The sequence below is a fragment of the Haliotis rufescens genome, unplaced genomic scaffold (genome assembly GCF_023055435.1).
Source record: "Haliotis rufescens isolate VD_foot unplaced genomic scaffold, xgHalRufe1.0.p SCAF_15, whole genome shotgun sequence".
NCBI classification, from domain to species: domain Eukaryota; kingdom Metazoa; phylum Mollusca; class Gastropoda; order Lepetellida; family Haliotidae; genus Haliotis; species Haliotis rufescens.
The window spans coordinates 33,211,822-33,282,636 of NW_025963835.1; the positions used below are offsets into that span (position 1 = coordinate 33,211,822).

The window sequence follows — 70,815 nt, forward strand, 5'->3', positions numbered from 1 at the left end:
GACCGAGGATAGCCGAGAGCCCCAATGGAGTCCTACAGTCATGACATGACCGACAGTGCTTTGACTGGAGGAACCAATCGCGGCTAGATCGAGGACAAAAACGTGAGTACGTACTTGGATGTACTCTCGGTATTGTTCTCAGCATGTTTTACAGAATCAGAAAAACAGCACATGTATCCCCTGCACAAGTCAATCAAGGACAAGCATACAAAGATTTTGGCAGCCCCCCAGCGTACTCACCCAGGCGACCCTTGCACTCCCTCCGCGATCACTTGATGAAAACTCGAGCCTCGCCGTCACAGATAGGGACAGTTTCAAAACCACCACGCACTCACACTATGTACTGGTTAGCGACCAGTTATCGCCGAGGACTTATTATCGCCAACTCCCCGTTATAGCGCGCACGTGATCGCATCTCGCTTACTTTTGCTCAAAATATGTATCCAGAAATGATGAGCAAAACTTACTCTTGTGAAGAAATATTTAAAAAGCAACATATAATCACCTGGCTCAAATACAACTTTAGAAGAAACACGCGGGCGGTGTCACGTGACCAATTCACAAGTGAGTGAATGAGTTGGGTTTCAGTTATATCGCGGCGTGTCAGCTTAATGTAGGATGAAAGCCCGAAGTGATGCAGGTCTCAGACGTTTACCACTCCGGGAAAGCCACGAGCACGGGTATCGTGCTGATAAACCTAGAAACATAATTGGGGTGAACCGGGATTCGAACCCAGCTTGGAACAGACGGAAACTATTTTTTGCATTTATTTACAAGTGAATAATTTCATTTTTTTTCCCGAAAACATGTGTCGCCAGCGGGGTTCGAACCCACATCGTTATATTTGAAAACGTGTAATTGTCAATCTCAGCTACTGCGGCACATAAAGGCTTGATGTGAAATTAACTATTAAAAAAATTCATAATTTTGCAGAATGCTTAATAATATGTATATATTTTGTGTTAGAGCAGGTTACCCACAACAATGTTCATTCTTCCCCGCCCTGAAGGCGGGGAAGATAAGGGAAACGTTAATGTTGTAGCATGTAGGTCGACATGTTGGTTTATTTGAAATTTCAAGCCACGCATTTACGGAAACAAAACATACAAATCAGGTGCGAGGAATGTTAATGCTTTTCTTTTCCAGCAATAAGAGATACTTCAAAATCGTCTTTATGTAGTTAATTGATGCATCTGACCGTTTCTGGTCATTAGCTGACATTATTAAACCATTCATGTGTAATCCGATTTCCTTTTTTCCTTAAGGACTAATTTTCTGATTTTCACGGTGTATACAAAAGAAGAACTTTACTCCGGAGATCGTAAATAACAGCATAACATAAAATATGTTCTGAATATGCTTATTCATGAACAACGACGACATCTCAATTTAAATGTAATATGGCTGAATTCCACATTCTACATACGACACTTTTGATTGTTTGAATGCTCATGTTCACAGGAAATATTTGGAATAGTTATATTCCGTATTTTGAATAAAACCAATCCCCCGTGTTTTTTTAATCAGTGCACCGCACATAGCCACATGTGAAACGTTTGGTAGCAAAGTCAAAGCAAAATCGGAGTAGTGTGTCAGCGAATTTGCATCAAGGCTGTAGTATTTTTCAACCGTTTAATGGAATTCAATGTACAGCCGTAGCTCTGGTCGCTATCATATATTTTGTGTCCCATGGCTCAAATCTATTTGCGTCTGTACCGTGTTCCACTGACCTCGATAATCTGTTGGATGAAGGCACATCTCTCTGCAGTCACATAGTTAACACCGAAGGCTATGAGGGGTATTTAGGTCATGATCAGCTCTCAGCAGCCCCTGCCTCAAGCGATATTGTCTACATAACAGATCAGTTGTATGGCCCCGTCACAAGTGTTTTAAATATTGAAGCAGGGAAAATAAATTTCATAGAATCATTTCAACAAGCAGTATTGATATCCCATTCACTTTTGGTAACTTTTAATGATGTCTCTATTGCAATTTTTACGGATTTTGATTCGTATGCATTATCTGACTCTCATCAGCGGAATGGTTTGGGTCCGACTGATCCGAATGGACAAGCAGTTTTACTTCTGTTTAGTAGTATGGATGAATTGTTATGTTACATCTTAACAGTATATCAGGCGACTATGCTTGTCGTAAGAGGCGGCTAACGGGATCGGGTGGTCACTTTGGTTGATGCATGGCATCGATCCCAATTGCGTGGATCGATGCTCATGATATTAATCACTGGATTGTCTGGTCCAGATTCGATTATTTACAGAACGCCGTCATATAGCTGGAATATTGCTGAGTGCGGCGTTAAACGACAAACCAATCAATCGTCATCATATGAACTCAAACCAGTCATTGTTACAAGTAAACCCCATTCCACAAAAGTTACTGGGGCGGTCGGGTAGCCAAGTGGTTAAAGCGTTCGCTCGTCACGCCGAAAACCCGGGTTCACATTCCCGACATGGGTACAATGTGTGAAGCCCATTTCTGGTGTCCCCCACCGTGATATTGCTGGAATATTGCTAAAAGCGGCGTAAAATCATACTCACTCACTCACTCACAACATTTACTGACACTTGATAAAAATCAGTACATAGTAACTCAACTCATCATGATCACAATATATTTGAAAGAAAGAAATACAAAAAAGAAACTGACCAAAAAACGTAAAACAAGAGACGAGGAATCTCCGTTATTGATTAGTCCCGGTATTGAAATGTTCTCCATCTACGTGATAATATTTTGGGTATGTGAATATGTGGTTGTGACAAAAAGACGGCATTGCCTAAAAGTCGGGCCGGGCCGGGCCGGGCCGGGCCAAGACGGGCCAAAGTGTTACTGGCTAATTACTTCATTATCGGCGATCATACCTACATATAATTGATGCAACATACACACATGACATTAATGAACAATCACCAAACAAAAAAGTGCACCATAAATAAGTAATTCGGAGTAAATCGTTTGAAAACCAGAAAGTGGAGCGGTGTGTAAGCGTCGCTGATCTTGGTAACATGTAAAAGAGCAATCGTTAAACGAAATAAGATTTGAAACGTATCAAATACTTCTAGCTATCGTGATACAACGTTCCATCTGTGCGCATAGTGTTTATATTTATAGGAACGTTCTATATATAAGTAAATACCACTTTATAATGTCACTGATCGTCGTATTTAAAGCAGACACGTTGGTTAAAGTAGACCTCTTCTCCCTATACTCTCAACAATCACACAGGTGTTCGGTCCGACCTTGCCCGGGCTGTAGTCAAAATCAACTTTAAACTCACATATGTATCATCAAATGGATTATCTATAAACTAGTATACTATCTACCTAAATACCACTTTATAGTGTCTCAGATCGCTGTAGTTGAAGAAAACAAGGTGCTCAAAGTGAAGCATTTTTACTGTATTTTCTTTGAAAAATCTCTGTGAGAAGTGTTCGGTCCGACTTGGCCCGGGCTGTCAAAATCAACTTAAACCTCACAGATGTATCATCAAATGGATTCACATCTATAGATTAGTATTATATCCACCTAAATACTACTTTATAGTGTCTCAGATCGCTGTATTTAAAGAAAACAAGGGGCTCAAAGTGAAGCCCTTTTCCCTCTACATTCTCAACATAGTCTCTATCAGAAGTGTTTTGCTTGTGTTGGGTCCGACTTGGCCCGGGCGGTAAAAATCAACTTTAAACACACAGACGTATCTTCAAATGTGTTTACATCTATAGATTAGTGTTATATCTACCTACATACCACTTTATAATGTCACCGTACATCGTGTTTAAAGAAAACAGGGTGCTTAAAGTGAAGCATTTTTACTGTATTTTCTTAAGAAAATCTCTGTCAGAAGTGTTCGGTCCGACTTGGCCCGGGCTGTCTAAATCATCTTAAACCTCACAGATGTATCATCAAATGGATTTACATCTATAGATTAGTGTTATATCTACCTACATACCACTTTATAATGTCACGGTACATCGTATTTAAAGAAAACTAGGGGCTCAAATTGAAGCAATTTTACTGTATTTTCTTAAGAAAATCTCTGTCAGAAGTGTTCGGTCCGACTTGGCCCGGGCTCTCAAAATCAACTTAAACCTCACAGATGTATCATCAAATGGATTCACGTCTATAGATTAGTATTATATCCACCTAAATACCACTTTATAGTGTCTCAGATCGCTGTACTTACAGAAAACAAGGTGCTCAAAGTGACGCCCTTTTCCCTCTACATTCTCAACATAGTCTCTATCAGAAGTGCTTGTCTTGTGTTGGGTCCGACTTGGCCCGGGCGGTCAAAATCACATTTAAACACACAGATGTATCTTCAAATGTGTTTACATCTATAGATTAGTGTTATATCCAATTAAATTTTTCAATTCAATCTTTATTTCAAGTACTGAAAAGGCCATAGGCCTATAGTACATATATACATACAGTAGCAATGGGTGCAATAGGAATTACATATATCGTAACAAAATATCACATCTATAATACAGAGGATCTGATGTTCATTGCATGATATATATACATTGAAAGATATTTTGTGACTGTTTCATTTTGGGATGACATGAGGATATAAAATTTGTCTATTCTAGGATTCAGATAAAAATATTTATGTATGTATTCTTTTCTGATATTTGCATACAATGGACAGACTAGCAAAAAATGGTATTCATCTTCTATCTCTTGGCAAGTACAATATTTACACAATCTGTTTTCCCTTGGTATCGCTAAATGTCTACCTTTTTCTATTAGAAGGTCATGAGAACTACATCTGAAACGGGATAGTGCTGTTCGGAATTTCTTTACATTTATATCCAAAAGATATTTTTCGGTCAGAATGAATGATTTAAAACAGGTGTAATGCTTTAACTTATTATGTAAGTTTAGTGAACAGTACCACTTTTGAAAATGCATATCTTTTAGCCTTTGTCTTAAATTATATATGAAACGATCTGGTACTGTTACAGGTTGCTCTCTCCAAATGTACTCATACCCGCAAGATTGGAGTATCTTTTTGACACCCGAGGCCCAGTTATTTTTACCTCTGCTATGTAAAGAATCATCATGTTATAGTATTTCTTTGGGAATCTGGTATTTGGCATTTTAAGCAATTTTATCCAATATTTTATTACTTTTATGTAACTGAATATATACATTGGGTATCTCCCACATTCCCCGTAAACTGTAACATTTGGAGTGTTGGAATTTACTCCTAAAAATCTTTTATACGCAAATAGATGTACCTTCTCTATTGTATCATAGTTCTGAAGGGCCCCAGACTTCAGCACCATAGAGTACAATAGGACTGATCTTAGTGTCGAAAATCTTAGAGAATGTTTCAAAGCTAATATTTCCAAGGGGTTTTAGGTTTTGTAAAATGCCAATTAAAATCTTTTTGGCTTGTAGTGCGGCTTTGTTGCAATGCAGTGACCAAGTAAGTCGATTTGTAAAATGTACCCCCAAATATTTGTAACTTCTTACAACCTCAAGTTTTTCACCTTTATATAGCCATTTTTCTCGTTTTGATAATTTCCCTCCATTTTTGAAAACTACAACCTTTATCTCATCGATATTGACCTTCAATTTCCATTTGTTACAATAATACTCAAGTTCATTTATTAACTTTTGAAGTCCAGGTACTGTGCTCGAGAACATAACTATATCATCAGCAAAAAGGAGTAGGAAAAGTTTAATAGTTTCTGGATGGAGTTGGATACCCTCGTTACAATTTTCAGATATTTGTATCGAAAGTTCATTTATGAAAAATGAAAACAGGAATGGACTTAGAATACATCCTTGTCTAACCCCAATATTACAGTAGAAGGAATCAGATAAGGTGTTATTGTTTCGAACACAGACCTTCACATTGTGATATATACAACATAGTAATTTACCAATTTTAGTACTGATACCTTGTGATTTGCAAAGGGACCACAACATGTTTCTGTTAATTGAGTCAAACGCCTTAGCAAAATCAACAAATATAGCATACATTTTTTCTCCTTTTCGTGCTAAATATCTCTGTACAAGTGTCTGCAATACAAATACATTATCAATTGTAGAGTATCCATGCCTGAAACCGGCTTGTGCTTCATCTATCTTATTAAAGGAATCTGTCCAAAATACTAAACGTTTGTGTATAATACTGGTAAAAATCTTACTGAAGACACTCAAAAGAGTTATACCCCTATAGTTATTGGTGACATTAGTTGATCCCTGTTTGTGCAAAGGAATTATTATCCCCAGGGTCCACTGTTCTGGAAAATAAGTCTTTTCAAGTATAACGTTAAAAAGAATTTCAAGGCAGTGGAGGAGAATATCGGACGAATATTTAAAAAATTCAGGAATCAAATTATCTTCACCAGCTGCTTTATTTCTTTTTAAGTTTGCGATGCTTTTTGAAATTTCATTTCTTGTTATAGGTGAATCAAGAATATCTGAAGTTAACTGACAAAAAGAGTTATCAAATACATTCCATTCGTCGATATCAAAACATCTTTCCTCGTTCTCTGTAGAAGTTGAAAACACATCCCTGAAATAGTTAAACCAATCATCAATTGGAATATTGTTTTGTGTATAACGATTAGTATTTAGCCCTTTAAGAGTGGCCCAAAATTGTTTAGAATCGCGTATACAATGTTCAAGTTTTTCCTGTTTCTCTTTGAAAAAATTCGTTTTCTTTTCTCTGCATACACTATTATATTTATTTCTAATATAATTATACCCATATAATGAGTTATTATCCTTTTTTCTCCTAAAATTGTTTAAATATTTACATCTTTCCTTTTCGAGTAGCTCACATTCACGGTCAAACCACTGTTGACTAGATGTGTTAGAAGTACACACTCTTTTCATGTCGCTTGCTGCCGTGCACAAGGCCTCTGACATGTATCTAACACTTTCGTCTATATTGTGTAACACTTCGTCAACAGCCTTTTCTAATAAAGAGTAGCATTCACTGCTCAACAAGTTATACATAAATTGGTCAGCTTTATCATTGACCCAAACGAATTTGGAAGCCTTCTTATTACCATGAGCTTGCACGGGTTTAGTCTGCACAGAAGTATATAAGCTAGCCATGACAGGAAGATGACAGGATTCCGTGCGTGATACAATGGTGAAATTACAGCATACGTCAAACAACCCAGATGAACAGATTATGTAATCTATGACGCTAGCAACTTGATGGCCAATAAACGTATAGTCTCCAACTTCTGAGTCTGACCCACATCTTCCATTCATGATATCTTCCTATATACCACTTTATTATGTCACGGTACATCGTATTTAAAGAAAACAAGGTGCTCAAAGTGAAGCATTTTTACTGTATTTTCTTAAGAAAATCTATGTCAGATGTTTTCGGTCCGACTTGGCCCGGGCGGTCAAAATCAACTTAAACCTTACAGATCTATCTCTAAATGTGTTTACACCTATAGACTAGTGTTATATCTACCTATATACCACTTTATGATGTCACGGTACATCGTATTTAAAGAAAACAAGGTGCTCTAAGTGAAGCATTTTAACTGTATTTTCTTAAGAAAGTCTCTGTCAGAAGTGTTTTTGTGCTTAAGTCACTTGGACATTGTTTAGCTTCATAAACTGTTCAGAAGAAACATGTCAGACAGCTTTGACATCATTGATGACTTAGTCTTATGACTTAGGAGAAATGAGCTCAAGTAAATACAGAAACAGAGGGACTAAAATTGCCACAGTGTTGGGCCCGAAAGTCTATTTAGGATTTAAATTGTGATTAAGGAAGTAGGGGGTAGAGAGAGAACAAGATAATAAATCTTAACAAAACCTACCTGCCAAACAAGTGCTAGTTCGTTCGTATCCGTAATCCGTCACAAACTGTGATAAACGCATATGATGTCTCATACTTCAATAATGCAATTCGACAAAGAAGATGTACAGATGACTCGACAGCATTTTTGGCAGTCAACTACAAGTACAGGTAAACATGGCTTTTAATGCTCATGTGTGCCAGGTTGCCCTTACCTCGCCGTCACATCTGTACACAAAGCAAGTGCATAGTCTAAACTAGGCTACATTTGCATTTCTTTAGCCGTTTACAGATGCCTCGACAACATTTTTAACACATGAATGACCTCAACCTTGGCTCTCAACTAGTACAGATAAACATGGCTATTAATGCTCATGTGTGTCAGGTTGCCCCAACCTCGCCGTCGTATCTGTACACAAAACAAGTCTAAAGTCTAAACTAGGATACAAATGCATTTCTTCAGCCGTTTTAATAATGCAGCGCGCTGTCACAGCATGCTGTGTTAGTCTGTACAGCACAATGCATTTTATTAGTAATTGGTCGATCCTTCATAAATCATATTTTTGCCATTCATTTCACATATGCCTCGGTAGAATTGAGGTAGGGGAAGGGCCTCTGGTCAGTTAACAAGGTATTCAGATATCCAGAAACTCGTTTATCCGGACAACATTTTAGAAAATTGTCCGGATAAGCGAGGTTCGACTGTATAGCGCGTGATACATGACAAAACAAATGTGTTAGGACCTGATTCGCACTTGCTGAAGGGATACCAATGGACCCTGATCATAATACATGACCAAGGGATTGGGCATAAGTGCAGCACTTATTACCACCTTCTCCCTATATACAGTTATACATAATATTGCATAATGAAAATTAACAATTTACAGTTGAAGCATCACATTGTGGAAACATAGTGCGCAATATATATATACAGTGCTCATATGAAGGATATGTACAATTTTCTGGAAAGTGAAGACAGTGTGCATCTCATACATATGCTAATATTATACATGTTAGTGTTGTATATAGATTTAACAATATTAATGATTAACAGTTTGGAAACAATAATATGCTAGCTATTGAATCTGTTAGTCGTTTCTATAAATCTGTGAATAGACAAGAATATTTTTGTATTCAGGAAAGCATTTAAGCTTGGATCACAAAAAGAATACAAATTAGAGTTGGTTGTCCCCCAAGATTATCGATAGCTGTCAGTAATGTCTCCCTATTATCATCATATAAGGTACATTGGAAGAAGAAATGGAATGAATTTTCACAAGGAGCTCCGCATATACAGGAAATAGTATCAGATAATTAACACGAAACAGGTTGGAATTTAGTGTGCTACAATTGTGTCTCAATCTAGTGTGCAATATGTTTGTAGATCTCTCACCGCAATTATAGTGCATAGGTGGTGATGTAGGCTGCTTAGATGCGACAGCTTTAAAATAAGATATTGACGGACTATCCCTGATTCGTGATGATAGATTATTCCATTGGCCTAATGTATCTATAATATAAGACCTTTTAAACGTAGATGTCCGTGCAAATGGAACTACAAAATCATGGCGGTTTCTGAGATTATAACTGACCTTCTGTGACACAGCTGGTGGTATAAGATCAGTTATATATGAAGAACATGGCTTATTTATTATTTTAAACATAGTTACAAGTTTGTTGACGTTTCTTCTATACGCTTATATACTAGCCACATAAAGAAACTGTGCACGGAGAAAATATATTCTGGATTGAAATACAACACAGCAAGAACAAAATGATGCAGACGCTGTAGCAGCTGAATGATCGGAACATAAGAAAATGTCAACGGGACCTGAACAACATCTGTTACGATGACGTCAGAAGATCAAAATGGAGTAGGGGGTCAAACGACAAAGCCACAAAGTCAATAACGGGTATGACCACCCTGTGCGTGAATCACAGCAGTGCATCGGCGATGCATGGAGTCCACCAAATGGGCATGGAAGGCCTGGGGAATGGCCTGCCATATCCTCCTCAAATCCTGTGCCAAGTCACGGACGTTATCTGGAGGATGTGGAAGACGACGCAGACGGCGCTCCATTTCATCCCACACATGCTCTATTGGGGAGAGATCTGGAGAATTTGCAGGCCATGGCAGTAACATGACATTGTTATGGTGAAGGAAATCCATTGCGACCCTAGCCGTGTGAGGACGAGGGTTGTCCTGTTGAAATGTCAATCCCGGGCCATGGCGTAGCAGGAAAGGAATGACCACAGGCCTCAGAATCTGATCTCTGTAGCCAACACCGGTGAGATTACCCTGAACAACCAATAGGGGTTCATTGCCGTGCTGTTATCCCACCCCAAATCATCAAGAGCCACCTCCAAAACGATTCCTCTCCACAATACAGTTGCGTGCATAACGTTCTCCCAAACGCCGGTAAACACGTTGGCGCCCGTCACTGTGGGAAATGTTGAACCTCGATTCATCTGTAAAGACAACATTTCTCCACCATATTCGAGGTTGGCGAACATGATTTCGACACCATCTTAGACGGTTGACGCGATGACGGTGTGTCAGAATGGGACGTATGACAGGGCGTCGTGGTCGAATCCCGTACTGATGTAAACGATTCCTGACAGTGTTGGGATGGATACGGCGCAGTCCATGAATTGTCTGGGACGTCGTTACTGCCGTTTGGAACCTGTGTCGGAGATGTGTAACTCGAATCCATCTGTCCTGTCTTTACGTCGTTACTCGGGTACGTCCTGAACGTGGGTGGTCGGCAACGTCATTTGTGTTCTGATAACGCCTCACCCATGCCGATATCGTGTTACGATGGCATTGGAAATGTGTTGCCACCTGTTGTTGCCTCATTCCCGCTCGGATCATTCCAATGGCTTCATGACGCTGTGCAGCTGTCAATCTTGGCATGATTTGCTTGTGATATGCTTGTGTCTGCGCCTGAGAAGTTTTGAATTTTTGAATGACCACAGATCATGCTTTCCAAAGTGACAGCGAATTTTGAGTTGCACATGCTGTGTACAGCTGCACAGGATGCACGTGCAGTAACACATTGCACGTCCATAGGCCCCCATCAACGACGTCATATCGCATGGCACGTGCATGAGCGTTTGCCTGTCTCCAATAATTGCTGTGTTCAAACCTATATTTCATATGCGGACGGTGTGCCCTTATATCTATATTTTCTCCGTGCACAGTTTCTTTATGTGGCTAGTATATATATGTACCCACGTCACACACACCTAGAACAAGTACACTTATTTGAATATTACTAATATTACATGAATGTTACTGAGCAGTCAGTTAGAGTTTATATCTTTGCGCTTAATCAGCAACATTAAGCCTTTCACGTATATTACAACTTTGTAAGTTAACTTTCCTTTCCAGAAATACCATAGCATGGTGACAGAGATGAACTTCTACCCCAAGCGATGTGTCATTGACGAAAATCTGCTTTGTTAATTTGATTTCAAGTGATAGCCTTCACCTGGAAGGAATTTATATTTGTATTATTTCATTTTTTCTTTTCATATATATCCCTCTGAATTTTGGGTTTTGGTTTAAACATATTTTTATTTCAAAAGAAATCTGGATCGGTAAACAAGCAAAACTTGCTTATGTAAATACCTCTCCAGGTAATAACTTTACAACAGCTGGTTATATATCAGATTTTATGTAAAATAGTGCTAAACATAAACATGCTAAATGCACAAATGAAATATATGAAGCCAGTACAAGTGGTGTCTGTGAAATAAGATATAGCAGTTACTACATGCATAAAATTAAGCTACTCGAATCTTTTGCTTTTGACAATGAAATCGTGAACTGATTTAAGAATAGTCATGTTTGTAGAACTGCTAACTGAACTATTGCCATGTAATACCGTTTTTAAATCATACCCATGGGTGTAGAAGTACATAGTGTTTCTGATATTATGGTATTTTGACAGGTATAGAAAAAGTAAATTGCGTCTTCAAAGTGATACCCACAAGTGCAGTCTGATATGTCTGATACATGTCGTCTAAACTTATCAGCGTTTAGGTCACTGCAGCCGAGCCTAAGGCGACAGTGGACAATTTGGCATGATCTATGACCGTATTTTAGGTCAAAATTATTAATAATTGTATCAGAACGATTAATTAAGGATTTGAATTATTTTAATGAGCAAGAATTAGTTACTTCATTGGGTAGAGCGTTCCACAAATTAATCGTATCCGGAAGAAATGATTTAGCATAGGTCTGGGTTCTACATTTGATTGTTTGTATGTTAGATCTATTTCTAAGGTTATAATTGCTATTTTCAGAGACTGGACTTGGAATGAGATCGTTGAGATATACAGGTGAAATACTGTTTTTCATTTTGTAAAAAGTAATCAATTTGAAGCGGTGTCGTCGTTCTTTTAAGGACTGAAAGTTTGTTTTCGTTATAAATTTTAACATGACTGGTACCCCGAACCGCCCCACAAATAGTTCTCAATGCGTCCAAATGTAAATTCTCGAGTAAAAATGATTGTTCGTTTGTACAGTTGTCCCAAATATGACAGCAGTAGTCGAAGTTTGGTAGGATAAAAGATGTGTACATAGTTTCAAGCATATTTCTTGTTAGTCTGTATTTAAAGCTCCTTAGGCAGTTGATCATTGGACTGATTTTTCTAATAATTTCGTTAATGTGTATTTTCCATGAACAATCAGATTGAAGTGTAATTCCTAAATGTTTATGACTTTGTACTTCTTCAATAACAGTACTCTCCATGTATAAATTTGGTCTAAAACCAGAATTGACTTCGCGACTGAATGTTATAGTTTTGGTCTTATTGGGAGTGAAACCTACTTGCCATTTTGGGGCCCAGTTTGAGATTTTTGCCAAATCATTGTTGATACAATTTGCTGCAGAGATTTGATCATCAATGATGACATATATAGATGTATCAAAAGATCACCTTGGATAACGTAAGCATTGAGTTTATGAATAATTCCTTTGTGCCATACTCTATCAAAGGCTTTGCTGACATCACAAAAAAAACAGCTCTGATTTCTTTACCTTCGTCTAATGCCCTAGCAATAAAATTATATGGGTAAATGAGTTGATAAGATGTGGAATCGCCAGGCACGAATCCCGACTGTAAATTTTTCAACAATTCGTTTTCTCTGAAAAAGTTAAACACATATTTGAGTATACACTTTTCAAAAATTTGGCTATGCAACATGTAAGCGCTACAGGTCTATAGTTTGAGCATTCATGTACATCGCCTTTTTTGTGAATTGGTGTTACTGATGCTTGTTTCCAAACTAACGGGAAGGTTTTGTTTTTGAGCGACAAGTTAAATAATTTTGAGTCGCTGTTAATTTAAGTAACTTGTTACCTATACCATCTGGCCCTGTTGCCTTAGTTGTATCTACAGAAAGAAGAATATCTTGAACTTCTTCTTGATTTAAATTCACAGATAGTAATGGATCGTCGAATGTATATGGTCCAATAGATGCAAGGTCAGAATCGGGGTTTCTTACTCTTGCTTGGTCAGTGAAAAATTCATTTAGGACATTGGTAATATCTTCAATATCATCATAAAAAACATTATTTGATACTATTGACGGAAACGACGAATTTTCGGTGTGCGTTTTGACATATTTTTTAATTAGTCGCCACCAGATCTTAGCACCATATGAAGTATTTATGATGTTATCTATTTTTAGTTCAGGAGCTCTTTTGGCTATTCTGACTGATGATATTACTTTATTTCTGCAAAGCCTAAATTTTTCCCAATCTGACGGTCGGTTTCTGTTTTTAGCAATTTTGTGAAGAGAGCGTATCTCGTTATTTATCCATAGAGGATCCTTTGTTCGTATTGTGACAGTTTTAGTTGGAATGTATTTATCAAATATGTCTTTAAGTCTACAAGTCAGATCTTCAGTGATAATGTTAATATTATCAGATGCGAATAGGCTATCCAGGTCAATCTCATTAATACCTTTGGGTTTTGAAATAGCATGTCGCAGAAATAACTCCTGTTGGACCCTTAGACTTGCAAGAATACTCTAATCATTGGCCGAAACATGCCCCATTTGTGCTTCTTGCTTTGTCAGACCAAACCCATACTGTTGAATTTCTCAAAAGCTTTAAAAGGGTTAAAGCTATTTTTGGAAGTATAAATGGGTTGATTGGTGACTACCACAGAAGTAGCAAATGGAGTTTTGTCCGATGAAATTCTCTGTTTTGACTTGTGCCAAACGTTTCCGTGTTTTTCGGGTTTAACAACTAACTTGCCTTTGCGTGTGTTTGTTCCACCGGTGGTGCAGGATACGCTCACCTCTATGCAAACACCTGTTATCCTCACTGTTTGATAGTAGTTTATACACGCAAGTATGTATAAGTTGTATGTCATCTTAATATATCACTTGTGTTATCCCTCTTTTTGGGGTGTACTACAAACATAAGTCAAAGTTTCTTTTGAGCTATCATGAATATCATAAAATACTTAGCAAGTCTATGCTTATCACTCCCTCTACTCCTACCAAAGGCTCTAATTGTGGTTAATTGTTACATATTCTTCACGAATACTGTAAATCATGAAACGTGTAAACAAATTAATGCGAGTTTAGACCGCTGGCTAGACTAACATCTAGTTTCTGAAATGAACATATATTTTACAAAAATAAAAACAATTGTTTGATTATATTGATAAAATATATTACTGCAGTAATCTAGTCTTGCCAAATATGATTGACTTGCATCGGCTGTATTGGATATATTTGTTTCAGGAACTGTATGACAGGCCTAAAATGCGTCACGAAAGTAATGCGATTAACTTTGCTTTTACCTGTAAAAGCTAACCAGCAAACGAAAACACGGCGCCGTTGTTTACAATGAACGCATGTCTAAACAAACATCCTTTTTTATATACTTAAGTAGAAGTATCACGATCGACAGTGCATACAACTGTTTGGCAAACAATATCAAGCAATATTTTAGATTCAGAATCAACATACCATGACATAACAGAAACATATATATTAAATTGTATATGTTCATATTTGCCGCTATTCACGATAAATATATTTTACCGTCACTGTTTAAAACTACTCTGAACTACTTGTATGTATAGATCATCTTATTTGTAAACAGTAGGCGGACGTATTATATATCTAACAGTTACAAAAGTCTGCTGAAATCTTCTATTTCTTTATTATGTAAAACACTCCAAATATAGTTGTCATAATGAACATAGTTTTAAAGTATATTTGTCACATGCAATAATACTGTCCGGTATTATTAGTAATATTTTCAATATCAACCACATATTGTGAGAATCCAGTAAAAAGGAACTGAGTAAAGCAGTGGTAAAATCTATCCATTTATACAAAATTGCATATTTTTGCATATACCATATATACAAAATTGTATATTTTTGGACATACCATATATACATATTGTATATTTTGTATATATTGGAATTTTCCCTTGTGATACTTTCACTGGCCACTGACAAAGATTAGCAGTATTAGAATAAGAAACTAAATTAAATTCAGTATGACGTGATGATGTGTAAGCATACAGAAAACTAAGAGAGCCCAACTTACTTCAGTTTCTGTACCGTACTAGCGTTTACCTCCTTTTGCATCCTGCGTATCATTCAACCTGTCGGATCGACTTGTCCCGGGTGGTTAATAATCTTAAACATTACGACTGTAAAACAAAGTTGCTTACTTACTTACTTACTTTGAAGATTTAACGTGCGCTTTCCGACTGATGCGTATTTCGCACACGGGCCCGGCCAGGCCATTTAATGTTTTTCCGAAAGGTGCGAAAGTGGTGTGTGCAACCCAAGAGGGGGCTTTAGGGGTTGCTTATATGAAAAAGGTTGCTAGATATATAGAGAACTTTACTTACTTACTTACTTACTTTGGAGATTTAACGTGCGCTTTCCGACTGATGCGTATTTCGCACACGGTCCCGGCCAAGCCATTTAATGTGTTTCCGAAAGGGGAGAAAGTGGTCTGTGCAACCCAAGAGGGGGCTTTAGGGGTTGCTTATATATAATTAGGGCATTTTGAGATTTGGAATAGATGCCGATGGGGTTGGGGAGGAGAACTGAGGGAGCTGGGTATGGTGGATGTTTGTTTGTTTATGTGATTTTGATTTGGTAGGTTATTGTGTTTTTAGATGCGTTTTATTAGTTCCGTTTTGATTAAGAATTCGCCTAAGGCCTTGAAGTTTTCTAGTTTATTTTGTGGGTTTAGTATTGCTTCTAGAGTGAGAGCCTTGTTTAGATTGAGGGTGGTTTGTAATGCGGTTCGATGTGTTAGGTAGTGTGCGCAGTGGATGAGTGCGTGTTCTGGGGTTTCTGGTTGTTTGCAGTGTGGGCAGTTACCTGTAGTGTGTTTTTAAAAAAAAAAATAGGTGGTTATTTAGGTTGGTGTGTCCTGTTTGGAGTTTAGTGATTACTCTGTCGATTTTTTTTGATGGATGGAGAATTTTTGGTTTGGTTAGTGGTTTGCTGAGTACTTTTTTGATTTGGCTATTTGAGTTTAGATATACGTTATGCCATTTTTTGGTGATTTTTTGCTTGTTTACACTAGAGAACTATAATTTATGGCGTATTTTAACCATCACGACAATAATACTGAGTGGTCCAAGTCAGGTTCAGGAGAAGTGTGTTTTCACAGAACGAGCTGCTCGGAGATGCAGCACGTATTCTCGCGGTATGGCAGATTACAACTGTCTCAGATAATCCTGTTTTCCTAAACACACTCATAGATAATAGAAGCATTAAGCAGGGTTGAGGGAGAGGTTTATCCTGAAATGCAAAGTGTCTCACCTTACCTTCTCCAAGTGTTACCCTGTGAGTATGATCCTTGAAAACTAACACGACGGAATAGGTAAAGGGAGTCGAGGGGTGTGGCAGTCGTGAGCGAGTTGGCTTTGCTTGGGTAGGTGGCTGGATTAACGAACATGGTTATGAGTGGCTGGATATGGGAGAATTTGTCGCGCGGACGTCGGAGAAGGCAATCCGCGCTAGGAATTTGGACCCCGATCCTAAATTGCAAAAGTGGTGATTTTGTAGATGGTGGTTTTTAGCTAAGATTTGTTTGGGATAGTTCTAAAGTCTATTTATAAGGTTTGTTGGTTTTAGGAATTTGGCTATATGGGTATATTTAGAGGGATTATTTGTCGGGTTGAGTAGTAGACTGATATTGTTTCTGTACTGTGTGTGTGTTTGTGTGTGTGTGTGTGTGTGGGGGGGGGGGGGGGGGGGGGGGGAGGGGGGAGTTATATAGCTGAACTCGTTGTTGTTTGTGTTGTTTGCAGTGGTTAAATATATGGTCAAGGTTTTCAGGTGTATTGCAATGAGAGCAGCTTGGGTGTGGATGTCTGTTCTGTTTGTGTAGTATTTCATTTAGGTTGATTTGGCCACTAAGCATTCTATTTATAACTCGTTGTTGTTTGTGTTGTTTGCAGTGGTTAAATATATGGTCAAGGTTTTCAGGTGTATTGCAATGAGAGCAGCTTGGGTGTGGATGTCTGTTCTGTTTGTGTAGTATTTCATTTAGGTTGATTTGGCCACTAAGCATTCTATTTATAATTTTATCCGTGATGATTGACTTTGTAAAGTTGCGGCATTTAGTGACAGGTTTAATGAAAAGAGATTTTATCCATGTGGACTTAGAATTTTGAATATTAATTTGGAAATTTTGACTCTTTATGTTTTTTCTGATTATTGATTTGATTTCGGCCTTACTTGTGGTGAAGTTAATGCAGGGTGATGGGTGTGTGGTAGCTAATATTGCTGCTGTGTCTGCTAGGTGGTTGCCTTGTATTCCTGTGTGTGCAGGTGCCCAGAGTAGTGTTATTGTTTTGTTTGTTTCTGTGATGTTGTTATGTATGTCTATGATATTGCTTATGATGTCTTGACGCGATTTAGATGTTTTGTTTTGAATTTGGGATAATGAGCCTAATGAGTCCGAAATGATTTGAAAGTTTGTGTCCTTGGATTGTTTGATATAGTGATATGCACATTGAATGGCGAGTAGTTCTGCAGTAGTAGTGTGTGTGTAGTTAGTATAATGGAAGTGTGTGGTAATGGGGACTGGTTGAGTGACTTGGATTCCTAGACCTGTGATATTCTTGTTATTTTGGGAGGCGTCAGTGTAAATGTGTGTATGGTTAGGCCAGTTTTGATGTATATATTGGTTTGTTTTTTGCAGTTTGTCTGTTTTGGTTAAGTCGGTTTGGGTAGTAAAGAGTTTATGTAATGAGCAGTCAGTATTAGGAGCCGGTTTGTCATTAATGTATGTGTGGCAGGGGTGGGTGTGTTTGATGTTTTCAAGTTTGTGGGTTTTAATGAGTTTATATAGATGTGTTGAAAAATGGGGCTAGGTTATGGTTGTTTTTAAACTTTTTGAGTGTGGCAGGTCTAAGATTTGTGTATTTATCTGTGATTTGTTTGTATATGGGGTTATGTTGGGCCCCAGCCCAGTAATTTAGTGTGGTTTGATCGCGTCTAAGCTTGATTGATGTGGTTCCAGAAATTAGTTGAAGTGAATTAAGGGAGGCACCGGTTCTGGTCCCCAGGGCTATTTTTAGGGCTTTATACTGGATAGATATGAGTTTTTGGTCTAGCTTATCTGTGATAGAGTGGAGGACCGGAGCGGCGTAGTCAATTTTGGGTAGTATAAGTGATTTATATATGTTGAGTAGTGTTTGTTTGTCAGCACCCCAATCAGACCCACTTATGGCTCTCATTAGATTTAGATCTTTTTGACATGATGTGACCAAGTTATAAATATGGGGGGCCCATGTTAATTGTTGGTCGAAGGTGACTCCTAGGAATTTTGCTTGATTTTTGAATATGATAGCTTCTTTGTTAAGTGTTAGTTTGGGTGTATAATTTTGCATGCGTTTGTTTTTGAAAAGTAAGCCAATGGTGTTTTGTGTATTGGTTTTGAATCCCCACTGGGATGCCCATTTTTGAATATGATTTAGTAGAGGTTGGATTCTTTTTTTGATTTGTTTTATAGATGTAGACGACGTCCAAAAAGAGATGTCATCAGCAAATTTAGCAGTGGTGGTGTTATTAGGGTTAGGCGAGAATATGTCGTCTATCATGAAATTAAATAAAGTTGGAGAGATGATGCTTCCCTGTGGGGTGCCAAATTCTAAAAGATGTAGATCAGAAAGTGAGTTGTTAGTTTTAATTGTGATATTTCTGTCAGTTAAGAAAGAATGGATGAAATTTAGAATCTTACCATCTATGGCTTTTTCTTTAAGTTTTTGAATCAGGCCGTTATGCCAAACCATATAGAAAGCTTTACTTAAATCAAAGAAAATGGCCAGGGTATATTGTTTCTGGGCGAGTGCTGTTTTGACGTCGTGTTCCAAATGTAAAATATGGTCTAGTGTTTGGCGGTTTGCCCTGAAGCCGCTCTGGTCCTCTTGTAGAAGGTTTTGGGATGAAATTTGGAATTTTAATCTGTTATTAATGATGGATTCCATAATTTTACAGATATGGGACGTAAGAGAGATAGGCCTATAGGAATCCGGATCGCGTGAGGGTTTCCCTGGTTTGAGAACCGGTACCACCTGAGCTGTTTTCCAAGATTTGGGTATAGTGCCAGAAGTCCAGATTTGGTTATATAGTTGTAGGAGTAATTTTTGTAGTTTTAAGGGGAGATGGTTAAGAATGACATAGCTGATATTATCTGGTCCTGTGGCTGGGGCTGTGTTTTTACTGTAGATTGCTGTTTGTAATTCATGTAGATTGATTATTTTATTGAATGCCTTATGGGTGAGGTGGGGACTTTGTGTGTAGGTGGGGTGGTTTTTGATTATGTTTTGCATGTTTGGTGTGTGGTTGGTGGAGCTACTACTTGCCGAGAAGTGAGCAGCCATGGCATTAGCCTTTTCTTTATCTGTATTTAAGTTAGGAAAAGTGGGGGCAGAATGGGCTTTAGAGTTATCTTTTTTGGTTTGAGTTTTTTCCATAGAATTTTGGTGTTTTGTTTCCCCATTTCCAAGGTGCTTGGAAATTGTTCCCAATGGTTTCTTTTGGCTGCTCTTATTATTTGCTTTGTAGAGTTTCTAAGAGCTTTGGCTAAGGGGATTTTTGTTTTGTCCCGCTTAGCCTTGTTTAGTGCTTTTTTTTCTTAATTTTCTTGATTTTTGAATGTCTGGGCTCCACCAGGGTACAGGTGTGTGGTTAGGATATTTTTTGATGGTAGGGATACATTGAATTGCTATTTTGTGTAAGGTGTGGGTAAAGTTGGTGTTACATATGTGGTTGTCTTGGTTATGTATGTCGTAGATGTCTGTTTGGTTGCACAGAGTTTTAAAGTTGTTCCAATCTGCTTTTTTAAAGTTAAATTTAGGTTGTTGGGAGGGGTGGTCTGAAGGGGGGTGGGGTGGGGATGGTGTAGAATTTATGCTGGGAGTGGTTATGGTTGTGGAGATTTTAATGGGCAGGTGATCGCTGCCCCAGGTATCTGTATGGACCTCCCAACTGAGTTTAGATTGGAGGTGTGGTGTGCTGATAGATAGGTCAATAGAAGTGGGAGATTGGAGGGGGTTGAGAGGGATTCTGGTTGAGTTTAGACTGGAGGTGTGGTGTGCTGATAGATAGGTCAATAGAAGTGGGAGATTGGAGGTGTGGTGTGCTGATAGATAGGTCAATAGAAGTGGGAGATTGGAGGGGGTTGAGAGGGATTCTGGTTGGTTGATTGTTATTAAGACAAATAAGGTCATTGGTGTCAATCCAGTTATGCGATAAACTGTGACATTATAAAGTGGTACATAGGTAGTTATAACACTACACTTGGGGAAGCGATCACCTTCCTATACTCACCTACATAGGTAGCCCACCACAATTAGAGGAACAGCCCAATACTCAGCCCACATGGGACTATGCAAAGGCTGACTGGCCTAAATTCAGGAAGGAATGTATATCATTCAAGTCCTTAGAAATTGCCTCGCATGATCCTGATCTTTTTTGCCAAAATCTCTCCTAAGCAATTATTGCCGAAGCTGAAAAATCAATTCAAAAAAAAGACCACAAAACTGGCAAAACGCCGGTACCATGGTGGAACAGGGAAATAGCAAAAGCTAGGAGAGTGAGAAAGAAAGCCCTAAATAGGTCAAAAAGGGATAAATCAGCCTTTGCCCAAGTCCGAGCAGCCAGGACGAAAGTAAGACAACTCATAGACGATTCTAAAAAAGAGTCATGGCAGACCTTGAGGCAAATCCCTTAATGAGAAAACAAAGGCTAAAACAGTCTGGAGCAAAATACACGCAATCAGGGGTAAACGTAAACCCACAAAAATTCCCAAGTTAGCCAATACCCATACAGTCAAAGAAAAGGCCAACATTCTAGCTGAGCACTTCTCATCTGTCAGCAGCAACACAAATTGCAGCGAAGAATTCAAACAGGAAAAAATGCTTATGCCTAAGATCTCAAAACGGCCGCAAAGCAAGCATCTGGTATACAATATACAATTTACTGTGACAGAGTTTGATGATGCGATACAACATAGAAAAGGCACAGCACCTGGTTTTGACACAACCAGCTACGAGATATTGAAAAACCTACCTGATCAAACCAAAGGCTTACTCACTGAGTTGTATAACACGATATGGTCCAAAGGAGAAGTTCCAAAAGTATGGAAACATGCTGCGGTTATCCCGCTGCTAAAGCAAGGGAAAAACGAAGGCCTACCAAACTCTTATCGACCGATCTCACTCACCTCAAACATATGCAAAGCCATTGAAGCCATGGTTACAAAAAGGCTCATGCATCATCCTGAAACTGGCAACCACATAAAACCTGACCAAAGTGGCTTCAGGAAGGGACACTCGTGTCTAGATCATATTCTAAGACTGGAAAATGAAATAAAAAAAGCCCAATTAAACAGACAATACCTAGCCGCAGTATTTCTGGACTTCAGCAAAGCCTTCGACATGGTATGGCATGACGCACTCCTCTCAAAACTATCACAAAATGGAGTTGAAGGGAACATGGCAAACTTCATAGACAGCCTCCTGCAAGACAGGTCGCTATCAGTTAAAACAGGGAACAATCGATCGGATCCTATGGCACTGGACAATGGCACGCCACAAGGCAGCATTATAAGCCCAACCCTGTTTAATATCATGATAAATGATCTTTTTGACCATGTCAACTCTCCTACCCAAACTTCTAAGTTCGCTGATGACGGAGCAATATGGGTGAAGCACAGGGATATCTCACAAATCAGAAAAAAACTCCAGTCAGCCCTGGACGGAGTAGATCAATGGTGCAATAAATGGGGATTCACCCTTTCAAGTGAAAAAACTGTTGGAGTTCTATTCAAACGCCGGGGGAAAGATGCTATGATACCCCGTGTCTCCATAAAAGGCAAACCTATCAAATTCGAAAAATCTGCAATATTTCTTGGGGTTATCCTTGATCAACACCTCACTTGGCGCAAGCATATAGAATATGTGGAAAACAGATGTCAAAAAGACCTGAAGGTATTACGAGCAAAATTTCAGTCACATCTTGGGGCACATCGAGGGACACTCAGCTGGACCTCTACAAAGCTCTTATCAGATCAACAATTGACTATGGTTGTGAGGCTTTTCACTCAGCATCAAATACTGTCTTGAGGCGCCTAGACAGAATACAATACAAAGCCCTAATGCTGGCCACAGGCGCAGCGACAGGCACCTCACTAGAAGCACTACAAGTAGAAACGGGAGAACTCCCATTGAAACTAAGAAGAGAGCAGGCAATATTATCGTTCTGGGGACGAACATCAAACCCTTTGGTTAAAAAGATATGGCAAGACAAAAACGCTCGAGATGAAGCCCTAGCTCGAAAAAATCCCTCACTAAAGCCATCTGGGATATTAGTACGTGAACTCATTCGAAGTCACAATTGCGATGACATTCAGCCTCCAGAAAGTCACTACAAAGGGTTACACCCTCCCTGGACTTTACAAACTCCCAAAGTTGACACTGCTTTAACATCAGAAGTCACTGAAAGAGAAAACCCAACCCTACTACGATCAGTAGCTATCACTAAAATTCAAACTACCCGGGACAGCTGGGCCCATATATACACTGATGGATCCAAGAATCCTATCAACAACAGTGCTGGTTACGGGATCCATATCCACAGCTCCAAACCCCAAGCACATTCAGTTCGCTTGCCTGATGGTCAGTCAGTATTCACGGCTGAATTGGAGGCAATTCATCATGCACTCAAACTCATACCGTAACTCCCGGAAGCAAAGGCAGTCGTCCTATCAGACTCGCTAAGTGCTCTTCAGGCAATCAGTGGGAGAAACTCAAACTCCAGGCCAAACACAGTCAACAATATTCTATACGAATATACAAAACTATCAGAACAAGGGCAACAGGTGGAGCTGTGTTGGATCCCCTCTCACATAGATATTCATGGAAATGGAAAAGCAGACTCACTGGCGAAGCTAGCTCTAGACAAAGCGGATATACATGCTATTCCCTTTAGTAAACTAGAGATAAAAAGCAAAATCAAAGCCTCCATAGCAAAAAGATGGCCAGCCCAATGGGACGCAAGTAAGATCAGCAGATGGCTATACAAAATTCAACCCAAGGTCAAACAAAAGCCAAACTCATACTCAAATGAAAGGAAAATTGAAACTGCTATCTCACGCCTCAGACTTGGTCACAAAAAGCACTCTGACAAGGTTTGTTCATCTTGCAATCAGGCTGAAACCATTAACCACGTGTTACTAGAATGTCAAGACCATGCCCCAGCCCGGGCTAGGTTAAAACAAGAATTGCAGTTAGATCCACTAGCTGTCATAGATCTCCTAAAGCCAAGAGATGCAATAGCGAAGGCCAAACTAACTCTATTTCTGAGAGATGGACAGCTGCTCGAACGTATATAAACAGAGCAGCCAAGGATAAAAATGAAATCATATCAATGCAAAAACAGAAATTATGTGAACACCGAACTCACAATAGATATGTGAACCCTTCTCACACACAGGAGTCCCAAAGAGGGACAGGTCAGCCGAAATTGCTAAGGCAGAAGGCGACCTCTTAAACCCCTAATGCAACAACAACAGCATTATAACATTAATCTATAGATGTAAACACATTTGAAGATACATCTGTGTGTTTAAAGTTGATTTTGACCTCCCGGGCCAAGCCGGACCCAACACAAGACAAACTCTTCTGATAGAGACTATGTTGAGAATGTACAGGGAAAAGGGCTTCACTTTGAGACCCTTGTTTTCTTTAAATACGATGTACCGTGACATTATAAAGTGGTATATAGGTAGATATAACACTAATCTATAGATGTAAACACATTTGATGATACATCTGTGAGGTTTAAGTTGATTTTGAGAGCCCGGGCCAAGTCGGACCCAACACTTCTGACAGAAATTTTCTTAAGAAAATACAGTGAAAATGCTTGACTTTGAGCACCTTGTTTTCTTTAAATACGATGTACCGTGACATTATAAAGTGGTATGTAGGTAGATATAACACTAATCTATAGATGTAAACACATTTGAAGATACATCTGTGTGTTTAAAGTTGATTTTGACCGCCCGGGCCAAGTCGGACCCAACACAAGCAAAGCACTTCTGATGTAGAGGGAAAAGGGCTTCACTTTTGAGCACCGTGTTTTCTACTGCAATATGAGACACTAAAGTGTTATATAGGTAGATATGATATTATAATTAGCCTATAGATGTAAAGTATGTGTTGTATTTTTAGAAGCGCTTTGACAGTTATTAACACGTGTCGTGTCAGTCCTATGACATTCGCGAATATCCACTTGCAGAAAACATCCTGTGTTGGTTTAACATGAATTAGTAAAGGTTAATTAGGTATGCCAAACATGTTAATTAATGAAAGAAGAGTAGTCAAAACACTGTCATTTCGTATTCCTGCCCAGGACATCACACCCCTGCACGTTAAGGTCGGTGAGAAACCTTCTCATCAAAGTAAAGACACAGTCAAGACACTGACTTTTCGGTATGAACTCTCGGTATGTAGCTATAATTATCAGTTCATTACATTGCTGAAGATACATTTTGATTCAAACTCAATTAAATGAGCAAACCTATCCGTTTCTGGACATTTGAGATCTGCCTAGATATGCACGTTTCGTTTTATTATTCTGCAATCCATTTTTAGTATTACCCGCTGGCCCGGCCCGGCCCGACTTTTCTTGGCCCGACTTTTAGGCAGTCCCTTATCTAGTACGACTTTTTTGCCATATTGAGCCCTTAGTATTCTCATTTACATTATTATAACCAAATGCCAAGTGTAAAAAGAATGTGATCTATTATTTGAGTATGTGCATCTGCCAATGTTGTTGGCAGTTTTGGTACTATTGTAGTAGGTGTTAATTCTGCAGCTTGTAAATATGTTAGTATTTTTAGTGTAGATAAAGTAACTTGTCTTTTCTATTTCAGCTTGTTGATTCAACAGAGGGTTGTGTCATTTCCTGGTTTCTATCTATCATTAGTTGTGTCCTTATCAGTATCTGCTACTGATAACTTTGTACTGGGTCAAAGGTCAATGGTCCAGTCTATTTTACTTCCAAGGGTGTTTTGTTCTATTGTTTGCTCGTCATTAGGGTTACCTGTTGTGAGCCAATTAGTATACCTTTCAATTCAAATCCCTTTCTCACCTGCCATTGCTAATCTTATGCTGCACACACCCACCTGCACTGCACAGCAATGGATTGAGGATCAAGTTATCAAGGTTAGTAATCATAATTAATCTGTATCAATCTAAACATTATAATTTCAATCATTAGTATAAATCAAGTAATAAATGATAAAATGTGTTTTAAATAACTTGTAAACATAAACAAACGATAGGTTGAGTGAATGAGGTGAGTGTGATGAGATTAGGGTCTGATTCATGAGTATTGCTTATCTATACATATATTTTATATTTCAATGCATTGGTTATTTGGTATTTTGTGTATTATGGTATTTGATGCATATTTGCTATTATTTAGTAAATCTGGTGTATTTCTAGACTTTGTACATATCTCTCTAGATGTATGCATGTATATGCCGTGATTATATATGTTATTTACAATATTATAATTAATATTGTATCTGTATTTAGTTTCATGTGACTGTCGAATGAGACGACTGGCAGAAGGCATGTTACACTCTCGTGTCACACACAGGGTATGTTTTGTATATAGTTTATCTATATAATATGTTCATGTTGTGCATTCATTATGCATAATATGATTATGTGATGATTTAATGATTTCCTCAGTTATGCGTTTAATAATGTGTAATTATATTGTCTTTGTATATGAAGGTACATCTGCACTGATAAGTTATCGAGGCAGAAATATATTTGTGTATCTGCTGTAACGATGTAATGAGTTATGAAGAAGCAGATTGATACTTTACATTTAATGTGTACATTTATTCTGAAACACGTGATATATTGTGATTTTAAATTGTTTCAGGAGTGTCTTCTATATGCCTTGCTGAATAAACTGAATTTTCTCACAACCCCGTGGACTGTAATCTCTTGCGACTAAGGATTACACATAAGGTCTACAACACTATTTCCACATGTTTACATTTGTGCCAGAAATTGCTTCCATTTCCTTCGATCTACTTTTTAAATAAAGACCCATGTTAGAATAGGTCTTCAGCAACCCATGCTTGCCTTAAGAGGCGACGAACAGGATTGGGTAGTCAGGCTCGCCGATTTGGTCGATGCATAACATATTCCAATTGCGCAGTTCGATGCTCTTGGTGTCAATCACTGGATTATCTTGCCCAGGCTCACGCCGTCATATGGCTGGAATACTGCTGAGTGCGGCGTTAAACAAATGCGCAAATGTATCAACTGTATTGCCCAATACTCAAAATATATCATATTTTTTTCGACAAAAGCGTTGTGTTATTTGTGGTTAATATAATTATGCTCCTTCATGCCTTTCAGTAACATCATAATTATGCGTTTGTGAGGCATCACATATGGCGAGGAACTTTGATGTTTTCTTGTTTTTATAGCAGTTAGATAAACCTTTGACGAGAAAAAACAAATAAGGTAATATAAATTACGCCGCTTTTAACAGTATTCCAGTTATATCACGGCGTGTCAGCTTAATGTGGGAGGAAAGCCCGAAGTGATGCAGGTCTCAGACGTTTACCACTTCGGTGAAACCCACGAGCACGGGTATGGTGCTGACAAACCTAGAAACATAATCGGGGTGAACCGGGATTCGAACCCACAGCGAGTCGCGGCGCCTTAGACGACTGGGCCACCCGTCCCCCCGAGAACCATAGAAACAAAGAGAAGTTTGTTTCGATTCGTATGTCACCAATGTTCAAGGCAATGTTGCACGAGAGACACGAGGTGATGAATATAGGCCGGAAGTCATTGCCTTAGCTCGCAAATGTTGCCTTTACATTACTAATTGGTCTATGAGCTGCTGATTCCTGGTCGTGATGGATCGGGGGTCCTGACTTCATTCATAGCGTTCTTCAAAATATCAATCAGAGGATTGTCGTCGTCGTCGAACATCTGGAACATTGCTGAGTGCGGCGTTACAAACACTCGTTGGTCTGTATGCTAAATGAATACATGTATGAAATGTACTTGCAAGCTCAGACGTTCATACAGTTTGGCCCTCGCTCTAAGAAGGTTCATACTCCAATGAGTGAGTGAGTGAGGTTTTACCCCGCTTTTAGCAATATTCCATCAATATCACGGCGAGTGACACCAGAAATGGGCTTCACACATTGTACCCATGTCGGGAATAGAACCCGGGTCTTCAGCGTGACGAGCGAACGCTTTAACCTCTAGGCTACCCGACCGCCCCACACTCCAATGAACTCTAACAAAGTGGAAGTAAGTTCTCATCATGTTCTGTATCACCATTGAGAGCTGGATATTTACACAATGTTATCTAAAGCGGTGCGTGAGACTTCATGTTTACACTGACATTTATACAACAACCAGCAGTACCGCGGATAAAATAGTTCCTCAAAACGAGAGCTGACATGAGCGTATGGATGCTCAGCTTGGTCTACAGGATCATCTGTTGTAGTTTATTTACAACAAATGTATTCAAATGTATCATCATTGGATGAGAAGGTCGGTTAAGAACTACCTCAGTAAGTCTGCAACAATGACATCGCGTCCTAATACATTTACACCAAGTACAAGACGTCAACATGGCCGGTTACGTCTTAGTCATCATTGATCAATTGGCCGATCATTGAAAGGTGGTTGTGAAGATGTGCCAAATAGATACTAAGATAAATTTATAGGTTACTGAAGACTGTCACTGTCAGCCTCGACCCGGATCGAGTCGATACTACGATTGTATTGATGTGCATTTCTTCATTGTGTTCACGAAGATGGGTCGCAGCGGGGATATTAGTGAACGGGCATGCAGTCAAAGTCTTTGACGTTTCTCAGTGTATGCTAAATCAATGAGTTCAAGATTAAAGGGTCTAAATGATCAGAAAACGCGTCTCTATATATTCGTGCAAGGGAATTCCTAGGGGTTCCCCAAGGAATGTGTAAGAAGTACTTCAGTGTTTACGTTATTTCAAGAATATAGTCTCGAGAAAAATGTATGAACGTCAAATTGTCCAATTTCGTCCAATGGAAAGCCGTATTCCGGGTAAACTTCACATTAAAAATTATCAGAAAATACAGATCAGTGGTCGTGGTCAGAGAAATGTTTGGCCCTATTGTCGGAGATTTTCAAGATGTCTTAGCCAAGTCAATTATATCTTTACGTCAACAATCTCACACTTTCCCCTTCCATAACATGCGCACTATAACTGGTAATCTAACAAGTTAGTCACGTTTTTCTTTCGGTCTGTGAACAATAATTCTAAAACAGTAGCCGCACGACTTCCATATAAGGAAAATACACACATGGAGGATGAACACGACAAGCCCGATGACGTCCAGACACAAATATTGATACAACGGCATGTCCTGACAATACGACCTCAGATGGGCGGCACCATATTTGAGCACGTGTTCTATCCAGTAAACACCTTCATCTTTGGGACTTCTTTCCCGGAGCTTCGTGATTTCCGCAGCTTTCTTGATTTTCTGTGAGTAGGAAGAATTCTGAATGACCTCATTGATGTTGGACACCAAGTCATCAACAGTAAACGTTTTCAAATCCATCGCAATACCGAATCCAAAGTAACCTAACTTCTTGGCATTATAGGGCTGCTCAGCAAACATGGGAAAACCAATCATGGGAACCCCGTTCAAGAAAGCCTCGTTTTGACCATTAGCTCCACAGTGGGTTATAAACAATTTAGTGTTCGGGTGGGCGAGTAGATCCGACTGCGGCATCCAGTCAACTAACATGATATTAGGAGCGGTTTTGATTTTTGTAGTTGTTTTAAAAATATAGTTATACTTTGTTCGAGCAAATGCATCCAATAGGAGTTGAAATATTTTGTCTGGTAAAAGTTTAACTTTGCTTCCGAATGATACTATGACCGTCGTTTCACCCCCTTTTTCCATGAACTTGAGGTACGGCTCAGGTAAAGGTTTGGGCTCGGTTTCTGATGTCGAACCAACAAACTTCACGCTCGGCAGCGTAGCTTTCGGGTATTCAAAAAGAGGCTCTTGTGCAATTAACCACAGCCAGCCTTTAGCTGTGAGTGCTTCCATGGTGATATAAGGCTTCTCGGGTGCGTATGTAGCCACAGCGTGGGGGTACGAGAAGGGGTCACTGATAAAATACACAGCATGTACAACGGAATTTAACACACGATACCCGAAGTTCATAACCGTTGTCGCAGGTAAACCACGACTGGGGTCACTCGCTAGTGCCAACGGTGTACGGCTAGCCTGGGCGTCAAAGAAGGCACCAAAGAAAATAAACGGTACTTCAAGCTTATAGGCGATAATGGTCAGCATTCTTGGTAACGGTGTAGAATCAAATACTATCAAATCCAAATTTAGTTTCCCAATCGCACGAAACAGGTTCATGTCACGTAATATCATGTCACATATTTTCTTAAACTCTTCAAAAAGGACAGGAGCTCTGCCTTGCTCAAAGAATCCAGTAATAGTCTTGTCAAATATGTCCGCCTCAATGTCATAACCATCCACTGATTTGTATTGGAGGATATTGACGCCCGATTCTTGAAGGCCTTCATGATTGGCTAGGTATGACGGAAGAGCATTCCAGACCACGTGACCTCGTGCAGCCAGCTCCGCAGCCACCGGCAGAGAGCCCCGGATGTGACTGTACTCGGGGAAGAAGAGGAAGAGGATGGTAGCAGCGTCCAGCGTCGCAGCAGTCATCATCAACAGCAGAGGAGTGGCTGTAGACCGTAGTCGAAGCATCATGCCTCGTCAGTTACCTGTTTCAAACAGAAACACAGGTCAGTGAATGCATTGTACAGCTGATTTTACAACTGGTGTACAGCGGCCAATAAAAGATCGAGTCTGGCCCCGACAAACCAGGGGTTGATGGCATGAGATGCGATCGACAAAATAACAATTAGTCGTGTGCTTGAACCTCATCATCGTCATCTGTAACAGCTTTTGCGAGTTGTGGGAACTTATTTTTGGCCCCGGTATCCCTATGTATGTGTGTGGCTGCTTATACTTGCCCGGGTTAATACCGGTTTCCTAACGCAAACCCCCTGAGATAACAAGTTTAACGTGAATACCCCACTCAGACACAGTATACTGACTCCAAGCCGACCAGTCCAACATGAATACCCCACTCAGACACAGTATACTGACTCCAAGCCGACCAGTCCAACATGAATACCCCACTCAGACACAGCATACTGACTCTGAGCCAACCACTCCAACATGAATACCCCACTTTGACACAGTAAACTGACTCCAAGCCGACCAGTCCAACATGAACACCCCACTCAGACACAGTATACTGACTCTGAGCCGACCAGTCCAACATGAATACTCCACTCAGACACAGTATACTGACTCTAAGCCGACCAGTCCAACATGAACACCCCACCAAGACACAGTATACTGACTCCAAGCCGACCAGTCCAACATGAATACCCCACCCAGACACAGTATACTGACTCCAAGCCGACCAGTCCAACATGAATACCCCATTCAGACACAGTATACTTACTCCAAGCCGACCAGTCCAACATGAATACTCCACTCAGACAAACTATACTGACTCCAAGCCGACCAGTCCAACATGAATATCCCATTCTGACACAGTATACTGACTCCAAGCCGACCAGTCCAACATGAATACTCCACTCAGACACAGTATACTGACTCCAAGCCGACCAGTCCAACATGAATACTCCACTCAGACACAGTATACTGACTCCAAGCCGACCAGTCCAACATGAATACCCCACTCAGACACAGTATACTGACTCCAAGCCGACCAGTCCAACATGAATACCCCACTCAGACACAGTATACTGACTCCAAGCCAACCAGTCCAACATGAATACCCCACCCAGACACAGTATACTGACTCCAAGCCGACCAGTCCAGCATGAATACCCCATTTAGACACAGTATACTCACTCCGAACTGACCAGTTCAACATGAATACTCCACTCAGACACAGTATACTGACTCCAAGCCGACCAGACCAACATGAATACTCCACTCAGACACAGTATACTGACTCCAAGCCGACCAGTCCAACATGAATACCCCACTCAGACACAGTATACTGACTCCAAGCCGACCAGTCCAACATGAATACCCCACTCAGACACAGTATACTGACTCCAAGCCGACCAGTCCAACATGAACACCCCACTCAGACACAGTATACTGACTCCAAGCCGACCAGTCCAACATGAATACCCTACCCAAACACAGTATACTGACTCCAAGCCGACCAGTCCAACACGAATACCCCTCTCAGACACAGTATACTGACTCCGAACTGACCAGTTCAACATGAATACTCCACTCAGACACAGTATACTGACTCCAAGCCGACCAGACCAACATGAATACTCCACTCAGACACAGTATACTGACTCCAAGCCGACCAGTCCAACATGAATACCCCACTCAAACACAGTATACTGACTCCAAGCCGACCAGTCCAACATGAATACTCCATTCAGACACAGTATACTTACTCCAAGCCGACCAGTCCAACATGAATACCCCACTCAGACACAGTATACTGACTCCAAGCCGACCAGTCCAACATGAATACCCCACTCAGACACAGTATACTGACTCCAAGCCGACCAGTCCAACATGAACACCCCACCCAGACACAGTATACTGATTCCAAGCCGACCAGTCCAACATGAATACCCCACTCAGACACAGTATACTGACTCCAAGCCGACCAGTCCAACATGAATACTCCACTCAGACACAGTATACTGACTCCAAGCCGACCAGTCCAACATGAATACCCCACTCAGACACAGTATACTGACTCCAAGCCGACCAGTCCAGCATGAATACCCCACTCAGACACAGTATACTGACTCCGAGCTGACCAGTCCAACATGAATACCCCACTCAGACACAGTATACTGACTCCAAGCCGACCAGTCCAACATGAATACCCCACTCAGACACAGTATACTGACTCCAAGCCGACCAGTCCAACATGAATACCCCACCCAGACACAGTATACTGACTCCAAGCCGACCAGTCCAACATGAATACTCCACTCAGACACAGTATACTGACTCCAAGCCGACCAGTCCAACATGAATACCCCACTCAGACACAGTATACTGACTCCAAGCCGACCAGTCCAACATGAATACCCCACCCAGACACAGTATACTGACTCCAAGCCGACCAGTCCAACATGAATACTCCACTCAGACACAGTATACTGACTCCAAGCCGACCAGTCCAACATGAATACCCCACCCAGACACAGTATACTGACTCCAAGCCGACCAGTCCAACATGAATACTCCACTCAGACACAGTATACTGACTCCAAGCCGACCAGTCCAACATGAATACCCCACTCAGACACAGTATACTGACTCCAAGCCGACCAGTCCAGCATGAATACCCCACTCAGACACAGTATACTGACTCCGAGCTGACCAGTCCAGCATGAATACCCCACTCAGACACAGTATACTGACTCCGAGCTGACCAGTTCTTGTTTTAGCCCCTAAATCCCGAGCGCCAGGCAGATTAACAAGTACCATCACTCACTCACCCACTCACTCACTCTCTCACTCACTCACTCACTCACGCACGCACGCACTCACTCACTCACTCTTGCCGCTTTAAGGCCCAACTGAGCATACATGAACATGTAATAGCTGTTGAATGCTTCGTCATTTTTTTTATAAAATATAACGTTACTATCGAAATCTGTGGGAAAACATTTGGTAGTGTGTTACTTGTACCACTGTGGGTGAGTGAGTATGGTTTAACGCCGAATTTAGCAATTTTCCAGTGGGAGACACCAGAAATGGGCTTCACACATTGTACCCATGTCGGGAATCGAACCAGGGTTTTCGGTGTGACGAGCGAACGCTTTAACCACTAGGCTACCCGACCGCCCTGTACCACTGTGAACAACATTGGTATGTTAAGATATGGTTTGGGGGTTTAAGTGCGACTTGGACCCTTCGATGTACATTTGCGCCCAACACATCAAATGTCTTTAAGCAAGAGTGAGTGAGTGAGTGAGTGAGTATGGTTTTACGCCGCTTTTAGCAATATTCCAGCAATATCACGGCGGGGGACACCAGAAATGGGCTTCACACATTGTACCCATGTCGGGAATCGAACCCGGGTCTTCGGCGTGACGAGCGAACGCTTTAACCACTAGGCTACCCGACCGCCCCCTTTAAGCAAGAGCAACGTGAGTAATGGAAAGGAGATGAGGAACCAACCTGTTTCATGGTCTAGTTTATATATTAAGTGAGTGAGTGAGTGAGTTAATGCTTTACGTCACATCGGCAATATTTCAGCCATATCGTGACGATTATATATTAAGACAGCAGGCAAACAATATTTCATTTCTGAAAAGTAAGAGTGAGTGAGTGAGTTTGTTTTTACGCCGCTTTTAGCAATATTTTTAGCAATATCACGGTGGGGGACACCAGAAATAGGCTTCACACATTGTACCCATGTCGGAATTCGAACCCGGGTCTTCGGCGTGACGAGCGAACGCTTTAACCTCTAGGCTACCCGACCGCCCCCTGAACACAAAGAACTCATTCCATAAAAAAACCCAGATCAGACCAAAGAGGAAAATGGTTTCAAAGTCAATACACAAATGTATGTATATATTTAATTTCTACAATATATCAAATTTTCCTCATGCAGTAACGTAGTCTAATATTGCCAGCTGAGAACATTGACCTTGTGCAAAGAGTTATCTCACCTAAAGCCGTGAAGCGAAGTCCTTGACCGGTATTTCTTGTATCTGACGCATGCAACAGCGGAGTCATTCGTGACCAACTCGTGTTATTCCGGGTCAAGCCGAATAGTGACTCGTGCCCCTCTCGTGGCCATTTCTGCGACCGGGTTCCGTCTTAGCGCAAACGGGCATACCTAAAACATATGTCAACTCGTTGCGTAATGTTTCACATATATGTCCCCGTATATTATATGTATTTCAGATGCAATTAAAAGCACATCAGGACATGCGGATTTATACAATATGATTGACCACATTTAACTATGTCTTGGGTATATTTTTAGATGCAAGACATATGTAAAATCATAAATTGTTTCTGAGGGATTCTTTGACGAAGAACTTGAAATCATACGCGCATTCTGATTGGTTTGTCGTATTTTCGCACATAACATTCATCGATAGGGGGACGAGTCTTCTTGCAGGTTACGGAAAGGGGCGAGTGGTGACGAATGCAGCGGAGTATGTCAGGAGAGGGATCAGTTTAAACACGTACTGACCGGAGTCCAAAAGAGATATTGCAGCCTTTGAATGTCGAGATGGGGTCGAGAATGTCGAGATATGCGGTCAGTGATGTCCTAATAGACTGAAGTTTCTGGAGGCGCTGGAGCTACTGTGACAAGCTGTACACTTCGTTCTGATACCACTTTGTGAACTTTAACCCTTAACCTGCTTGTCGAGTCTTGTTATCTTGAGAATGACCTGTATTCATACACGATCACTATTGCTACACCCCCAGTCATGCAGTCCGTGCGGGTCACACATGTTGCAGTCTGATAGGAAGACCATGTGGGGTCACAGGTCAGAATCGTCTCCTGGCATCGCGTGCTGGTCGTAGAAGCTGGGGATCGGGTGGTCACCCTCTGTCTGTGTGTGCGTGTGCGCCTGTGTGTGTGCGTGCGTGTGCCTGTGTGTGTGCGTGCGTGTGTGCCTGTGTGTGCGTGCCCGTGTGTGTGTGTGTGTGTGTGTGTGTGTGTGTGTGTGTGTGTGTGTGTGTGTGTGTGTGTGTGTGTGTGTGCCCGTGTGTGTGCCTGTGTGTGTGTGTGTGTGTGCGTGCGTGTCTGTCAGTCTGTTGGTGTATGTGCGTCTGTATTGGTGTGTGTGTGTAAATGTTTCTGTGTGCGTGTGTGTGCATGTATGTGTGGTGTGTGTGCATGTGGGGTGTGTTTGTGTATGTGTTCTGTGTGTGTCTTTGTGTTTGTGTCTATGTTTGTGTGCATCTGTGTCTACGCGTGTCTGTGTGTATATGCCTGTGTTTGTGTATGTGTTCTGTGTGTGTTCGTGTGTGTCTATGTGTGTTTGTGTGCATCTGTGTCTACGCGTGTCTGTGTGTGTGTGTGACTGTACATGTGAGTGTGTATATGCCTCTGTTTGTGTATGTGTGACTGTACATGTGAGTGTGTCTGTGTGTATATGCATGTGTGTGTGTGTGAATGTACATGTGAGTGTGTCTGTGTATATGCCTGTGTTTGTGTATGTGTGTCTGTACATGTGAGTGTGTCTGTGTGTATATGCCTGTGTTTGTGTATGTGCGACTGTACATGTGAGTGTGTCTGTATGTATATGCCTGTGTTTGTGTTTGTGTGACTGTACATGTGAGTGTGTCTGTGTGTATATGCCTGTGTTTGTGTATGTGTGACTGTACATGTGAGTGTGTCTGTGTATATGCCTGTGTTTGTGTATGTGTGACTGTACATGTGAGTGTGTCTGTGTATATGCCTGTGTTTGTGTATTTGTGACTGTACATGTGAGTGTGTCTGTGTGTATATGCCTGTGTTTGTGTATGTGTGACTGTAAATGTGAGTGTGTCTGTGTATATGCCTGTGTTTGTGTATGTGTGACTGTATATGTGAGTGTGTCTGTGTATATGCCTGTGTTTGTGTATGTGTGACTGTGCATGTGAGTGTGTCTGTGCGTGTTAGGCTCTGTGCGCGTCTATGTTTGCATGTCTGCGTGCATGTGTGTCTGTTCCTGTATCTGTGTGTGTGAGTGTATATGTTTCTGTGTGCGTATATATGTGTATGTGTGTTGTATATGTGTGTGTGTGTGTGTGTGTATGTTTATTTGTGTCTGTTTGTGTGTGGGTGTATATGTGTGTTTATATGTGTATATGTATGTATCTGTGTGAGTGTGTGTGTCTATGTCTGTGCCTCGTTTGAGAGCGTGGGTATAGGTGCCTGTGTGAGTGTGCGTGTGTCTGTATGAGTATGTGTGCCTGTGTGTGTGTTTTTCTATGTCCGTGTGTGAGAGTGCTTGTGTTTGTCTGTGTGTGATTGTGTTTGTCTGTGTGTGATTGTGTTTGTCTGTGAGAGTGTTTGTTTTTGTATGTGAGTGTGTGTGTGTGTGTGTGTGTGTGTGTGTGTGTGTGTGTGTGTGTGTGTGTGTGTGTGTGTGTTTTTGCATCCTGCAGCGTTAAACAACGTTCATTCACTCACTCACTCACTGGTAAATTAAATATTGTCGATGTACCCAACGGTGCTTCACGTGTCAATGTCAGTGTCATGTGGTTGCAGCCGGTGCATACTCACTCACTCACTTTGCAAATAAAGTGACCCAGAAATAACTGACATAGTTTTCTGACACCGGCGTTAAACCAGCTCAAAAGCCCGTTCACATTCGTCTTTCCAGGATCTATACTGATCTGCATGAAATGAACACTTGAACACAATGACACCGATCTATACAAGGGAAACACGTGATTGACAATGACACCGATCTATATTAGGGTAACACGTGATTGACAATGACACTGATCTGTATGAAATGAACACAGTGATACCGATCTACATTAGGGGAACACGTAATTAACAATGACACTGGCGACTATGTTTTTCGTAAGAGGCGACTGGAGGGATCGGGTGGTCAGGCTCGCTGACTTGGTAGATGCATGTCATTGAATCCAAATTGTATGGATCGATGCTCATGAATTCAATCATTGGATTGTCTGGTCCGGACTCGATTTTTTACAGACGGCTGTCACATAGCTGGAATATTGCTGTGAGCGGCGTTACACAACAAGCAGACAAACAAACAAACAAACAATGACACTGATCTGTATAAGGGGAACACGTGATTGACAAACACAGCGATCTGTATAAGGGGAACACGTGATTGACAAACACAGCGATCTGTATAAGGGGAACACGTGATTGACAAACACAGCAATCTGTATAAGGGGAACACGTGATTGACAAACACAGCGATCTGTATAAGGGGAACCCGTGATTGACAAACACAGCGATCTGTATAAGGGGAACACGTGATTGACAAACACAGCGATCTGTATAAGGGGAACACGTGATTGACAAACACAGCAATCTGTATAAGGGGAACACGTGATTGACAAACACAGCGATCTGTATAAGGGGAACACGTGATTGACAAACACAGCAATCTGTATAAGGGGAACACGTGATTGACAAACACAGCGATCTGTATAATGTGAACACGTGATTGACAAACAGTGATCTGTATAAGGGGAACACGTGATTGACAAACACAGTGATCTGTATAAGGGGAACACGTGATTGACAAACACAGCGATCTGTATAAGGGGAACACGTGATTGACAAACACAGCGATCTGTATAAGGGGAACACGTGATTGACAAACACAGCGATATGTATAAGGGGAACACGTGATTGACAAACACAGCGATCTTTATAAGGGGAACACGTGATTGACGAACACAGCGATCTGTATAAGGGGAACACGTGATTGACAAACACAGCAATCTGTATAAGGGGAACACGCGATTGACAAACACAGCGATCTGTATAAGGGGAACATGTGATTGACAAACACAGCGATCTATATAAGGGGAACACGTGATTGACAAACACAGCGATCTGTATAAGGGGAACACGTGATTGACAAACACAGTGATCTGTATAAGGGGAACACGTGATTGACAAACACAGTGATCTGTATAAGGGGAACACGTGATTGACAAACACAGTGATCTGTATAAGGGGAACACGTGATTGACAAACAGTGATCTGTATAAGGGGAACACGTGATTGACAAACAGCAATCTGTATAAGGGGAACACGCGATTGACAAACACAGTGATCTGTATAAGGGGAACACGTGATTGACAAACAGCGATCTGTATAAGGGGAACACGTGATTGACAAACACAGCGATCTGTATAAGGGGAACACGTGATTGACAAACACAGTGATCTGTATAAGGGGAACACGTGATTGACAAACACAGTGATCTGTATAAGGGAAACATGTGATTGACAAACACAGTGATCTGTATAAGGGGAACACGTGATTGACAAACACAGCGATTTGTATAAGGGGAACACGTGATTGACAAACACAGCGATCTGTATAAGGGGAACACGTGATTGACAAACACAGCGATTTGTATAAGGGGAACACGTGATTGACAAACACAGCGATCTGTATAAGGGGAACACGTGATTGACAAACACAGCGATCTGTATAAGGGGAACACTTGATTGACAAACACAGCTATCTGTATAAGGGGAACACGTGATTGACAAACACAGCGATCTGTATGAGGGGAACATGTGATTGACAAACACAGCGATCTGTATAAGGGGAACATGTGATTGACAAACACAGCGATCTGTATAAGGGGAACATGTGATTGACAAACACAGCGATCTGTATAATGTGAACACGTGATTGACAAACACAGTGATCTGTATAAGGGGAACATGTGATTGACAAACACAGTGATCTGTATGAGGAAAACACGTGATTGACAAACACAGCGATCTGTATCAGGGGAACATGTGATTGACAATGCTAGCGATTAGTAAGGTGAGAAATACTCGATTGACATTGACACCGATCCGATCAAAACATATCATGTCTCTGAGGACACACGCAACAAAGAATGTTAAATGGGGGCTCCCTTACACTAACAAAGCGCAACTCAATGTGCCCAGCTGTCATAGATTAAACCTTCCTATTTCAAACTGATGTCAGAGCAGGGTGTCGTGCGAGGAGAAATAAAACAGGATTGGGTAGTATTTATTCACGTTTGGCTTTTGGCTTCTGAACAGTTCTTCTACAACAGAAGCGGCACGACTTCCAAATAAGGAAAATACACACATGGAAGATGAACACGACAAGCCCGATGACGTCCAGACACAAATATTGATACAACGGCATGTCCTGACAATACGACCTCAGATGGGCGCCGCCATATTTGAGCACGTGTTCTATCCAGTAAACAGCTTCATCTTTGGGACTTCTTTCCCGGAGCTTCGTGATTTCCGCAGCTTTCTTGATTTTCTGTGAGTAGGAAGAATTCTGAATAACCTCATTGATGTTGGATACCAAGTCATCAACAGTAAACGTTTTCAAATCCATCGCGATACCGAATCCAAAGTAACCTAACTTCTTGGCATTATAGGGCTGCTCAGCAAACATGGGGAAACCAATCATGGGAACTCCGTTCAAGAAAGCCTCGTTTTGACCATTGGCCCCACAGTGGGTTATAAACAATTTAGTGTTCGGGTGGGCGAGAAGATCCGACTGCGGCATCCAGTTAGTTAACAAAATCTTAGGTCCCAAATTTACCTTTTCATCCGTTTTGAAGATGTACTTATAGGTGGTTTTAGAAAATGCCTCCAGTAGCTTCTTGGATATTACATCCGGAAGACTTTTCACATTACTTCCGAAGGAAACAATGACCACGCCCTCTTTCGTTCCGTCCATGAACTTCTTGTACGTCTCGGGAAGGGGTTTGGGCGCAGACGCGGACAGAGATCCAATCTCCATGACGTTGGGCAACTTGGCGCTGTTGTAGTTTAGGAATGGTTCCTGATCAATGAGCCACAGCCAGGCTTTAGTTGTCAAAGATTCCATAGAGATGTACGGCTTCTCTGGGGCGTACGTTGCGACGCATCCGTAGAAGGAGAAGGGGTCGTATACGTATACGTGTACCGTCAAAAGGATCACATTTGCAACACGTGTCCAAAAGTCCATGTCTTCTGACCATGGAAAGATTGGATATGGAAGTGCGGAGGGGACAAAAGGAGTCCGGCTGGCATGGGGTTCGAACGCTGCCCCCATGAAGACAAACGGCACGTCCAACTTATATGCCATTATGGCCAGCATCCTTGGCAAAGGGATGATGTCAAATATAATCAAATCGAAATGTAGATCAGATAGAGCTTTAAATAGCTTCTCGTCCTTCAGTATAAGATCACACACTTGCATCCCAACCTCGAATGGTGGAGGTGCGCTGGTTTCATTGAGGTAATCAGAAATGACACGATCGATTAGCTTCTCCTTAATGTTGTAGTCATCTACGGATTCATATTTCAGAATATTGACGCCCGGTAACTGCATGCCCTTGTGATTGGCCAGTTCAGTTGGAAGAGCATTCCATACCACGTGACCACGTGATGCTAGCTCTGTGGCCACGTTCAGAGAGCCCCGGATGTGACTATATAACGGAAAAAATAGGAAGAGGATATTGGCGGCTTCCAGGTTCGATACACAAACAAGAAACAGAAGGACAATTCCGGTTCGTGGTCCCATCTCGGTAACAGTGATATCGACGTTGCCTGCAAGAAATGTAGAAAAGACAGTGAGTGAGTGAGTGAATTCTTTGTTGTCCCTCCTTTGGTCAGTATTTCAATTATACCCAGTGTTTAAAATACCCACCTGCCCGACAATATATTTTCCTGAGGGACGGTCAGATTTGAAAAGTTGCAGGCCCGATGGTCGGGTTATTATTGTATTCCCTAAATTACCTCAGCATTCTAGTTTTAATTCAATGTAAGAGGAAAATTAACTGTAAACGTTAAACACATTATTGATGAATACAATTTCAATGAGTAAAAGTTTCTAAGTTTACAATCCACAAGTTTATTGTTATTTTCTGAGAACTGACATTAAACAGTACAATTCTAATGTTTACAATTTTCTCACTTTTGTTAGTCAAGTCTTATCTGGTCTGGCTTTGCAAAGATGCCAGTCCGGTGGTCTGACTGAAATTTAGGGAATTTTATATACTGTTATATCACGTGTCAGGGGGGCACGGGTGGCCCAGTCGTCTAAGGCGCCGCGATTCGCTGTGCAGAGTCGCGTCCCTTGGGCACGCCAGAAACCTATGATTGTGGGTTCGAATCCCGGTTCGCCCCAATTATGTTTCTAGGTTTGTCAGCACCATACCCGTGCTCGTGGGTTTCACTGAAGTGGTAAACGTCCGAGACCTGCATCACTTCGGTCTTTCCTCCCACATTAAGCTGACACGCCGTGATATAACTGGAATACTGTTAAAAGCGGCGCTAAACCCAACTCACTCACTCACGCGTCAGTTTGTGTGGGAGCTAGCATAGTCGCCTTGTACGGCAAGCATGGGTTGCTGAAGACCTATTCTACCCCGGATCTTCATGGGTCGGTTATGGTTCGCACTTTCATGGCACAAGTTCCGATTCTACCCGAATCGCTGCCTTGGTTCATGCATTTCATCGTATCCCATTGCGTGGATCGATGTTCATGATATCAATCACTGGAACGTCTGGTCCAGACTCGATTATTTACAGACCGCCGTCATATAGCTGGAATATTGCTGAGTGCGGCGTTAAACAACAACCAACCAATCATTCAACTATTTGTTTCAAAGATATATTATTTTATGTCTGCTTCATTTACTTCTGTCAGCGAGGAAGTCACATGATCATATGCAAGGTGAATATGTTGGTTGGTTTGTTGTTTAACGCCGCCCTCAGCAACAGGTTCCGAGTGGTATGTACAGTTATACCCCTAGCTACTTCAATCCCGGTATCTGGCAATACTCCTACAGTTCCTCAAACATCCCACGACGAAGTGATATAACTGTCAATATCCACTATAATTATAACGGCAATGTATGTCACTTTGCTCGTCACGGTGCTCGTTTCATGACTAACTCTCCAGCAATTGTACGTCGGGCGCAGAATGTCACGTGACCTGGTAGCCCAAATGTTTGGTCGTCGTCACATGATGCTGAATCAATTATATTAAATATATTTGCAATATGAATAGTGGTATTTTAGCCGCTGTCTGTTTGCTAATTTAAGCCCTAAAGAGCGGAACCAGTTAGAGTGTGAGAAGTACGACTGATATAAGACGAGTAACGGGTGACAGGTTAGGTAAGCTAGCTCTTAGTCTGGTAAAATAACCAGTAAATGCAATTCTGATCACAATCCTACCTGTCGACCACAGACGCCTGCATCACCTTGCAAATTTCAATGGACCTACCAACAAAGAAGCGGGCTGTCATGTGATACGACTGGCCAAGTAAGGGGTGTTCTCAAAGGTTATTTGATCAATAATTTCACAATTTCTGCTTATGACCAACTTTATGCCTTCGCAAAAAGAAAATCGGTGGATAAAACCTTTGAGGTGGTTATCAGAAGCTCCACCACTCGCGGCCTGAAGTAAACTAAATATAGTCGCTGACATTTGAGACGACCTATGCCCGACATTAAAAAGGGGAAGCTAGTGCAGCAAAAGCCGTATTGCGACACAGCTCGGGGAAGGTTTTAACCTTGATATTTCAGCAAAATCACCGTGTGTCAGCTTGATGTGGGAGGCTAGAGTGAGTGAGTGAGTTTGGTTTTACACCGCTTTTAGCAATATTCCAGCAACATCACGGCGGGGACACCAGAAATGGGCTTCACACATTGTACCCATGTCGGGAATCGAACCCGGGTCTTCGGCGTGACGAGCGAACGCATTAACCACTAGGCTACCCGACCGCCCTATGTGGGAGGCTAGAACCAGGTATCCTGTGTACTAGACGTGTGCACTTTGGTGAAACCTATCGGAATGGTACATGCAGACCAAGAACCATAATTGGTTGAATCTGGGATTCGAACCCGATACAGCATAAACGGACCCCGATACAGCATAAACCCATCTGATACACAATACATATAGGTGCACGGACCCCGATACAGCATAAACACACCTGACACACAATACATATAGGTGCACGGACCCCGATACAGCATAAACACACCTGACACACAATACATATAGGTGCACGGACCCCGATACAGCATAAAAACACCCGACACACAATACATATAGGTGCACGGACCCCGATACAGCATAAACACACCTGACACACAATACATATAGGTGCACGGACCCCGATCCAGCATAAACAAACCTGACACACAATACATATAGGTGCACGGACCCTGATCCAACATAAACCCACCTGACACACAACACATATAGGTGCACGGACCCTGATACAGCATAAACACACCTGACACACAATACATAGAGGTGCACGGACCCCGATACAGCATAAACACACCTGACACACAATACATATAGGTGCATTGACCCCGATACAGCATAATTCCACCTGACACACAACACATATAGGTGCACGGACCCCGATACAGCATAAACCCACCTGACACACATTACACATAGGTGCACGGACCCCGATACAGCATAAACACACCTGACACACAATACATAGAGGTGCACGGACCCCGATACAGCATAAACACACCTGACACACAATACATATAGGTGCACGGACCCCGATACAGCATAAACACACCTGACACACAACACATATAGGTGCACGGACCCCGATACAGCATAAACCCACCTGATACCCAACACATATAGGTGCATGGACCCCGATACAGCATAAACACACCTGACACACAACACATATAGGTGCATGGACCTCGATACAGCATAAACCCACCTGACACACAATACATATAGGTGCACGGACCCCGATACAGCATAAACACACCTGACACACAATACATATAGATGCACGGACCCCGATACAGCATAAACACACCTGACACACAACACATATAGGTGCATGGACCCCGATACAGCATAAACACACCTGACACACAATACATATAGGTGCACGGACCCCGATACAGCATAAACACACCTGACACACAACACATATAGGTGCACGGACCCCGATACAGCATAAACACACCTGACACACAATACATATAGGTGCACTGACCCAGATACAGCATAAAACACACCTGACACACAATACATATAGGTGCACGGACCCCGATCCAGCATAAACACACCTGACACACAATACATATAGGTGCACGGACCCCGATACAGCATAATTCCACCTGACACACAACACATATAGGTGCACGGACCCTGATACAGCATAAACCCACCTGACACACAATACACATAGGTGCACGGACCCCGATACAGCATAAACACACCTGACACACAATACATAGAGGTACACGGACCCCGATACAGCATAAACCCACCTGACACACAATACATATAGGTGCACGGACCCTGATACAGCATAATTCCACCTGACACACAACACATATAGGTGCATGGACCTCGATACAGCATAAACACACCTGACACACAATACATATAGGTGCACGGACCCTGATACAGCATAAACCCACCTGACACACAATACATATAGGTGCACAGACCCCGATACAGCATAAACACACCTGATACACAATACATATAGGTGCACGGACCCCTATACAGCATAAACACACCTGACACACAACACATATAGGTGCATGGACCTCGATACAGCATAAACACACCTGACACACAACACATATAGGTGCACGGACCCCGATACAGCATAAACACACCTGACACACAATACATATAGGTGCACGGACACCGATACAGCATAATTCCACCTGATCCACAATACATATAGGTGCACGGACCCCGCTACAGTATAAACCCTCCTGGCACACAATAGATATAGGTGCACGGACCCCGATACAGCATAAACACACCTGATACACAATACATATAGATGCATGGACCCCGATACAGCATAAACACACTTGACACACAATACATCTAGGTGCACGGACCCCGATAGAGCATAAACCCACCTGACACATGCACAATACATATAGATGCACGGACCCCGATCCGGCATAAACCCACCTGATACACAATACATATAGGTGCATGGACCCCAATACAGCATAAACCCATCTGACACATGCACAATACATATAGATGCACGGACCCCGATAGAGCATAAACACACCTGACACACAATACATATAGATGCACGGACCCCGATACAGCATAAACCCATTGATACACAATGCATATAGGTGCACGGACCCAGATACAGCATAAACCCACCTGACACACAACACATATAAGTGCAGGGACCCCGATCCAGCATAAACCCACCTGATACACAACACATATAGGTGCACGGACCCCGATACAGTATAAACTTACCTGACACACAATAGATATAGGTGCACGGACTCCGATCCAGCATAAACCCACCTGACACACAACACATATAGGTGCACGGACCCCAATACAGCATAAACCCACGTGACACACAATACACATAGGTGCACGGACCCCGATACAGCATAAACACACCTGATACACAATACATATAGGTGCACGGACCCTGATACAGCATAAACACACCTGATACACAATGCATATAGGTGCACGGACCCCAATACAGCATAAACCCACCTGACACACAATACACATAGGTGCACGGACCCCTATACAGCATTAACACACCTGATACACAATACATATAGGTGCACGGACCCCGATACAGCATAAACACACCTGATACACAATGCATATAGGTGCACGGACCCCGATACAGCATAAACACACCTGACACACAATACATATAGGTGCACGGACCCCGATACAGCATAAACACACCTGATACACAATACATATAGGTGCACGGACCCCGATACAGCATAATTCCACCTGACACACAATACATATAGGTGCACGGACCCTGATACAGCATAAACACACCTGACACACAATACATATAGGTGCACGGACCCCAATACAGCATAAACACACCTGATACACAATACATATAGATGCACGGACCCCGATACAGCATAAACACACCTGATACACAATGCATATAGGTGCACGGACCCCGATACAGCATAAACACACCTGACACACAATACATATAGGTGCACGGACCCCGATACAGCATAAAAACACCCGACACACAATACATATAGGTGCACGGACCCCGATACAGCATAAACACACCTGACACACAATACATATAGGTGCACGGACCCCGATCCAGCATAAACAAACCTGACACACAATACATATAGGTGCACGGACCCTGATCCAACATAAACCCACCTGACACACAACACATATAGGTGCACGGACCCTGATACAGCATAAACCCACCTGACACACAATACATAGAGGTGCACGGACCCCGATACAGCATAAACACACCTGACACACAATACATATAGGTGCATTGACCCCGATACAGCATAATTCCACCTGACACACAACACATATAGGTGCACGGACCCCGATACAGCATAAACCCACCTGACACACATTACACATAGGTGCACGGACCCCGATACAGCATAAACACACCTGACACACAATACATATAGGTGCACGGACCCCGATACAGCATAAACACACCTGACACACAACACATATAGGTGCACGGACCCCGATACAGCATAAACCCACCTGATACCCAACACATATAGGTGCATGGACCCCGATACAGCATAAACACACCTGACACACAACACATATAGGTGCATGGACCTCGATACAGCATAAACCCACCTGACACACAATACATATAGGTGCACGGACCCCGATACAGCATAAACACACCTGACACACAATACATATAGATGCACGGACCCCGATACAGCATAAACACACCTGACACACAACACATATAGGTGCATGGACCCCGATACAGCATAAACACACCTGACACACAATACATATAGGTGCACGGACCCCGATACAGCATAAACACACCTGACACACAACACATATAGGTGCACGGACCCCGATACAGCATAAACACACCTGACACACAATACATATAGGTGCACTGACCCAGATACAGCATAAAACACACCTGACACACAATACATATAGGTGCACGGACCCCGATCCAGCATAAACACACCTGACACACAATACATATAGGTGCACGGACCCCGATACAGCATAATTCCACCTGACACACAACACATATAGGTGCACGGACCCCGATACAGCATAAACCCACCTGACACACAATACACATAGGTGCACGGACCCCGATACAGCATAAACACACCTGACACACAATACATAGAGGTACACGGACCCCGATACAGCATAAACCCACCTGACACACAATACATATAGGTGCACGGACCCTGATACAGCATAATTCCACCTGACACACAACACATATAGGTGCATGGACCTCGATACAGCATAAACACACCTGACACACAATACATATAGGTGCACGGACCCTGATACAGCATAAACCCACCTGACACACAATACATATAGGTGCACAGACCCCGATACAGCATAAACACACCTGATACACAATACATATAGGTGCACGGACCCCTATACAGCATAAACACACCTTACACACAACACATATAGGTGCATGGACCTCGATACAGCATAAACACACCTGACACACAACACATATAGGTGCACGGACCCCGATACAGCATAAACACACCTGACACACAATACATATAGGTGCACGGACACCGATACAGCATAATTCCACCTGATCCACAATACATATAGGTGCACGGACCCCGCTACAGTATAAACCCACCTGGCACACAATAGATATAGGTGCACGGACCCCGATACAGCATAAACACACCTGATACACAATACATATAGATGCATGGACCCCGATACAGCATAAACACACTTGACACACAATACATCTAGGTGCACGGACCCCGATAGAGCATAAACCCACCTGACACATGCACAATACATATAGATGCACGGACCCCGATCCGGCATAAACCCACCTGATACACAATACATATAGGTGCATGGACCCCAATACAGCATAAACCCATCTGACACATGCACAATACATATAGATGCACGGACCCCGATAGAGCATAAACACACCTGACACACAATACATATAGATGCACGGACCCCGATACAGCATAAACCCATTGATACACAATGCATATAGGTGCACGGACCCAGATACAGCATAAACCCACCTGACACACAACACATATAAGTGCAGGGACCCCGATCCAGCATAAACCCACCTGATACACAACACATATAGGTGCACGGACCCCGATACAGTATAAACTTACCTGACACACAATAGATATAGGTGCACGGACCCCGATCCAGCATAAACCCACCTGACACACAACACATATAGGTGCACGGACCCCAATACAGCATAAACCCACGTGACACACAATACACATAGGTGCACGGACCCCGATACAGCATAAACACACCTGATACACAATACATATAGGTGCACGGACCCTGATACAGCATAAACACACCTGATACACAATGCATATAGGTGCACGGACCCCAATACAGCATAAACCCACCTGATACACAATACACATAGGTGCACGGACCCCTATACAGCATTAACACACCTGATACACAATACATATAGGTGCACGGACCCCGATACAGCATAAACACACCTGATACACAATGCATATAGGTGCACGGACCCCGATACAGCATAAACACACCTGACACACAATACATATAGGTGCACGGACCCCGATACAGCATAAACACACCTGATACACAATACATATAGGTGCACGGACCCCGATACAGCATAAACAAACCTGACACACAATACATATAGGTGCACGGACCCTGATACAGCATAAACACACCTGACACACAATACATATAGGTGCACGGACCCCAATACAGCATAAACACACCTGATACACAATACATATAGATGCACGGACCCCGATACAGCATAAACACACCTGATACACAATGCATATAGGTGCACGGACCCCGATACAGCATAAACACACCTGACACACAATACATATAGGTGCACGGACCCCGATACAGCATAAACACACCTGATACACAATACATATAGGTGCACGGACCCCGATACAGCATAATTCCACCTGACACACAATACATATAGGTGCACGGACCCCGATACAGCATAAACACACCTGACACACAATACATATAGGTGCACGGACCCCAATACAGCATAAACACACCTGATACACAATACATATAGATGCACGGACCCCGATACAGCATAAACACACTTGACACACAATACATCTAGGTGCACAGACCCCGATACAGCATAAACCCACCTGACACACAATACATATAGGTGCAGGGACCCCGATCCAGCATAAACCCACCTGATACACAACACATATAGGTGCACGGACCCCGATACAGTATAAACTTACCTGACACACAATAGATATAGGTGCACGGACCCCGATCCAGCATAAACCCACCTGACACACAACACATATAGGTGCACGGACCCCGATCCAGCATAAACCCACCTGACACACAATACACATAGGTGCACGGACCCCTATACAGCATAAACACACCTGATACACAATACATATAGGTGCACGGACCCCGATACAGCATAATTCCACCTGATCCACAATACATATAGGTGCACGGACCCCGCTACAGTATAAACACACCTGGCACACAATAGATATAGGTGCACGGACCCCGATACAGCATAAACACACCTGATACACAATACATATAGATGCATGGACCCCGATACAGCATAAACACACTTGACACACAATACATATAGGTGCACGGACCCCGATAGAGCATAAACCCACCTGATACACAATACATATAGATGCATGGACCCCGATACAGCATAAACACACTTGACACACAATACATATAGGTGCACGGACCCCGATAGAGCATAAACCCACCTGACACATGCACAATACATATAGATGCACGGACCCCGATCCGGCATAAACCCACCTGATACACAATACATATAGATGCACAGACCCCGATACAGCATAAACACACTTGACACACAATACATCTAGGTGCACAGACCCCGATACAGCATAAACCCACCTGACACACAATACATATAGGTGCAGGGACCCCGATCCAGCATAAACCCACCTGATACACAACACATATAGGTGCACGGACCCCGATCCAGCATAAACCCACCTGACACACAACACATATAGGTGCACGGACCCCAATACAGCATAAACCCACCTGACACACAATACACATAGGTGCACGGACCCCGATACAGCATAAACACACCTGATACACAATACATATAGGTGCACGGACCCCGATACAGCATAATTCCACCTGATCCACAATACATATAGGTGCACGGACCCCGCTACAGTATAAACACACCTGGCACACAATAGATATAGGTGCACGGACCCCGATACAGCATAAACACACCTGATACACAATACATATAGATGCATGGACCCCGATACAGCATAAACACACTTGACACACAATACATATAGGTGCACGGACCCCGATAGAGCATAAACCCACCTGACACATGCACAATACATATAGATGCACGGACCCCGATCCGGCATAAACCCACCTGATACACAATACATATAGGTGCATGGACCCCAATACAGCATAAACCCATCTGACACATGCACAATACATATAGATGCACGGACCCCGATAGAGCATAAACACACCTGACACACAATACATATAGATGCACGGACCCCGATACAGCATAAACCCATTGATACACAATGCATATAGGTGCACGGACCCAGATACAGCATAAACCCACCTGATACACAACACATATAGGTGCACGGACCCCGATACAGTATAAACTTACCTGACACACAATAGATATAGGTGCACGGACCCCGATCCAGCATAAACCCACCTGACACACAACACATATAGGTGCACGGACCCCAATACAGCATAAACCCACCTGACACACAATACACATAGGTGCACGGACCCCTATACAGCATAAACACACCTGATACACAATACATATAGGTGCACGGACCCCGATACAGCATTAACACACCTGATACACAATACATATAGGTGCACGGACCCCGATACAGCATAAACACACCTGATACACAATGCATATAGGTGCACGGACCCCGATACAGCATAAACCCACCTGACACACAATACACATAGGTGCACGGACCCCTATACAGCATAAACACACCTGATACACAATACATATAGGTGCACGGACCCCTATACAGCATTAACACACCTGATACACAATACATATAGGTGCACGGACCCCGATACAGCATAAACACACCTGATACACAATGCATATAGGTGCACGGACCCCGATACAGCATAAACACACCTGACACACAATACATATAGGTGCACGGACCCCGATACAGCATAAACACACCTGATACACAATACATATAGGTGCACGGACCCCGATACAGCATAATTCCACCTGACACACAATACATATAGGTGCACGGACCCCGATACAGCATAAACACACCTGACACACAATACATATAGGTGCACGGACCCCAATACAGCATAAACACACCTGATACACAATACATATAGATGCACGGACCCCGATACAGCATAAACACACTTGACACACAATACATCTAGGTGCACAGACCCCGATACAGCATAAACCCACCTGACACACAATACATATAGGTGCACGGACCCCGATACAGCATAAACCCACCTGACACACAATACACATAGGTGCACGGACCCCGATACAGCATAAACACACCTGACATACAATACATATAGGTGCACGGACCCCGATACAGCATAAACCCACCTGACACACAATACACATAGGTGCACGGACCCCGATACAGCATAAACCCACCTGACACACAATACATATAGGTGCACGGACCCCGATACAGCATAAACCCACCTGACACACAATACACATAGGTGCACGGACCCCTATACAGCATAAACACACCTGATACACAATACACATAGGTGCACGGACCCCGATACAGCATAAACTTACCTGATACACAATACATATAGGTGCACGGACCCCGATACAGCATAAACACACCTGATACACAATACATATAGATGCACGGACCCCGATACAGCATAAACACACCTGATACACAATACATATAGATGCACGACCCCGATACAGCATAAACCCACCTGATACACAATACATATAAGTGCACGGACCCCGATACAGCATAAACCCACCCGACACACAATACACATAGGTGCACGGACCTCGATACAGCATAAACACACCTGACACACAATACATATAGATGCACGGACCCCGATACAGCATAAACCCACCTGATACACAATACATATAGGTGCACGGACCCCGATACAGCATAAACCCACCCGACACACAATACATATAGATGCACGGACCCCGATACAGCATAAACCCACCTGATACACAATACATATAGATGCACGGACCCCGATACAGCATAAACCCACCTGATACACAATACATATAGATGCGCGGACCCCGATACAGCATAAACCCACCTGATACACAATACATATAGATGCACGACCCCGATACAGCATAAACCCACCTGATACACAATACACATAGGTGCACGGACCCCGATACAGCATAAACCCACCTGATACACAATACATATAGATGCACGGACCCCGATACAGCATAAACCCACCTGATACACAATACATATAGATGCACGGACCCCGATACAGCATAAACCCACCTGATACACAATACATATAGATGCACGGACCCCGATACAGCATAAACCCACCTGATACACAATACATATAGGTGCACGGACCCCGATACAGCATAAACCCACCTGACACACAATACACATAGGTGCACGGACCCCGATACAGCATAAACACACCTGACACACAATACATATAGGTGCACGGACCCCGATACAGCATAAACCCACCTGACACACAATACACATAGGTGCACGGACCCCGATACAGCATAAACCCACCTGATACACAATACATATAGATGCACGTAGTGAGTGCATGTTGTCACACACTGCAGTCAGAATATTACAGTCCTATCACGTCAGCCTGTAAATAATGTCTGGACCAGACAAACCAGTGATTCGAAACATTATCACGACCCACGCCATAGGGAAGGATGACACGGAACAGCATATCTGATAACACGATACATCATATAATTAAACTTTTTATTTTAGAAAAACTGAAGGTATCTTTTGTCGGTGAAATAAACATTCACTCTACAAATCATACAAAGATACAAAAGAAATTGAAATTATATTTCCCTGTTTAAATATTCAGCTAACCTGGAACATTCTCACTGACAGTTTCCCCAGCCACACCACGTTTACACAGCGAGTGAGTGAGTGACTTGCGTTTTACGCCGCTATTAGAATTAGCGCAGCAATATCAACCTCGAACACCAGAAATCATGAGCTTCACAAATTGTGCCCATGTCGGGAATCAAACCCGGGCCTTCGGCGTCACAAGCAAACGGTTATCTACTGTACTACCGCTCCGTCTCCTTACAGTAAGTCACGATATGGCTGAAATATTGACGATATGACTCGCTCACTCACTCCCTGTAAAAAGACTATATTGGATACTTATTCTACTTTTTGTTTTGATTGATTACAGGTTTTCCTACAGCAATAGCTACACAATTTCCATATAAGGAAAATACACATATGGAGGATGAACAGGACAAGCCCGATGACGTCCAGACACAAATATTGATACAACGGCATGTCCTGACAATACGACCTCAGATGGGCGGCGCCATATTTAAGCACGTGTTCTATCCAGTAAACAGCTTCATCTTTGGGACTTCTTTTTCGGAGCTTCGTGATTTCCGCAGCTTTCTTGATATTCTGTGAGTAGGAAGAATTCTGAATGACCTCATTGATGTTGGATACCAAGTCAGCAACAGTAAACGTTTTCAAATCCATTTTGAGACCAAAGCCATGGTACACGACCTTCATTGAATTATACGGTTGATCCCCAAAAAGGGGAAAACCAATCATGGGAACTCCCTTCAAGAAGGCCTCGTTCAGACCACTAGCTCCGCAATGGGTTATAAACAATTTAGTGTTCGGGTGGGCGAGTAGATCCGACTGCGGCATCCAGTCGGTCAAAAGAACATAAGGTCCAACTTTGACTTTTTTGTCAGTCTTGAATATGTATCGGTAGTTCGTTCGTGAAAGCGCCTCAAGTAACCTTTTGGATATTTCATCAGGAAGCGACTTCACATTACTTCCGAAAGAAACAATGACCACGCCTTCTTTTGATTCGTCCATAAACTTCTTGTATTCAACAGGGAGTGGCTTTGGTTCAGTCGCTGACAGAGATCCAATCAGCTTCACGTTGGGCAGCGTGGCAGCTGGGTAGTCTAGTAGGGGCTCAATGTCGATGAGCCACAGCCAGGCCTTAGCTGTCAGAGATTCCATTGAGATGTACGGCTTCTCGGGGGCGTATGTCGCTACTGGCCTATAGGTACAGAACGGATCATAAAAGAACACGTACAGCACAGTCGTGATGGCATTCGCTACACGCGTCCCGAAGTCCATTTTCGGTGTCCTTGGGGAAATGATGAACGGAAACGCAGATGGAACAAAAGGGGTCCTGCTAACTTGAGGCTCGAAAGCTGCCCCTATGAATATGAAGGGAATGTCCAGTCTGTAGGCAATGGTGGTAAGCATTCTGGCTAAGGGTACAATATCAAATATAATCAAATCAAAATTCAAATCTTTGATTCTCTTAAATAATTCCTCGTCCCTCAGAATACGGTCACATATTTCCGTTATAAGATCAAAAGGCACAGGAGGACCGTTTTCTTGGAAATATGCGTTTATCATGCTGTTGAGGATCATTTGGTCAAAGTCATATTCATCAACAGACTCGTATTTGAGGATGTTGACCCCTGGTGCCTGCATGCCCTTGTGATTGGCCAGTTCAGTTGACAGAGCATTCCATACCACGTGACCATGTGAAGCGAGCTCAGTGGCCACGTTCAAAGATCCCCGGATGTGACTGTATGTTGGCATATACAAGAAGAGAATCCTGGCAGCCTGGAACCCAGGCAGACTCAACAGCAACAACAGCAGGGCCAAGCTTGTTGTAAGTGCCCACATCCTGGATAAGAGATGCCGTCTGCAACATATAAAGATATTAGTCTGCAAAATGTAAAGATATTAGTCTGCAATATATAAAGATATTAGTCTGTAATATATAAAGATATTAGTCTGCAATATATAATGATATTAGTCTGCAATATATAAAGATATTAGTCTGCAATATATAAAGATATTAGTCTGTAATATATGAAAAAATAAGTCTGTAATATATAAAGATATAAGTCTGCAATATATGAAGATATTAGTCTGCAATATATAAAGATATTAGTCTGTTATATATAAAGATATTAGTCTGTAATATATGAAAAAATTAGTCTTTAATATATAAAGATATTAGACTGCAATATATAAAGATATTAGTCTGTAATATATAAAGATATTAGTCTGCAATATATAAGATATTAGTCTGCAATATATAAAGATATTAGTCTGTAATATATAAAGATATTAGTCTGCAATATATAATGATATTAGTCTGTAATATATGAAAAAATAGTCTGTAATATATAAAGATATTAGTCTGTAATATATAAAGATATTAGCCTGTAATATATAAAGATATTAGACTGCAATATATAAAGATATTAGTCTGTAATATATAAAGATATTAGTCTGCAATATATAAGATATTAGTCTGCAATATATAAAGATATTAGCCTGTAATATATAAAGATATTAGTCTGTAATATATAAAGATATTAGTCTGCAATATATAAAGATATTAGTCTGTAATAAATAAAGATATTAGTCTGCAATATATAATGATATTAGTCTGCAATATATAAAGATATTAGTCTGTAATATATGAAAAAATTAGTCTGTAATATATAAAGATATTAGTCTGCAATATATAAAGATATTAGCCTGTAATATATCAAGATATTAGTCTGTAATATATAAAGATATTAGTCTGCAATATATAAAGATATTAGTCTGTCATATATAAAGATATTAGTCTGCAATACACTCAGCTCAGGGTTAGATCGCTGACTGTGGGTGCTGGCGATTAGATGCATCACTCTGGCAGTGTGGGTTCGAACCCCGGACGGGACTCAACCCCAAAATGTACGAGAATCTGTACTTTACTAAGAAAGTGTTACCCCAAATATAACACTTGTTACATTTGACCACTTTCTAAATGGCATTGTGTGTTCATGGCGTGAGACGCTGCTCATATCAATCACTGGTTTGTCTGGTTCAGACTCGGTTATCTACAGGCTGTCGTCATATATTTGGACTACAAGTGACTGCGACCATAAACAACAAACTTAACAAACAATGTAAATTTGCCTTTATTGGTAGTTAAGCATTATTTAATATTATATATGCATATATTATATATTAGCCCGCGCGTGATCCAGGCCCTTTCGAACTGTGATGAGCGCCCGTGGGGACAGATCAAGGGGGAGGAATTGATAAGATTAGGTGAGATAAGATAACACTATATTATCACGAAGGAAATTTTGGTAACGTTAGCACAAGGTATCAGCTTATTGACAAACACACATACAAATAACTAAGAGCATCGCAAACGTGATTAACAGTAAATGTGGAACTAATAAATGCTCAATAATTATTTGTCATAAAACTTATTACAAAACCTGGTACTAGCCATCTGCCCGAGGCAAGAGAGTTAACTGACTGTAAAAGTCCAGATTCCACCCTCGCCGAACACGGCTGGTATTATGGAGTTATAGTTTGGCTGGAAGTGTCTATGCATAGTCCAATCAAAATCGCGAAACGAAATCGACATTCGGTTCATAAACATGGCGACTGCCTTGCAGGTTTCGGTTGATTGCAGGATTTGCAGAGCACGTGCAGTGTCCATTAATTCCGGGTTTGTTCTTAACATCGGCAATCGTAATCCGGCAAGGAGGAAGAAGTTCATCCTCCAATTGTAAAACATGCGAAATATCGCTTAATATTTTATTTGCTTTATTAACTGTTTGCTCTGTTTATTGTGTATTTTCATTCCGTGCGAGTTTTGAACCAGTGACGGTGCCCAGATAGCTATACTTCTATTACTTCATTATCAAGTGACAATAACAATTGGGGTAAAACATGAGTTAGTTTCCCTAACATCTATGACCATTTCCTTAATTTTCTTGATATTTAAAAACAGATAACTATCCTTACAGCAAGATATAAAATTAGAAATATCATTTCTATACTCAAGTTCTGAATCTTTGATAAGCGATACAAGTGCAGCGTCATCTGCAAATTTTACAGAAACAATTCAACAGAACAACGGCGACTACAGTCATTTGTGTACAAAATGAAAAGATGGGCGAGATAGCACCATCTTGAGGGGCCCCAGTAACAGTGCGAATAAGAGATGAGCAGGTGCCATTAACGGTGACGAACTGTGGCCTGTTTAAACAAAGATTTGACCCATTTGACAATATTTGTGTTAACACCCATGTTGTTCAGCTTTTGCATAAGTACGTGAGGTTGTATGGTATTGAGAGCAGATGAAAAACATCGACGAACAATATTCTTACATTCGATTTACCGTTATCTGGACGGCCTGAGATTTTCTGCAGGACAGTCTGTGGTGCGTCCTCGACACCTCTGTCGGGTCTATATACAAATTGCAAAGGACTATAAATATACTGATAATCTCTTGATAATGCGTTCAAGGCATTTCCTAGGTATTGAAGTTAAATCCCCAGGGCGATAATCATTGTATAACTTGGGTTTTGCTTTTTAGGAACAGATACAGAGTTAGAACGTTTCCAAAATAGAGGAACGTGATGGGAATCTAATGAAGCTTGTAAAAGCTTTTAAATATGCCGCACAACTGTTCACTGCATTCATTAAATACATTAAATATATAAATTACCTGGGCCGCATGCCTTGTTTGTTTGTTGTTTAACGCCGCAATCAGCAATATTCCAGCTACATGCGGCGATGTGTAAATCATCGATTCTGGACCAGACAATCCAGGGATTGTCATCATGAGCATCGATCCACGCAATTGGGATACGATGACATGCATCAACCAAGTCAGTGAGCCTGACCACCCGATCCCGTTAGTCGGTTCTTACGACAAGTATAGTTGCCTTTTACGGCAAGCATGGGTTGCTGAAGACCTATTCCAACACAGATCTTCACGGGTCGCATGCCTTGCGTACAATCTCATTAAAATAAGATCTTAGTTCTCGCTATCGCTAAACAAAGATCTGAGGATATCCCATTACGGGTCACGTCAGAACGACCTTTCATCGGACCAATCAAAGCGTCGCTTACCAGATCATGAAAGTGACAGTCGGAATGTGTCTGATCATGCAACCTCGAAAACGTTTACACGTGGTGTTGCGAACGACAGTTACGGCCCGTACGACTGATTCCGTCAAAATTATCGTCTGTCTCTCGCTTCCGTGGGATAAACATTTGAACGTAAAGACGTTGCACAGTCCGTGGGAAGCACTGCCACGCAATCTCAACCATATATTAGACATTCCGGAATGGTCGTTTGTTCAGTTTTCAAACTTTTAATCGAGAACTGTGTCCACATATTTTGCAAGCGTAGCCTTAAATGGAAGTCGCTAGGTTGAAATGAGTGCCGTAAAGCTCGAGAAACTGCTTTCTAATTGGCTGATGTCGACTTCTTGTTAGTCATTTCAGTGGTCTGTCAAAGTTAGCGGAAGGTCGTTCTGACGTGGGATGTCCTGAGATCTTTGATTGGCGGCAGCGAGAACTTACAACTGATTTTAATGAGATTGGCCTTGCGTATGTATAGTGCGCTAAAACATTTAAGAACATTATCATTAGATACGGCTAAGATATCATCCTGCTGGGGGCACTGAATTCAATTTCAACTTTTGAGGAAAAATCATGAGTATCAAAACGAGTATAAGAAGAGTTCAACTCATTTTAGGATTAGAGGAAGTCCATCCGGACCTAATCCAGCTTAGACTTCTCTGTACGCCAGTCCACGGGGTCAACCACACCCCCGGGGCTAGACTTGGCTCCTGTCTGCGCTAACCAGAAGACAGGCGGTAGCCGTGTGTTGGCAAAAAGCGCCAAGCATGCTGCGCGCCCCAACAATGGAACCAGTTAATTGCAGGGACGCAGTATCGAAAGCATCCTCGGGAGAAGGACTTCTCTACTTCTGTACAGAACAAATGATACGCTTGTCACATCCATAACAAACATATATGTTAAAAGAGGGACCGTGTGTGATTAGGGATTTCAACGCCTATAATATGGATATCCTACACTCTTGAGATTGCAGGTTGGACAAATCTTAGTCCTGCACCATGACCGTGGAATATATTTATTTTATGAAAAAATAATCTAGAAATGCATACAAAAGCAAGTCTAGCCAGCTCAAGCTAGCTCTATTCTGAAATCAGGATAGGGATTTTTTTATTTGTTTTAGAGTCAAGAAGGATATTGTGTAATATAAGATTTCAGAGACTAAATGTTAGTCTAGACAAGTCTCTAAGGCAATAATTATTAATTTAAATCATAATTTCTATAGGTTATATAAATTATAAGAACAAGTTACACCTATAAGAGACAGGCGTCCCTAGATGCTCTGTCCGGTTATCTAGACTTGCCTATCACAAGGATTGACTTAATATATACACTGTGGACTTATCTGTCAGTGCAGCCTTGGAGCAAGACTAATGGCAGGCATTCAGAGTGTTCTAAAGTAGTTGAATAAAACTGCAACTATGCCTGAGCCAATCGACTTCTCTACATGCACAAGTTTTTAATGATCAACGGATAACATTTCCGTGGAAAAAATCGCTGAAAGCTATTCTCACAACGAACTACACGTACCTGTTTCCCTACCTTTCTGCTAGAGAAGCGCGCCGAACCTCTCGTGAAGCTGTCGAATTACCCAGAGCGAAAACATTGACAGCTGTCACGTGACACCGCCTAGGGATCTTCTCAAAAGTTATGACACCGAGTATTAGATGTGTTCTGTTTCTGATTGTACTTTGGTCCGACCTTGGTTGGTAAGTCAAGATAAAACGTTCAAATAACAACCATTAACATATACATAATTCATCTCAGGAAATTGTATATCTAGTTATAGAGAAAGCTGCCAACGAATAGCTTTTGAGATGATTCCCGCAAGAAGGTCAAATACGTTGAAGGTGGCGAGTTCACCAATACAAATATTGAGGCGTGTGAATGGCAGGGCGGGGCTATATTCATGGAAATCATTGAATCCACTCCAGGAAAACAGACAGATGTACGGAGCTCCGTAAGGGACACAAACACATCTATTTCTAGCTGCGGTAGCCGTGTCTCTGTGCTGCTCCATATAAACGATTTTGATTTTGACTTGTCGCTACAGAGCTACGGACTGTTCCATGGTGTTTTCCATAATAAATAGGAAGCGATGTGGTAGCCTAGTGTTCACTCGTCACGCCAAAGACCTGGGTTCGATTTCAAACATGGATACAATGTGCGAAGCCCATTACTGGTGTCCGAGGGTGATATTGCTGGACTAAAAGCGACGTAAGACGCAAGTCACTCACTGACTCACTCACTCACTCTATAAACGTGGTGTACATTTGTCAGTGAGAATGTTCCAGACTAGCTTTATTGTTCGCACTATTAAATGTAAACAAAAGTAAAAAATCAGTATCATGTCGCACGAATGCGACTATTTTCTCCAAGGACTATATAAATATACTAATAAAAAAGCGACAAAACCCTTTCCATATTCATAAGAAATCTCTGCCAAAAATAAAGTTGATTGTACTAACAAATGTATGGATCGATGAAAGCTATAGATCAAGCAATACATGGGATATTTATCAAATTAAATTTCTTGAAATGTGTACCGAAAGTGTAATAATTCTCTTCTTCATAATTAGTTATATATTAATGTAATAAGACAAATATCAAAGAAACTTTATGTATAAAATATACTCTTCAAAAAAAGAAACTTGACATAGATGTAAAACCACTTTTTGCCAAATATCTAAAATAATTACATTATATGAGAACCATATAAGTCAAACAGAAAGATAATGCGAAAACACACGCAAAGCACATAAACGTAGTGTTTGGGGATCAATTTTACAGCTTCATCCAAACGCAACCGCCTGTAAAAAACGTGCAGCACAGGATCCTGCATTTAGGCATGCAGCCCCCCCTGCTGAATGGGTATAAAAATCCACATCAACGGCTGTTCATACAGTCCTTATAACGGCAGTAGAGGCGGTGACCGAATGCCAAGACTGAATGCAGCTCAACGGAACAACGCCATTGGGAGATTACAAGCTGGAGCAACTCAGCAAGAAGTGGCCAGGCACTTTGGCGTATCCAGACAGACAATCTCCGCACTGTGGACCCGATACAACAACACCAACAGAGTTGACGACAGACCAAGGTCAGGAAGACCAAGGGTGACAACCCAAGCACAAGATCGATACATCCGGCTGCGACACCTCCGAGACCGCACTACCACAGCCACGTCTACAACCACACAGATCCCTGGGGTACGCAGAATATCAGATCAAACGGTACGCAACAGACTGAGGGAGGCTGGACTTTTTGCACGAAGACCTGTTCGACGTCATGTATTGACCCCACGTCATCTGGCGGACCGTCTGCTTTGGTGCCAACAGAGGGTAAGATGGGCACGTGCAAGGTGGAGAAATGTACTGTTTACTGACGAGTCCCGTTTCCTATTCACACGTGCTGATTGGCGCGCACGTGTCTACAGACGTCGGGGTGAACGTAAGGGTGGACTACAGCCTTACGTTCTTCCTCACGTCAACGTTCATGGCGGACAGTTTCAGCAGGACAACGCTCGACCGCATATTGCACGTGTTTGTCAGGACTTCTTACAGCACAACAACATCCAGACATTACCTTGGCCAGCCCGGTCACCAGATTTGTCCCCGATTGAGCATCTGTGGGACGAGTTGGATCGACGCGTTCGCAGAAGGAATCCACCGCCCCAAACACTTCCGGCGCTTCTTGATGCACTTCAGCATGAATGGCAGCACATCCAACAGCGTGTTATTGACAACTTGATTGCATCTATCGGTCGTCGGTGTCAAGCGGTGATTGATGCACGTGGTGGGCACAACCGATACTGACAATTTCTGTACCCTTGTGACATTAGCTGTATCGTGTACGTGTGTCTGTCTAGGTGACACGATTAATGTTTTGAACATTGTGTACATTGATCTTCAAACAGTGTTTAAATTATGGTTTCTGTGTCCTATTTTGAAACAATCGCATTATATTTCATTTTGAAAGTCAGTGTCAAGTTTCTTTTTTTGAAGAGTATATAAAGCATATTTAGAGGAGAAGGGGAATCCATTTTTCAATATTGATGATCAACCCTTTTTTCAGACTCTTATTATAATAAAGGGTTATACTAAAGAGAAGAAAAAAATCTTATCAACAATAGTAATGCCATGAAAATCGCGATATAACTTCGCGTAATTAAACAAATTAAAAGAAGAGTAACAAGCACTAAAAGAAACATATACTAGCCACATAAAGAAACTGTGCACGGAGAAAATATATTCTGGATTGAAATACAACACAGCAAGAACAAAATAATGCAGACGCTGTAGCCGCTGAATGATCGGACCATAAGAAAATGTCAACGGGACCTGAACAACATCTGTTACGATGACGTCAGAAGATCAAAATGGAGTAGGGGGTCAAACGACAAAGTCACAAAGTCAATAACGGGTATGACCACCCTGTGCGTGAATCACAGCTTTGCATCGGCGACGCATGGAGTCCACCAAATGGGCATGGAAGGCCTGGGGAATGGCCTGCCATATCCTCCTCAAATCCTGTGCCACGTCACGACGTTATCTGGAGGATGTGGAAGACGACGCAGACGGCGCTCTATTTCATCCCACACATGCTCTATTGGGGAGAGATCTGGAGAAATTGCAGGCCATGGCAGTAACATGACATTGTTATGGTGAAGGAAATCCATTGCGACCCTAGCCGTGTGAGGACGAGCGTTGTCCTGTTGAAATGTCAATCCCGGGCCGTGACGTTGCAGGAAAGGAATGACCACAGGCCTCAGAATCTGATCTCTGTAGCCAACACCGGTGAGATTGCCCTGAACAACCACCAAAGGGGTTCGGTGCCGTGCTGTTATCCCACCCCAAATCATCACAGAGCCACCTCCAAAACGATTCCTCTCCACAATACAGTTGCGTGCATAACGTTCTCCCAAACGCCGGTAAACACGTTGGCGCCCGTCACTGTGGGAAATGTTGAACCTCGATTCATCTGTAAAGACAACATTTCTCCACCATATTCGAGGTTGGCGAACATGATTTCGACACCATCTTAGACGGTTGACGCGATGACGGTGTGTCAAAATGGGACGTATGGCAGGGCGTCGTGGTCGAATCCCGTACTGACGTAAACGATTCCTGACAGTGTTGGGATGGATACGGCGCAGTCCATGAATTGTCTGGGACGTCGTTACTGCCGTTTGGAACCTGTGTCGGAGATGTGTAACTCGAATCTATCTGTCCCGTCTTGGCGTCGTTACTCGGGGACTTCCTGAACGTGGGTGGTCGGCAACGTCATTTGTGTTCTGATAACGCCTCACCAATGCCGATATCGTGTTACGATGGCATTGGAAATGTGTTGCCACCTGTTGTTGCCTCATTCCCGCTCGGATCATTCTAATGGCTTCATGACGCTATGCAGCTGTCAATCTTGGCATGATTTGCTTGTGATATGCTTGTGTCTGCGCCTGAGAAGTTTTGAATTTTTGAATGACCAAAGATCATGCTTTCCAAAGTGACAGCGAATTTTGAGTTGCACATGCTGTGTACAGCTGCACAGGATGCACGTGCAGTAACACAGTGCACGTCCATAGGCCCCCATCAATGACGTCATATCGCATGGCACGTGTTTGAGCGTTTGAATGTCTCCAATAATTGCTGTGTTCAAACCTATCTTTCATATATGGACGGTGTGCCCTTATATCTATATTTTCTCCGTGCACAGTTTCTTTATGTGGCTAATATATATTAAACAAAATCCCCACTCCTGCGCTCTGGAGCATAACGGACTGAAAAGGAAGAAAAGCCAACAAAATATTTTCTATGACTTGAAAAACAAAACTTTCTTATCAAGACAATTCAAGATTAGAAAATATAACTAAAAAGGTTATCTAATCAATGAAATATTTAACCATTTACACTTTATGCCCTACCAAGAAAGTGAATATCTGCATTTTATTCAGAGGATTCCATATACCAAAACTAGGCGAAAACTGTCCCAAAATATACCACATATCAATAGGGAAAACAGAATATCCTGTGTCTCAGTTCGCGGACACGTCACTTATTTTGGACAGTAAAGAAAGCTGTCTTCAAAAAATCTTTAAATTCTTTATAAATAAGGATCCTTATCCGACTTAAAATGTAGATACCAGTAAAACTCCAGTAATCTGGATAGGATATCAAAAGGAATCGAATAGGTCACTGTCAAACATTATTCAAAATTAAATTCGGGCACAAACATATTTCACAATTCTAGTCATTATATTTACCCACAATTTATCAGCAATTGTTGAAAGAAACTACAACAATAAACTAAAAAGATAAAACACAAAAAGATAATGGTTCTCTTTGGAAGAATTACGGTTTAGAAAAGTATAATCTTCCCAATACCAAGTCACTTATTATCATCGTTACCATATCTGAATAATAACATCATAAATGAACTGGAGAAACGATGCTTTAGATATACGCAAGAAGAGAAACGCATAGGAGATAATCATGTGGAGTGTCAATGACTACAGTGAGTGAGTGAGTGAGTGTGGTTTTACGCCGTTTTAAAAAATATTCCAGCAATATTCACGGCGGGGGACACCAGAATTTGGCTTCACATATTGAACCCATTTTGGAATCGAACGTTGGTCATCGACGTGACGTGCGAACGCTTTAACCACTAGGCTACCCGACCGCCCGGTTTTTTTTAGAGTGTATATGGCATAATACACCAGACAAGCTAAAAAGAGATATAGTATAAATGAATTATGAGGATGATGGTGTTAGAATCCTGAGACATTAGAAATACCACTGAAGCTCAACAATCGCATGGATTCATAGAATACTTAATTATTTAATTCAATATAATTTAATATACCCAAGAAATAGGGATTTAAATTTTAAAGGGGAAGTCTTTCTTAAAAGTGATGTAATATGTTCGAAAACAAACAACTTCGAGCATGGGGAAAGTTTACCACAAAGAAGGGCACTAATGTAAAAGAAACTAAAGACACACTAGGACAACAAAAATGTTCACGTGTTGTTTTCACGTGTGAACAACTGACGTGTTTTCCCGAGGCAAGTGAGTTAACTAAATCAAAAAGTCCAGTTTCTGGGTTCGATCGTAGCGCCACCAGTGGCTAATACGAGTTATGTCCCTTCTACGTCCCTCCTATTGCCCAATCAGATTCCGCCTCTCATATCACTTGCATTTGCTTCAAACAAAATGTCGTCGCCCAGGCAAGACGATCTGATCGATAATCAAGATCTGTATTGTAATAAAACGGGTCTTACTCCGCGAAGTGCATCAAATCACGTGAACACCTTGTTTTACAACAAGATTTGCAAAAGATCTGTTAGACTGGTTCCCGGATCCTCCGCTTGGTGTCGCTCCGCTTTCCAATGTCTGTCGCAGGAAGGAACGGGAACCAGTCTAAAGATCTGTCGACTCCCAGTTGGCTGTACACATACTTTGTAAATCCCGCAGTTGACCTAAATCTGCAGGTTGAAATCTATGTTGTTTACAAACCGGATGTCGATTTCGTTACGCGATTTTGATTGGACTATGCATAGCCTCGTTATTCCAGCCAAAATGTAACTCCGGAATTCCAGCCTAGTAGAAACTGGACTTTAACAGTCAGTTAACTCACTTGCCTCGGGAAGATGATGCATGTACCACCTTTTCGCAAACATCATCATAGGTTTTTCAAAGTGACTCCGGAGTTCGAACCCCGGCCGCGTCGTTCCAAAAGACGATAAAATATTGGACGTGTTGTTACCCTGTCTGGCACTCGGCATTTAGGGATCTCAACAAGGACTGGTCAGCTCGGAGTCAGTATGCTGTGTCTGAGTGGGGTATTCATGTTAAACTGCCACATGGTATCTCAGTGGGCAAACACTATAAAATCGGCATCAGTCCGGACTATTACCAGCAGCCACACACACACGTGCATGCACGTTGCTATTATATGCACAACGGTTAACTAAAAGAGACATCCAAGATGTGATGTGTTTCAAAAATATTAATTATACACGCTGTGCTATACACTCTCCAAAAAAGAAACGCACAGGTAGATTTTTAGTAAAGTTATTGTACCTAATAATGACGATATATTTAATTTCATATCATAGTTACAAATATGAAATTTTGGAGCTTAATGGTCACATGTTGTCGTTGTACAAAGGCACTGAAAACAGTTCATAAGGCCACAAGGGGGCGCTGAGTTCAGTATCTCGTGTGACCGCCCCGGGCAGCATATCACACACACACACACACACACACACACACACACACACACACACACACACACACACACACACACACATTGACACTACCGCCACCGAAATTGTCGAATTCACATACACAATGTGGGGCAAAACGCTCATTTCGACGACGAAATTTCGCTCATCTCGCCGGTCAAGAAGAAATCGTGATTCATCACTAAACCACACTCGTCTCCAGTTTCTCAAATTCCGATGCTGTAAGGTATGGCACCAACGCAAGCGTCACTGTCGATGGATCTGTTGCAAAACAGGGACGATAACTGGTCTTCTGGGTCGGATTCCAGCCTCGCGAAGATGGTTCCTGCGGTCTGGTCCGATATCCTCCTCAAACCAGGGATGCGTCCTGTCTCCGTAGCTATGACTTTGCGATAACGTAGGTGGAACAGTCGAATTGAACTGTGTGTATTGGTCCCAGAGGCGGCAAATGGTGCTGTGGTGGACGTTGAAAGGGCGAGCAACAGAAGACAGGGATTTCCCTCTTTGGATACGTCCAATGGCGACGTTCCAATCGGCAGAACCGAGTTTCGTCATTTTCGAACTTGAAAAATGTTGACAATTGAATGACACATTATTGGCTTATGCTTGCCTTTTTATAGCCACTACCACGAGTTACGAATGCCATAACTTGCACGTGCATTTTGCTTTACTGTTTTCCTCCATTACATTTTTGAACAAGTGTGAAAACACTGCCGTTTTAAGACATTGCAAATCCACAATGGCTGCGTTTTGAGGCGCCGTTTGCCGAATATCAGGCCACCAACATTTTCCAATAACATATATCCAATTTATGTACCGGACGTTTTGTGTACCTTCTACTACCTGTGCTTTTCCTTTTTTGAAGAGTGTACATGTCATGCTGGATATCGACCATATTAAGACCATCTGTCGCAATGATCAAACTGGCCCAGCCCGACAAATAACTCAGTAGTGACATAACTGTGATTGACGAGAGAACGTGAGATTACCAAAAAAAAGGTCTCTGAACAAGAACAAAGGAATCACGTTTCGATGTACATTCAAGAGTAGTTCAATCAAACTTGTCGGAACTGCATATATGCCAGAGCCAAGATATTTATCCTTGATGCACAAGCATGAATGACCAACGGATGAGGTTTTCAAATCAAGTTTAGAGAGTAAAGGGATAATATTTGGCAACAAAGCTCTTCAGTGTCTTTGTTTTTATGGCTTAGAAAAGATTTGGGCATAAATGCTTAGCACTAGAGAAAGATGGGAAAATGCTACGCTGAAACGATGACATTTTAAAGTTATAGAAACGAAAAGCTTTTGAGACAATTCCAGCAAGAAGATCAAATACGTTTAGCTCATAACTTTGTGTAAATAAAAAACTCAGCCTCCATCTGCTTGAAAAAAATAACGACCACAATATGGCCATCCTCATCAATACAGAATATGTCGTGAGCAAAGCCATAATCTTTGACAGAGAGACATGACAATGAGAGACACTATGCCTGTAACCCTTATGTATTTTTAGTAATCATTTTGAAATAATTTCAAGAGGCCATAACAGTTTTCGACTGTGATTGGATATGACCATTAAGCATCATTACCCTTACTTGGGAACTGACGAGCAAATGAAATGTTACCAATCAACATTGTTTGTTCCTAAAAACAGAGCAGGAAGATAAGTGTATTGTCAAAAGACATGAATTAACTTCTTCTAAGTAACGCCACGGAAATCAAGTTGGCCTAAAGCAACCCTATTGGAGTTTGAGATGCATCAGTTGTGAGGATGAAGGGTTTGTTTTGGACGGGCTATGCAAGGATTGGGGCTGTCGTAGAGCTTGCTTAAGCTTTTCGAATGTATAGATTTGCTACAAATTTGTGATAATACAAGGTCAAATCTACAAAAGGACACACGTCATGGACATTTTTAGAGGGTGGGATCTCTGTGATTGAATCTTTTTTTGAAGGATCGACATGGATGCCATTTTTGCTGAAGACATGCCCTGATTAGGTGACTTGTTTTGTCGTAAATTTACATTTGCTTGGTTTTAGAGTGAGTCCTGCTGCTTTGATCTTTTAGAATACTGCCTTGAGGTGATTCAAATGTTCAAAAAACGTTTCAAAAAATATCATGTCATCTACATATATTAGTATGTGACGCCAGTTCATTTCTTTATTGCCTCTGAAAAGGTTTGCAGAAATGCCAAAGGAGCATTTTTGAGCCGAAAGGGAGGCGATTCCATCCAAAAACACAATCGGTGCAATTTAGGCGGACTTGTGTTTTGCATCTGGATGGAGTGGTATTTGCCAAAAGCCAAGAGCACAATCAAGCACACTTAAGATATTGGCAGAGGTGGTAGAGGGAATAATATAGACCAAATTCCTTGCCACCTGGTCATGCGTTTCTTCTGATGTATCATAGGGCTTGTTCTTTCAGTACCATTAATCTCAGCATGTTATTTGTCACTGTCCAACGGTTTGGGGTGAATGAACAGCACATCGTTCCTTCTATATCCACATCTTTGTAGGCTGGCATGCTGCAAGTGCAGCAGAAGTTTCAAACTCAAGTTCCGCTGGTCTGAGTAATGCAGAACGTGCTTCACTCAGCAAACGGTTGTGGTTGTGTTTGGGCGATTGCTTCTCAACAATTTTGTAACACTTTTCTGGGTTTGCACCCAACGTGTCCAACTTTCAGTTTGTAAACGTTTCTTTTTTCGTCAGTTTACATCAAAAGCTATACTACTAATGTCCATCATCCACAATCTTAGAAGATCTAATTGAAAAATACATTACTCCAGTTGAGGTGACAGCATGTCCAGTGTATTGGGGCTTGCTACACATGGTGTTAAAAATTGTCTTTATCTATTATTTTATTGCTTAATTATTCTGCTATTAGCATTGTCCTGTTTCAAAATCACCTTAATCTGTACAGTTGAACGGTGAGAAAATTTCAACTTTCTTCCATGGGTTGAATTTGAAATTAGGCATAAAAAAATATCTCAGCTCTCTTTTAAGAAGAAAAACACTACTCATTATCTAAAATTTTGAATATTTTATTATGTAGATCTATTTGCGGCAAAGAACACAACATGGCAATCACCATGCACCTGAAAATCCGAGCCCCTGCCAATCAATGTCAGTCGCTCAAACATGACTCACCACGTTCTGACGCGCGACGGAAAGCATTTCCGTAGTATTTCAGAGTTACCTCCCTTCGACTACACACTTGAAAAGGCCCCCATGGGGTGTTGGAAGAAAATCAGAAAGATGTTGGATTTGTATGACGGAAGTTGGACGACAGAAACTACACGGTCGGCCGTGGTGGATATCATCGGCTGACGCTTCGAGGTGTGGGCAGCAAATGTGTGTATTGTTTCCATTGTTTTCAAAGTGTGTATTAGGAAATACAGGGAGCTGATGGTAGACGATAAGCAAGGGACTCCGCATTTTTAAAAGGGTGTGGACCGAAATATGTAAAACATCTCTCAGATAAATATGCTGCCTACAACATACTATATTTGGAAATACAGTCAAGTCACGTTAATCTGACAATCGGCTTTATCCGACACTAATGATGGGAACCGATTAAATCAGTGCTATTTAGACCCGTTAATCCGACAGTGTCGCACTCCAACTCCGACACACCTAATTTGCAAAACCGAAATCACTCATTAATCAGAGATCAGCGTACTCATTGGTCATCCGCCAGCGAGTACACAGCCCTTGCTTTGATGCGAGACGAATCGGCTGGTAGCTGCATATTACAACGGCTGCAGAGATAAACTTGCTTAACAATAAACAATTAATGCTTTAAATAAAGAAAACAGGATAATTCACATGCTTAGATTACCTCAATCTTATTCAAATCAGATACAAGTTCTCGCTATCGACGAGGACATCCCATTACAAGTCATGTCAGAACAACCTTTCGCGAACTATGACCTACCAATGAAATGACCAACAGGAAGTCGACGTTAGGTACTTAGAAAGTAACTTTCTTAAGCTTTGTGTACCAGTTTCAAAGTTGCGACTTCCATTTCAGACAATGCTTTTTAAAGTATTTTGAATCGGTCATACAGTCTGTAACAGTTGTTAAACTTGAGGTTGCATGATTAGAAAACATATT

General features: G+C 41.7%; 6 protein-coding genes and 1 long non-coding RNA gene across 13 annotated transcripts in view; 2 read left to right on the forward strand and 5 right to left on the reverse strand.

Moving 5' to 3' along the window:
* The window catches only part of LOC124132055 (UDP-glucuronosyltransferase 1A5-like), a 22,571-nt gene extending 21,981 nt beyond the window's left edge, over positions 1-590 (reverse strand). The window contains exon 1 of the mRNA XM_048396483.1: positions 241-590. The gene's annotated coding sequence lies outside the window, so the exon portion shown is untranslated. The remainder of the gene's footprint in view (positions 1-240) is intronic.
* Positions 1-8,179, reverse strand: part of LOC124132053 (UDP-glucuronosyltransferase 1A1-like) — a 14,949-nt gene extending 6,770 nt beyond the window's left edge. For 2 of the 3 annotated variants that reach the window (XM_048396484.1, XM_046495655.2), the window contains exon 1: positions 7,821-8,179. The gene's annotated coding sequence lies outside the window, so the exon portion shown is untranslated. The remainder of the gene's footprint in view (positions 1-7,820) is intronic. The other variant, XM_046495658.2, reaches the window with a different exon arrangement.
* A 16,824-nt stretch (positions 8,180-25,003) lies between these two features.
* LOC125379991 lies at positions 25,004-26,414 on the forward strand. Its single transcript, XR_007220986.1, has 3 exons — positions 25,004-25,539; positions 25,915-25,979; positions 26,273-26,414. It is a non-coding gene; the product is annotated as an uncharacterized LOC125379991 (long non-coding RNA).
* A 1,133-nt stretch (positions 26,415-27,547) lies between these two features.
* Positions 27,548-34,847, reverse strand: LOC124132056 (UDP-glucuronosyltransferase 1-2-like). Of its 3 annotated transcripts, none has more exons than XM_046495662.2 (3): positions 34,685-34,847; positions 34,152-34,321; positions 27,548-30,167 (listed from the first exon to the last, which is right to left on the reverse strand). In XM_046495662.2, exon 3 carries the CDS (start codon positions 30,151-30,153, stop codon positions 28,630-28,632), a length of 1,524 nt encoding a protein of 507 aa, XP_046351618.2. In that variant the 5' UTR covers positions 30,154-30,167; positions 34,152-34,321; positions 34,685-34,847; the 3' UTR covers positions 27,548-28,629. The 3 variants fall into 3 exon arrangements, with proteins under 3 accessions (XP_046351618.2, XP_048252442.1, XP_046351619.2); XM_048396485.1 differs by having other exon boundaries at positions 34,130-34,321; XM_046495663.2 differs by lacking the exon at positions 34,152-34,321.
* A 4,333-nt stretch (positions 34,848-39,180) lies between these two features.
* On the reverse strand, positions 39,181-42,447 carry LOC124132057 (UDP-glucuronosyltransferase 2A2-like). 2 transcript variants are annotated; one of them, XM_046495664.2, is made up of 2 exons: positions 42,373-42,447; positions 39,181-40,740 (listed from the first exon to the last, which is right to left on the reverse strand). In XM_046495664.2, exon 2 carries the CDS (start codon positions 40,712-40,714, stop codon positions 39,197-39,199), a length of 1,518 nt encoding a protein of 505 aa, XP_046351620.2. In that variant the 5' UTR covers positions 40,715-40,740; positions 42,373-42,447; the 3' UTR covers positions 39,181-39,196. The 2 variants fall into 2 exon arrangements, with proteins under 2 accessions (XP_046351620.2, XP_048252443.1); XM_048396486.1 differs by lacking the exon at positions 42,373-42,447 and adding an exon at positions 41,108-41,115.
* A 10,798-nt stretch (positions 42,448-53,245) lies between these two features.
* Positions 53,246-60,050, reverse strand: LOC124132058 (UDP-glucuronosyltransferase 1-2-like). Its single transcript, XM_046495666.2, has 2 exons — positions 60,007-60,050; positions 53,246-55,219 (listed from the first exon to the last, which is right to left on the reverse strand). Exon 2 carries the CDS (start codon positions 55,198-55,200, stop codon positions 53,677-53,679), a length of 1,524 nt encoding a protein of 507 aa, XP_046351622.2. The 5' UTR covers positions 55,201-55,219; positions 60,007-60,050; the 3' UTR covers positions 53,246-53,676.
* A 9,854-nt stretch (positions 60,051-69,904) lies between these two features.
* The window catches only part of LOC124132059 (transmembrane protein 45B-like), an 8,679-nt gene continuing 7,768 nt past the window's right edge, over positions 69,905-70,815 (forward strand). Inside the window, exon 1 of one of the 2 annotated variants that reach the window (XM_046495669.2) lies at positions 69,905-70,052. The gene's annotated coding sequence lies outside the window, so the exon portion shown is untranslated. The remainder of the gene's footprint in view (positions 70,053-70,815) is intronic. The other variant, XM_046495668.2, reaches the window with a different exon arrangement.

Bases quoted from the DNA above. Each gene is read 5' to 3' on its own strand.
- LOC124132056 (XM_046495663.2), bottom strand. From the start codon at position 30,153: ATGATGCTTCGACTACGGTCTACAGCCACTCCTCTGCTGTTGATGATG.
- LOC124132057 (XM_046495664.2), bottom strand. From the start codon at position 40,714: ATGGGACCACGAACCGGAATTGTCCTTCTGTTTCTTGTTTGTGTATCG.
- LOC124132058 (XM_046495666.2), bottom strand. From the start codon at position 55,200: ATGTGGGCACTTACAACAAGCTTGGCCCTGCTGTTGTTGCTGTTGAGT.